This window comes from Emys orbicularis, chromosome 20 (genome assembly GCF_028017835.1).
Source record: "Emys orbicularis isolate rEmyOrb1 chromosome 20, rEmyOrb1.hap1, whole genome shotgun sequence".
Classification (NCBI taxonomy): Eukaryota; Metazoa; Chordata; order Testudines; family Emydidae; genus Emys; species Emys orbicularis.
Genome location: NC_088702.1, coordinates 2555517 through 2627605, shown reverse-complemented (window position 1 = coordinate 2627605; position 72089 = coordinate 2555517). Strand labels below are relative to the sequence as shown.

The 72089-nt window shown below is 43.2% G+C and overlaps 5 protein-coding genes across 5 annotated transcripts; all 5 read left to right on the top strand.

The window, feature by feature from the left end:
• The first annotated feature begins 29129 nt into the window (after nt 1-29129).
• On the top strand, nt 29130-29660 carry LOC135892696 (scale keratin-like). Its single transcript, XM_065420486.1, has one exon. It carries the CDS (start codon nt 29130-29132, stop codon nt 29658-29660), a length of 531 nt encoding a protein of 176 aa, XP_065276558.1.
• Nucleotides 29661-40567: 10907 nt separating this feature from the next.
• On the top strand, nt 40568-41110 carry LOC135892650 (scale keratin-like). The gene has a single exon (XM_065420444.1). It carries the CDS (start codon nt 40568-40570, stop codon nt 41108-41110), a length of 543 nt encoding a protein of 180 aa, XP_065276516.1.
• A 9485-nt stretch (nt 41111-50595) lies between these two features.
• Nucleotides 50596-51114, top strand: LOC135892655 (scale keratin-like). The gene has a single exon (XM_065420450.1). It carries the CDS (start codon nt 50596-50598, stop codon nt 51112-51114), a length of 519 nt encoding a protein of 172 aa, XP_065276522.1.
• Nucleotides 51115-58969: 7855 nt separating this feature from the next.
• LOC135892693 (scale keratin-like) lies at nt 58970-59473 on the top strand. Its single transcript, XM_065420484.1, has one exon. It carries the CDS (start codon nt 58970-58972, stop codon nt 59471-59473), a length of 504 nt encoding a protein of 167 aa, XP_065276556.1.
• Nucleotides 59474-65783: 6310 nt separating this feature from the next.
• LOC135892695 (scale keratin-like) lies at nt 65784-66287 on the top strand. Its single transcript, XM_065420485.1, has one exon. The coding sequence runs from the start codon at nt 65784-65786 to the stop codon at nt 66285-66287; it is 504 nt and encodes a 167-aa protein (XP_065276557.1).
• The last annotated feature ends 5802 nt before the right edge of the window (nt 66288-72089 follow it).

Here is a 72089-nt window from a genome sequence, read left to right as displayed (position 1 = left end):
CTACAGTGTCCAATGCCAGGTGCCCCAGAGGGAATGAACAGAACAGGTAATCATCAAGTGATCCATCCCCTGTCGCTCATTCCCAGCTTCTGGCAAACAGAGGCTAGGGACACCATCCCTGCCCATCCTGGCTAATAGCTATTGATGGACCTATCCTCCACAGACTTATCTAGTTCTTTTCTGAACACATAGGCACAATGGCTTGGAAAAAGGATGAAAGGACAATCAGTTGGGAGTTTGAATCCCTGCTCCACCTGTTCACTGTGCAATCTGGAGCAAGTCTCCTCCCTTTCTCGTATCTCCATTTCTTCATCTATGAAATGGGGATAATAAACTTACTTGAGTCACAGGAGAGGTTTGCGGAATAAATTACTCTTTACACTGCAGTCTGAACATCTAAAATGCTGTACAAATAAAGTGGTGCGGGAACTGGAATTTCCATTATGCAGGAAATGCCATGATTTCAACATTTGTTTTCATTCTGAACCAGAACACTTCCCAAGCAGTCATGAAACTTTTATTCATGCAGAGTTTCATTATAATATTAATAGACGCCCAAGTACTGAGTAATAGCATCACTTCAAAATATGCATATTAAGGCCCTTTATGTTGTTCCCCTAAACATGACATGATTTACAGCCTCAGAATTCAGGGTTATTGATTTTCCTTAAACAGCACATCAAATTTATATTGGTTTTCATACCCAATCATTTTCAAGACTGGAATGTTCAGAGCGGCAGAGTTAAGAACTCAGCTTCCACTGAAATTCAATGTGACTTCAGCCCCTGACTGTCTTAGGTCCCTTTGAAAATTCTAGCTGGATCACTGATGGGCCAGATTCTTAGATGGTGCAAATCAGCAAGGCTCCATCAACTTCAATGATGGTATGCCGATTTTCACCAACAGAAGATTTGGCCCAATATTTCAAATAATAGTCCTTAGGACCATCCAGGTCTCTCAGTGGCGTGTTTTTCCCACCGTGTTGTAAAAGAATGGCAGATTTCTTCAGACACTTGTACAAATGTGTTTAGCCTCCAGCTTGAGGATCTCTTAATTTTCCATTATCTGTTGTTTCTCTATGGATCTAGACATGTCTGCATATATGTCTAGCCTCCATCTCTTCCTCCATCTTGAGGTTCTCTTGATTTTCCTTTATCTCCAATTTCCCCTAAGGATTTTGCTTTGATATATAAAGGGAAGGTGAGGAAGGATGGTCTGTTCAATAATACATGAAGTTTGAACATCTGAAGACCAAGATTTTCATAAGTGACAAGCAATTTTCAAACTTCACATTTAAGAAACACTTTCAAGGGGGCTGGTTTCCAAAGGGCCGGGGGTCAGAACTTTCATGAAAATCAGACTCCCTTAAGGTGTCTGAAGTTGGTATCACCAAATGCTCTAGTGATGCTTGGAAATTTTGGCTTTGGGTTTCGGTATAGATGTCCTGCGTGATCTTAGGCAGATCAATAACTTTCTCTCCCCATATGTTCAATAGGAGATGATGATACATTGCTAATTCTCAGAGGGCATCAATCTATTTATCTATCTTAGGGTTTTCTGTAGCCTTCATTTTCACAATATCTAAGCATTTCCAGGTAAATTTCTATGAAGCTGCTGGTGCTGGCCAATATTGGAACTGGATGTTGTACTAGAGGGACCACTGGTTTAATCCAATTTGGCAATTCCTAGGTTCCTATATCTGCATAGCAAGGTTACTAGTAAACTTCATAGAGTCTTTTGTTCTCCCTATTTCCCTGGTTATAGGAAGCTCCTCTTGGAATATATATAACCATTTAAAAAGCATTCCAGAGAGCTGGGATGGCTTTCTTAAAGAGGAGGATCTTGCATCCTGTTATAAAATTGGTCAGACTTTGGATTAGTCAAATTTCATCTGGGAACTCATTCCACAGTCCTTGACCAAGGTTTTATCTCCACCTCTCATGGATTTTGTCAGATGAATTGTGCTAGAGACACAGTCGGTCAGATGAATTGTGCTAGAGACACAGTCGTCTTGTTGGATCATAGATGGAGATGGAGGTTCAAGACTTTAATTCAAAACCTTTACACAGCACTGCACTGTTTCCTTTAACCAACTGCTACTTGAAACCTCAACCTGTCTACAATCGGAAGTCTTGTGATGTCCTATTATGATGACCACTGACCCCTGGCCCCAAAGCCTTGGTTTCAGGATTATTAGTCAACTCCATTCCCGCATAGTATGACATGCAATTACACCCTGGAAGTTGCTTAAATCTTAAGTCTTTATGGGCCAAATTAATTTCTGGTATCAGTCTACTGGTTGCCTGAATTCAGAGCTGAATTTCTGACCACATTACAGTGAAATTCACCCCTGGGCACAGGGCGGGTGCAAGGGCTTATGCTCCACTTCAATCCGAATTATGATCTATCCGAAATATGATCTAATTTATGTGGGACGTAAGCAGAGCCGGAGACCAAGCCACTGAACCCACTGGAAAGATACTCATGGATTTGAATGGGCATTGGATCAGACCTATAGTCAATAATTTAGATGGGGCTGCTTAGCATGCAGAATAATGCCTCTCACCCCCCAAGTAGTTATAAGGGTAAATTCCTTAATGCTCCTATTCAGATACCAACTTGGACTGAAATGGATGGACTGACACAACTCTGAGTCACCTTCTTACCATCAAGTTGTTAAAAGAAGAACTAAACAAATGGAGCTAGATTAATTCCCATTCGAACACCAACAGCATCAGTAGACTGATACCAGGAATGAATTTGGCCCATTGAGATTTAAGATTTAAGCAACCTTGCAGGATGTCGTGTGCATGTCATTCTGTGCGGGAATGGAATTGACTAATAATCATGATCAGCCAGCAAAATAATGACTGCAATTAGAGGAGTTGCACATGCAGAAAAATTAGTTTGGTAATTTATAAGGAATTTATGAACAAAGGGTGTCTCACAGCCTCCCGGTGGTCTAAGAAAGTGTATAAAACTGCTCATAACGCAGGGCTCTTCTAACCACTCCTCTAGCCTTCTCCTCAGAGAACTAGGTAAGTTCAATTGAGCTCAATCTAATTATAACTAACAGTGGGATGCTATAGTTTAAATTTAAGACTGAATCCAGCACAAACAGTCCGTGAGTCTCAGCGATGTTAGGGGGTTCATTTGCATAAAAGAGTCTTTTTGTGGTTATTTGCAGTATTGTTGTAGCCGGGTGGGTCTCAGGATATGAGACAGACAAGATAGCTGAGGCAATATTTTTATTGGACCAACTTCCGTTGGTGGAAGGTAAGCAATCAAGCTACACAGAGCTCTTCTTCAGGTGTGGAGGAGGACGCCAGACAATCAATACACTCTCGAATGAACTCACATAGAAAAATGATAAAAGACAAAACCACCCTATCACTCGTGGGCGAACACTTTTCACAAAGCGACCCCTCCGTGCCTGATCTTTCAATCCTCGTCCTCAACGGAAACCAGCACAGCACCTTCAAAAGGTGAGCCTGGCAGCTTAAATTCACAACTGGGCTAGATACCAACAATCACAGACTGGTTTTGTGGCTCATTTACAACAATTTCTAACACACCACACTGCCTGCTACCCTTAACTGCCCACTTCAAACCCCTTTTGCGTAACAATAGAACCATCAGTCACCCACTTCAAGTGACTGCCTACAACATGCTTTACCTCTGATGTTTAACAATCTCTGCCAACAAGGACACTCTGGTTTCCTTCCCCAGACATGAAGAAGAGCTCTGTGTAGCCCGAAAGCTTGTACCTTCCACCAACAGATGGTGGCCCAATCAACGATATTGCCTCACTCACCTTGTGTCTTTTTAAAAGTTAGCCAGCTTCAGGCATTGGCTTATTCAGGCTTTACCAATGGGGTGGAATTTTTAAAGTTTACATAGAGCACAAGGACACCTTGTTCCCATTAATTTTAATTGTGGGGTTGAGCACCCAGAGCCTTTCATAAAATCTCACCCTCAAACCACTTTGAGACAAGCCAGGATTGCTTCGGTGCTTTTGTAATGGCCAGATCCTCAGCCGACTTACTTAGAGTCACAGCAGTTTACACCAGCTGATGATCTGACCATTTTTAGCTTTAGAGATCACCTTTCGTGTATAACCTCTGGAGTGTAACTTCTTTCCCATTTGCAGTTTGTTTCTATGGGGACAGACGCAGTCCAGAGTTTGGAGGGGTGGTATACACAGCCTCCTCCTTTTTCAGGCTACAGCCAATATCTAACAAAGTGGTGTCAGGACAGAACTGCCACTATGGTCAGTTTATTCCATAACGGGCCACTTTAGGGTTATTATACTTTCCTCTGAAGTGTCTGGTGCTGGACACTCTCAGAGACAGGATGCTGGATTAGATGGACAGGTGGTCGGATCAAGAGTGGGAATTCCTAAATTATTATACGTGCTAAGGCGACCAACTCAATTTTGTCTTTTTCGTAGCACTAGCAATTTTAGATCCAGATGCTCTGTGGGTGTAAGTCCACATAGCTCCTTTGAAGTAAGGTAATGGTGGTGGTTTACACCAGCTGATCCAGCCCTTAGCTGAAGGGGGTTCACAAGGAAATTCCCATTGTTAATGCTGCTATAATTTTCTAAAGTGGTTTGCACAGTCCAAACGTCCACAGTTGTACATGGTGTGCGTATTGATTGCACTAGGGGTTTTTAATTTGGGTTGGGGGGAAAAGATTAGAGTGGACAGGAACTTTTTGATTAATGTTTGTTGTTTTTGTTGTTGGGAAAGGTCAATTTGTCAAAACCAAGCCTGTGTGTGTGAAAGGGTTGGCACTGACAAATTTCACATTTAGAAAAAAAATTGAAGCAAAGTTTCAAAATGATCAAAATGTCCTGTTCTGACATTTCCTAAACAAAAATGTTCCATTTTTCAGTTAGAAATGACTTTTCATTTAGAAAATTAAGTTACTTGAGAGTAAAAACATGTGCAATTATTTAAAAAAAACCAAAATTGAAATGAAACGTTTCGATTGAGTCAATCTGATTTTGTTTTTCTTTTTTCTTTTCATTTTGCAATTTTTTTGTTGTTGTTGAAAATTTGAGTTTTCATCTCGATTTGGGAAGGGAAACGTTTTCAAAATCTTGAACATTCTCCTGAGCTGGGAAAACCAATTCCTGCCACGCTCGGCTTGGGATTAAAGCCCTGGATTGGGAGTAAGGATAGAAACCTGGACCTAAATGTTCTCGTGCGTCATCTCTCCATTTTAAAAATGGGGACAATAATCATTCCTTCCAGCCTTTGTCTGTGTTGTCTGTTTAGTTTGTAAACTCGCGACAGAGACTGTCACTTACTCTTTATTTGTTTGCTATTTCAGGGCAACTGCACCTTTGTTTCCCTTTAGTGGTCCAGCAAGAGCACCTACTCTCAGGCTTCCAGCCGTCTATCCATTTCCTTTCTTTGGTGGAGACCCACATCCCCCTTCCTCCTTAGCTCAGAACTAGCACACTCATGAAAAGTTCAGTTCCTCCTTTGTACACTTTGGAGGCCTCTGAACTGGAGTTTTCAGGGCAGGTAATCAGGAAAAAAATTGATTTCCCTCCCCAGGGCATAACTTCAAATGATGGATTCAAAGTGGGTCATTTGCATCCCCGAGGATTTCCTAGGAAATTGACTTCACATGTATTGTCCCCAAAAGTCCTTTGAAGTTCCTAATATTGCAGAATTGCATTGATCCTGTCTTCCTGCTAAAGAAATTCCATATGATCCCCCATAGTGCATATTTAATACAATGAACTTCAAAGATATTAAACTTAATTCAATACAGTTTAGCTTAATGCAGTAAGGTTTGTCCAGGCTGGATACTGTAATATCTGTCACAGTGACCCAGCACAATGGGGCCCAAATCTGAGTTGCAGCGTCTAAGAGGTACTGGAATTCAAATGATAAATAATAACACTAGCAACAATTAGGAGTGCCCAGATTCTACTCCCAATTTGCCCACTGATTCACCAAGTGAAACTGGGCAGGTCACTGAGCCTCTGGTCTTCAATTATCCATTACGCAAAACAGGGATCGTAACTTCCTAATTTGAATGTGTGTTGTGCATGAAGCAACACAGAGAGAAGATGTTCTGTATGAGATAGGCATCATTACGATCAGTATTCTGCAATGGAAAAAAGAGATATTGGTAGTTCCCAGAGCTCAGAGTCACGACGCAGCGGGTGGGAGGAGATCGGCGAAGGGATGGAGATGGTGCAAGCTCAAAGCAGTAGGGGTGACTAGGAAGGCACGGCAGTGAAGGCTTTACAGATGAAGTGCGTTTTATGGATATGGCTCAAAGACAAAATAGATGTTGGTTGCTGTCTGAGGGAGAACAGAGTGAGACAGGTTCAAATGGGTTGGTTCAGATGGAGACCCCATGCTAGTGGAGCAAAATGACTAGAAGGAGAAAACAGGAGCAGAGAATTAGCCAGAAACTAAGGGACCAAGTCATTATTGTGCTTTTCTCTCTCTCTAGACTCCTATATGTCCACATTGCCCTACTACAGGGATCAGTAACCTTTCAGAAGTGGTGTGCCGAGTCTTCATTTATTCACTCTAATTTAAGGTTTCGTGTGCCAGTAATACATTTAAATGTTTTTAGAAGGTCTCTTTCTACAAGTCTATAATATATAATTAAACTATTGTTGTATGTAAAGTAAATAAGGTTTTTAAAAAGTTTAAGAAGCTTCATTTAAAATTAAATTATAATGCAGAGCCCCCCAGGACCCAGGCAGTGTGAGTGTCACTGAAAATCAGCTCCCGTGCCGCCTTTGGCACATGTGCCAGAGGTTGCCTACCCCTGCCCTCATATATGAGTTTTGCACTTATCATTCCATTAGCACTTGTGCTGTATGTTTACTCCATTCCATACTCTCTATTTCAGGTTTGCCTCTATCTCTGAAAGATGTCTTTCAATGGAGTGCCATGCAATGACCGGTGCCACAACCCATGTGAAGTCACATGCCCCCAACCCATTGTGAACAGCAGCAACCAGCCCTGTGTTGTATCATGTGGCGATTCAAGAGTGGTGATCTACCCTCCACCGGTGGTCGTGACCTTCCCGGGACCAATTCTCAGCACTTGTCCCCAAGACAGCATCGTGGGATCCTCAGCACCATCTGGCTCCAGGATATCTGGGTCAGCTTCTGTGATTTCTTCGACACCGGGAGTCACTGGGTGCTCAAAGCCGTATGCTGAAAGTGTCTTTGTGAGGAGTGAGCCCCAGTACACTCCGAAATATTCATACACTTATTCTTCCCCTTGGATACATCCAGGCAATAAGTCTGGCTCTGGACACTATCGGTCATCTTACGTCCAGAAGGAATGTCCGCGAAATGAGGAACAACAACAAAATGAAAAGCAAGATGCAGAGCAGTGCTCATGAACATAGTTTTCACAGGTGCCAAACACCCACAGTGCCGATTAAAGTCAATGGCAGCTGTGGATGCTCAAGCCCTCTGTAAGACAGACATATAGGTCTCTCTTTTATTAGGCTTTTATCTTAGATTTATAACTAAATCCTCCAATGTCTTCCCAGTAATGTGACTATGCTACCATTAGCACAGTAAGGCTGATTCCAGTACATATTCACAGAAAGTCAAGAACAGTTGAGGCTTGATTTTCATTGATACTGAAGTCCTTTTGCAGGCACACTAAGGCAGCCATAAATTAGATTTACACACGCTTTATGGCCCTTTTCCATGGCTAGAGTCATATAAAGGGTCTTAGTAGCCATGAGAATTACACCCTGTCAGTTTTAGCCTTTCCATACAGATGTGCCATTCATTTTTGGCTTTTAATGTGGTTACAGAAAGTGCATCGTGAGGAAACTGCTTAGTCTTCTGCTCGTATTGTGCTTTGTCCTATTCGACCAAAGGAAAAATGTCTTGTGTGAAATATTTCACCTTGGAGCAGGTGAATAGTTTGAGCCCTGATTGAAACCCTGGAAATATGTCCTTACTAATCTGTATTATCTCTTTTTGCAACTTTATAACTCTGCTTCTCATTCCTATTAAAAGTTATCCTGCATCATTATATCAGTAGCCTGGTTTTCTTTTCTCCTCCTCGCAAACCACTCTGACTGAAAGTCACAGGGCCATGGGCAGGCTTAAGTCCCACTTATTTCGGAAGTGAAAGGAGAATCAAGTCCTTTATGTGGTTAATAGCATTGTCCAGGCCCTCTGTATTGGGGTGGAGGTGACTTTCACTCTTGTTAAACACGTTTCAGTTCTGATGGTTTTGTGGAGCGATTTTCCTTCTCAGAGAGGTCTGGTGACAACATCGTCTAGCTACAAAGCAACAAAAGAACAGACATAATATTAATAAACCAATGACTTTCAACCTGAAAATATTCCCCTGCTCTAAACAATATTTATTTGGGGCTTAGCCAAAATGACCCTCCACTGATCGTTGACTATGGTGTTCATCTTTGTTTATCCACTGCCGCACTCCACTGAAATGCTATAATTACATGCTTGATTTCATACACAAGGAATTGTACAGCCCTGTTTTTGCAAAGACTTATGAACACGCTGTGCTTTCGGCATGTGGGGTTTCTGGTTGAACTCACTATGAGTACTCCTGTGGTTAACATTAAGCTCCCGTGTAAGTCTTTGAAAGCAGAGACCCAAGTTTGCACTAGGGATAGCTCAGAGGTTTGAGCATTGGCCTGCTAAGCCCAGGGTTGTGAGTTCAATCCTTGAGGGGGCCACTTAGGGATCTGGGGCAAAATCAGTACTTGGTCCTGCTAGTGAAGGCAGGGGGCTGGACTCAATGACCTTTTAAGGTCCCTTCCAGTTCTAGGAGATGGGATATCTCCATTTATTTATTTATTAATTTAAAGGCAAATTCAGGGCCAAAGACTTAACATAGATTTAAGGTTGCCCAGCCCTGCTTCATAGCCTTCCAAATGTGGTGTTTGGCTGAACTTAAAACTTCTAATAACCAGGAAATAAAGAGTTCGGGTAATAACTGCCACAGCACATTCCCACCCAACCTTATCGCGGCCCCCGTGGAGACGGCAATAGGGTGTACAGATAACGAAGAAGTCTCTTTGCTTTCCATAACTCCATGGCATCTATCTGATCATGCAATTGCACTATTCCTCAAGACGTGGTGTTATGGATCTGAGGAGAACTTGCAGGTGGGCGGGATGGCTCTCACAGTCACTACCAGAAGCTGAGGTTAAACTGGGAATGTCAAGAAGAAAACGAAATATAAGAGATCTGAGCCTCATTCTAACAACTCCTTCCACTTTCCCAGCAGGCAAGAGAACTCCACATCTGCACCCTGTCCTAGGTTCTCTGTTATTGCTCCAATGAGGGGTTAGCAAGCATTACTGCACTCCATCCAGCTCTGTCAGAGGAACGTGAAGGTGTGTCCCAGAAGAATTGCTTACGTCAAGGATGAAAGTGTGAAAACTTCAAGGGGGGTTTCTCTTCATTGGGAAAAGTGGGTGAATTTAACGCAAGCTTAACAAGTGTCTTCCTCATCAAAGGAAGACCGAAGAGTTTGCTCACACTCCTCTTCCTCCCTCTCGCCCAGGAAGGATACGGCCTATGATCTCTCTCATTGGGGTGTTGCTCAAAGAGATAAGGTTGAACGGGAGCGTGTGAATTTTAAAGCACTATAAATGCTGCCTTTGCATGGAAATATTACCACACAGCATATCCCAGGGAGCACCAGCATGTTAGTTTTTCTTGCTTCGCTTAGCATGTTCCCTACTTTATAGATCCAGAATAAAGGTTTAATTAATAGCTTTGTTATTATGAAATTATTGAAGGTGGATCTTGGTGGCACACCTGAGATAAGCTAAAAACTAAACGAGAAGGTGATATTGATCTGTCCGATAAATCTTTGAATAGGTGTGGTGAACAGCTGTTGTAAGAACCAGGAAATTGTAAACTACGGTCACACGGTAGGAGATTCTTAGGAATCACTAGACCAAATGAACCCAAACTTGATTCTTTAACTCCATCCCATCCCCTTAACTGGTATGGCACTTTTTAAGACAACCTGAGTATGAAGGTGGTATTTGGAGCAAATTTACACCAGCTAAGGATTCGTCCCATAAACTTTAAAATAAATAAATACATAAATATTATTAATTATTATTATTATAGCAACAGTGTTTTAGTTTAATAACCACTGTCCGATTTCCCCCCCCCTCTGGAGCTCCTTGTTGGAAGGCTTTAAGGAAGAGGCATTTGACACACAACCCAAGAACTCTGAGCTTGAATTCCGTTTGGGAAATGTGCAGTCTCTGCCCATTCCATACATCTTTGCTCTCTCCGCCTGCCTTCTGCTTGGTTTATGGGGGTGGAATTGGATTCTTCTCAAAATATGAGGAGCGTATAGAATTTTGAGGAAGGCCAGGATTCCCTAAGGATTCCCCAATATTATGTACCCGCCTGCCTGAGTCCTGCTCCGCATCATTTTGGTGGGCAGGAGAAGGGAAAGAAAACACCTGCTGAAATGCGCGTGGCAGTCTACGCTTCTCAGAGATTTAGGCTATGTCGACACTACATAGCTTTTAGCGACACGGCAAAACTTCCACCCCCAACGAGTGGCATTTGCGTTGTTGGTAGGAGAGTGTTCCTGACGACAACAAGTTGTTCACACTGGCGCTTGTTGCGGCAAAACTTTTGTCTTTCGGGGTGGAGGTTAACATCTCTGAAAGACAAAAGTTTTGTCATTCAATTGCCAGTGTAAACATAATCTTAGTTTCAGGCAGTATTTGTCTGAATGGGGTGTTCTCATTCAGCTAAGTACATCCCATTGAGATGAATGGGCCATTTTGCACCTCTGAGAGCCTCCTGGTTGCCGTAGGAGCCTCTTCTCCCTATACTAGGCCCTGACATAGAGTAGGGACTTTGGGAGACTTTTCCCCACCACTCACTTCCCCCTTGCTGCTTCCACCTGGCATATGAACTCCTCAAAGCCCCATAGACATGAAGGCATCAAAAGCAGAGCAGAATTTTCTTTTACTTGTGCAGCCTTGGGTTGTGATCCTGCAGACACTTACACGAGTGCTTATCTTTCACCATGTGGTTAGCCCCCCCGAGTTCCAACCTTTTAGCTTTTACGCCGAAGAGCAGCAGTCACACATCATTCCAGGGTATTTTAAAAAGGTGAACAATTAGTGCCACTTCCTTTGACTGCGATTGTGGGTGCTCACTGTTCTGTACCTCCAAAAGTCATGCCCATAAACTCAGATGTGACTCTTTATCTTGCTTTTCATTTCCTGGTTGCTCCTTGTTCTGTGGCTATTCCTGCTTGGCTTAACATGTTCCACAGTTTCCATAGCTGCACCTATTGCAGATTTTTATTTTCCATCAAAATTTGAGATTTTTTTTTAAAAATGTAAATTTTTTTCAGGGATTTCCAATTTTCAGCCAAATTTACACTGCTCCCATTTTCTCCTCATGGTCTTCTTGCTCTTTCCCCCTTAGCTTCCCTCTGAACCAACACCTATAAACCTCTCTCACTTTCATTGTCTCCCTTTCGGAGACACTAAGCAACCTCCCTCTTTCTTTCAGACCTGCTACTGAAACGCACTTCTTCTGTAAAGCCTGAATTGATGAACTTTTGTAGAGGTCCCATTGCTTTGAGCTTGCACCATCCCCATCCCTCCTCCTGCCCTGTTGCTTGAGCCTTTCCCCCTGCAGAGTCTAATCCTTCTTTTCATAGCTTTAGACATTAACAAGAAGGCTGCCTATCATTTTCATAGCGAGTTATGATTTCACAGTTTCATGCAACTATGAATTCTCTCAACACCCATATCAAGCAGGTAATTATTTTCTTATTATCTAATAAAGGGATAATTGATGCCCTGAGTCTACCTGAGTTGCCCAAGGAAACTTCATGAGCTAGTGGAAAGACTAGAACTAGTACTCACACACACCTAATTATTATGATTATTACTTATAATTTGAATTTCAGTATCTCCTGGTTGCCACATTGGTGCTGAGTAATGTGCAAACACAAGTGAGAGATGGCCCCTGTCACGAAGAGCTGACCAGCTAACTAGACAAGACAGAGACACAGTGAACAGACGGATCATTACGCCCATTTGACAGATGGGAACTGATGCACAGAGTAATTAAGGGATATGTTTTCAATGTTGCTAAGCATACTGAGTGCTGAGCTCTTGCGAATATGTGTCCCCAACTGATCTGCCAAAAGTCACACAGGAAATCTGTGGGAGAATTCAGATTTCCTGTAAGAACATAAGAATGGCCATGATGGGTCAGACCGTCCATCTAGCCCAGTGTCCTGTCTTGTGACAGTGGCCAGTGCCAGATTCTTCAGAGGAAATGAACAGAACAGGGCAATTATTGAGTGATCCATCCCATGATGTCCAGTCCCAGGTTTTGGCAGTCAGAGATTTAGGGACACCCAGAGCATGGGGTTGCATTCACAGAATCATAGAATCATAGAACTGGAAGGGACCTCGAGAGGTCATCTAGTCCAGTCCCCTGCACTCATGGCAGGACTAATTATCTAGGCCATTCCTGACAGGTGTTTGTCTAACCTGCTCTTAAAAATCTCCAATGAGGGAGATTCCACAACCTCCCTAGGCAACTTATTCCAGTGCTTAGCCACCCTGACAGTTAGGAAGTTTTTCCTAATGTCCAACCTAAACCGCCCTTGCTGCAATTTTAGCCCATTGCTTCCTGACATATCCTCAGAATTTAAGAAAAACAATTTTTCTTACTCCTCCTTGTAGCAACCTTTTATGTATTTGAAAACGTATTATCATGCCCCACTCTTATCTTTTCCAGACTAAACAAACACAATTTTTTCAATCTTCCCTCAGAGGTCATGTTTTCTAGACCTTTAATCATTTTTGTTGCTCTTCTCTGGACTCTCTTTAATTTGTCCACATCTTTCCTGCAATGTGGCGTCCAGAACTGGACACAATACTCCAATCGAGGCCTAATCAGCGCGGAGTAGAGGGGAAGAATTACTTCTTGTGTCTTGCTTACCACACTCCTGCTAATACAGCCCAGAATGATGTTCGCTTTTTTTGCAACAGCATTACACTGTTGACTCATATTTAGCTTGTGGTCCACTATGACCCCCAGATCCCTTTCCGCAGTACTCCTTTCTAAGCAGTCATTTCCCATTTTGTATGTGTGCAACTGACTGTTTCTTCCTATATGGAGTACTTTGCATTTGTCCTTATTGAATTTTATCCTATTTACTTCAGACCATTTCTCCAGTTTCTCCAGATCATTTTGAATTTTAATCCTATCCTCCAAAGCACTTGCAACTCCTCCCAGCTGGGTATCATCCGCAAACTTTGTAAGTGTACTCTCTATGCCATTATCTAAATCACTGATGAAGATATTGAACAGAACCGGACCCAGAACTGATCCCTGCGGGACCCCACTTGTTATGCCCTTCCAGCATGACTGTGAACCACTGATAACTACTCTCTGGGAATGGTTTTCCAACTGGTTTTGCGCCCACCTTATAGTAGCTCCATCTAGGTTGCATTTCCCTAGTTTATTTATGAGACCTGACCATCTTGATGATGGACCTATCCTCCATGAACTTATCTACTTCTTTTTTGAACCCAGTTATACTTTTGGCCTTCACAACATCCCCTGGCAAAGAGTTCCCCAGGTTGACTGTGTGTTGTGTGAAGTACTTCCTTACATTTGTTTCAAATATGCTGCCTAATAATTTCATTGGGTGACCCCTAGGTCTTGTGTAATGTGAAGGAGTAAATAACCCTTCCCTATTCACTTTCTCCACACCATTCATGATTTCCTGTGTTCCAATACAATGCCTCAACCACGAGACCATTCATTCGCTCCCATGTCCCTGTCCTTGTGACACTTTGTATTGTTTGTTATTCCCTTTTGAACCCCATTTCTTGCAGTGCCCTAGAATTGTTCTGACAAAACCCACAGAATAAGGAAGGCTAAGGATGATGGTTTGGTTAAACTCTCTGATTGTAATAAGTAAGCACATTATATACAAACATTCTATCATTGACAAAGAAGAGGCACAAGAAGGATGAGATGATTAGAAAACAAACCTTCAAAGAGTTCAGTCTATTCTGCTTAACAAAGACAAGGTTAAGGGTGACTTGATCCCAGTTTATAATTACTTAGATGGGGAACAAATATTTGATAATGGGCTCGTCAGTCTAGCAGACAAAATTATAACAAAATCCAATGGCTGGAAGTTGAAGCTAGACAAATACAGACTGGAAATAAGGTGTAAAATTTTAAGAGTGAGGATAATTAACCCTTGGAAGAATTTACCAAGGGTCATAGTGAATTCTCCATCACTGGCAGCTTTTAAGTCAAGGTTGGGTTTTATTTAAATGATATGCTTTAGCTCAGAAGGAATTGTTTTGGGGAATTTCTATGGCCTGTGTTATATAGAAGGTCAGACTAGATGATCACAATCGTCCCTTCTGGCCTTGGAATCTGAGAGTCTATGTTATTTTCAAACCAGTTTAGAAAATTATAGGGCAGAGCAGGGTGGAGATAATGCTAATAATTCCACCTCCTTTTTTAAGATTTAATCTCAGTGTGCAAACCTGTTCTGTGCAGTAACAGGTTTCTGAAGCTTGTGAGTCAGCAATACATGCAAATGAAAAAGCAGAAAATATTCTTTTGTGAAAAGAAAACCCACAGATTATATAAATGGTCACAATTCACTTTCTTTCAGTGGACCTACGCTAACTTATACCTGCCGAGGAGCTGGATCTAAAAATGTTAGTTGTACACGTAAGAACTCAGGAATTTCTAGACCAAATCAGCCCACTTTTCCAGCTTGTCCATTATTCTGTCCTTCATAGTGTTAAGCACCAGATACTGCAGAAAAAATTATAAGAACCCTGGAATGGTCCATTATAGAATAATCGTCCCATAGGGAGAGTTTGTCCCTTATACAAGTAAGATACAGGTGAGCTTTTCCCTGAAAAAGGAGGATATGCAAACTTTGGAGTCTAGCCAGCTAGCTAGTTCCACTTCAAAATATCTATGAAAGCTGATCACCACAGCCCGATGGAATTAGTAGGGCCAGATCCTCTCCAGGTGTATTTTGTCCTGACTCTAGTAAAACAAGGTGGTCAAGAAAATATTTTGAGAGAGACAAGTTTTAGAGCTACACAGAGCTCTTTGGGGCCTGAAAAAGAGCTTGGTGTAGCTTGAAAGCTTGTCTCTCTCATCAGCAGGAGTTAGTCCAGTAAAAGGTATTACCTCACTCACCTTGTCTCTCTAATATCCTGGGACCGACACGGCTACAGAAACACTGTCTCTAGTAAGTCAGACGAGGATTTGGCCATTTATGTATATATTTAAAACATGCCAAAATAATACTCTCTAGTAGCCAAGTACCTTTTAGGCTGAGATTTTTTGAAAGCTGTCTAAGGCTTATGAATATCCAATTTAAATTTAACCAGAATTCGGAGTCCCAAATTACCCACCTTATATTTTCCACCTGAATCTGGACTCCACCACTGCCTGCAAGTGACTGGGCAACATTTTTTGGATGAATTGTTTGTTCATTGAATTTGGAGTTAACTGAAACCGTTTGTGAATTTGGGGTGCATTTCACAAATAGTTTCAGCTGAAAAAAAATGGAAAAATATTTTGAAAAAGGCATTATTACTTGTCATTTAAAAAAAATCTTTTGTTTCAAGCTTTAGCAAGATTTAATTTTTTAAAAGGGTAAAAAGCACTCAAAAACAAACCAATAATTGATTTATTCACTCAGCTGTACAACAAACTAAAAAACCCCACCTCTTTAATGGAAGGAAACTCGCTAACATTGCTTAGAATTCCAGAATGTTTGTGCAGGTTTCAATTCTATGTTAAAACTAACACTAAAGCAACATTTTAATACTAATAAGGAGTTTTGAGTCAAATCACTTTTACCAAGTTCGCCGAGGAAAATAAGTCAAGAGCAGTGGTTAGAAGAGCTCTGAGTTGTGAACACTTTATTGTGGTTTTGTTAAACCATCAAGAGAAGCCCTTTGTGAAGGAAGTCCTTGTCACTTACCAAATTAAATTTTCACACGGGTAACACCTCTAATTTTGGTAATTGTTTTAATAATTGTTTATGGTTATGAGGCATTCCCAGATTGTAGGCTACGCACATTACACCCTGCAAATTGCTTTCATCATAAATCGTTACGTACCATATTCTTTCCTTTTTTCATTCCGCTGACTTCATTGGTGTCAAAATGAGAATTTAATAACCTGATAATATGCGCTGGCTCAGATATGTATCAGTAGCACAATCTGCTGTTGTGCACAGGAGTCTAGGTTAGTTTTTTCTTTTTTTAAATCCAGACGAGTATCTACTTGGGGGTATGGTGGAATTTACCCTTGTAACTCCTAGGAGGATGGGAGATTTGATTCTGTATGTTTCGGATTCCTACCCCTAACTATTCTCGATGGGCCCTTTGAAATGGATTAATAGAGTTTAAGGTATTTCACAGGCCACCAAAACTACCCGGCGCCCACACAATCACTCTCACCAACCTAAATGAAATAAAATATTACAGGCCACAGGAGTCTAAACTATTGTCTGCCACAGGCAGAGAATGGAAGGGACCAAGTTCTACCAGTGCTTGAGGCTCCTGCAATGGCTGGTAACTGGAAGGAAATCAATAGACATCTTTTCAATGAGTTAAATGGCCTTCAAATATGGCTCTGTGGGTTGAAGTTATCTCCTGGACACAGTCCTGGCAGAAGGCATATGCACCATTTAAATCCCTATTAAACTTTCAAACTAGGGTTTAAGTGGGACGGAAGTGGAGCATAGAACTTTGGGCTGGCCCTCTGCCCTGGGGCCAATTTCATTGTAAAAGGATTAGAAATTCAGCTCTGAAGGACCTCCAGTCATGTGACTCATTGACAGTCACTACTGCAGCAAGAGAAATAACTGATTTTTCAGTTTAGTGGCAGTTCCAAATATAAATAAATCAATAAATCCATAAATACATAAATAATAATAATTAATAAAAGAAAAAAATAAAAGAAAAAAAAGACAAGGTGGGTGAGGTAATATTTTTCTCTTGGACCAACTGTTGGTGAAAGAGACAAGCTTTCAAGCCACACTGAGCTCTTCTGCAGGTCTGGGAAAGGGACTCGGAGCATCACAGCTAAATACAAGGTGGAACAGATTGTTTAGCATAAGTAGCTAACCCATATTCAAAGAGACCATTCAAGGTGAAGTGACCCAACACCTTCAAATCACAACGCTGGGTGCTTAAATTTATAACTTTGCTAGACACTAAAAATCATGGACTGAACAGAGACACTGTATTTATGGCTTATTATAACCCACTAATCCCCCTTTTTTGTTCTGTGACTGCACAACTCAATGGGCCACTTTACCTTGAATGGTCTCTTAGAATATGTGTTAACTACTTATGCGAAACAATCTGTTCCACCTTGTATTTAGTTGTGACACCCTGAGTACCTTTCCCAGCATGGAAGAACAGCTCAGCATAACTCGAAAGTTTGTCTCTCTCCTCGACAGAACTTGGTCCAATAAAAGATATGAACTCACCCACCTTGTCTCTCTAATATCTTGACACCAACACGCTACTACAACACTGCAAACAAAAAGAAAAAAAATCAATTTGGGTCAAACTGAATCTTAAATTCTCTGGAATTTTTGGTTAATTGAAAAAGTCTGTCTTGAGATGTTCTGTGCTCTGACCAATCTGTTTCACCTTGAGATGTTCCAGAGCAAGGGCTTGAACCTGTGTCTAAGGTGAATGCTCTATCTGCCAGGCTAAAGGTTATAACGGGGTCAGGTGGCATCCCACTATTACCACTTCTTTATTGACAGCCTTCCTCCTCCTCCAGCCATCTTGTGAATGGCTGAAACCATTTGTGTCAAATTTGCAAACAGTTTTGGGGTGACTGAAACCGCATTTTTCGTCAAATAAACCATTAGTCTGAAAATTTTTATTCAGCTGTGTGCTGAGACACCAGCAGAGGCGCTAGTGCTGTATTTTACCGCAGGACACTCCAGCTCTCTCAGTGACATGTACACACTTCTTCTTTGTGGTAAAACAACCTTCACTATCTTTAGGCATGTCGGTAAATTTGTTTAGCAGGCTTTCTTAGCCTTCAGTAGGAAGCCTGAAGAAATGAAAGCCAAGATTGCTAGTTTTTCTTGCTGGAATTAGTATACACCCTGCTTTAATGCTCCAGAATGAAGATTTAATTAACACCTTTGGAATTATTTAGTTCTGAAGCTGGATATTGGTACCACACCCTAGATGAGCTAATAGGTGGTGCAGATATATAAGATTACATTGATGCTATCCATAGATTTTTGCATGGCTCTGATCGAAAGATGTCATAAGAATCAGGCCATCTTGAAAAGGGCTTACTTGGTGGGGTGGAGCTCTTGGGAACCTCCAGCCTGAATAACACCAAACATGATTCACTACCTCCACCCCAGCCCCGTACCTGGTACAGCCCGTCTAGGGCAATCTGAATATGCCAATGGAATCTGAAGCTGGTTTACACCAGCTGTGAATCTAGCCAGTCAATTCTAACAAGTAATTTTTTTAATGAAAATACTAGTAAAATTCTAAAGAAAATCAAATAGCCACTGGGGGATATTGTCTCTTCAGGAGATCATTGGTGAGCTCGTTATGGTCACTGGGTTAACTACACCCCTGACCCCCCATGATCTCCTCAAGTCCATTCCCTCAGGTGACAGGTCTTGTTACCTCCACCTCTCTACCCCACTCTCTGACCAGGACTTTGGCTGCAGTCCTTTATGTCCCATCTCTGATTCCTTAGCTGCATTTTGGCCCTTCCTGTCAACTTCCATTTGGGAGCTATGACTAGGGATTATTACAGTGATGGTTTACACAGTGTTTTACCAAAGCTGCTGCTGCCAGATTATGGTAGACCCCCCCCTACTCTTTTTAAGTGCTGTTAGAAACCAGGTCTTTCAGAGAAACATACCTTACCATATTAGACAGTCTACACGCTTTTATACAAAGGTAAACAAGAATCGACAGTCGCAACTTGGAGCTAGACAAATTCAGACTGGAAATCAGATGTAAAATATTGACAGTGAAGGTAATGAACCATTGGAACAATTTACCAAGGCCGTCACTGGTAATTGGATGTTTTGTTTAAAAGATATGCTCTACTTCATAAGGAATTATTTTGGAGGAAGTTCTATGGCCTGTGATATCCAGGAGGTCAGATTAGATGATTAAAAGAGTTCCTTCTAGCCTTGGAGTCTATGAGCCTATGTCTTACCTGTATCTTACATGGCCCTAGCTTATCCCAGGCTCTCCTCCCTCCCTGCACACTTCTGGAGTCCAAAGAGCAGAATGCCTTGTGCAGATCCTCCATCTCCATCTCATCAGAGCCTGTGCTTTAAAGAGTTTCAAAGCTCTTTGTTAGGTTCTCTGTCTGGATCACGTCTCCCTTGGAATCACTCGCATGGCAGTGCCTTAAGCAAAGGAGAGGTAAAACTTCAAAGGATTTGAAAGCTCTGTAGGCTTTTGTGTACTAGCTTTAGGGGTTATCTGGAGCCACTGTCTGCTTGTCAGCCAATTGTAGCTAGCTCTCGCAGAATTAACTCTTTGGTAGTCACCTAGCAAGCAATTTAATAGCTACTAAACAAATGGATGGATATATAATACTCATAAACATATTACAGGCAGCTCTCCTGTTCTCCACAAGTGGCGTTAGTGAAGGGACATATAGCCTTTCAACCCAAGGACTCTGAATCTGAACCCTCTTTGGCAGATGTATGTAACAATAATGAAACTGACCCATGTCCAAAGGCTGTGCACAGTGCTAATGATCACTTAACAGGCCAGATTCTCATCTTACCTGAGTGAGGCTTAAATAGTACATAGGCCTAATGCAGGTCCCTTGCACAGGCATGAATTTTACCAAGCGGTCTGTAAATAAAGAATGCAGGAGGAAGGAAAACCAGAAGGCCGATATTACAATGCAACAGAATTTTAAAGCAAATGAGAAGTCAAGTCTATACTTTCAGAACAAAGTGATGCAGATTAGAGCGAATATAATTCCAGGGTTTCACGGCAGGCTATAATCATTCACCTACTCCAGCCAGCTGCATTTAACATAGGATGTGCTTCGTTCTTGGTTGCATCTGTAGAGTTTGACAGTCAAGTCCTAATTTCAACATTTTAGATTACTTATTTTACCTCACTTGATGTCAAAAAAGGACCAAATATAATATAAGCAGGGGCTTAAACTGAGACATTATCAAACAAAATAGCTATTAATATAAGGAAAAGCATAACAAGGGAAAAACATATGTAGATTTGATTTAAAGAGGTGCTGAGCTTTCCTGGTTCCCTTTGACTTCCCTCGGAGTTAAGGATAGTCAGCACTTCTGAAAGCCATGCCCATAAGCTTAGTTGTGAAACTGTACCTTGCTTTTCATTTCCTGGTGTTTCCTTGTTCTGTGCATATTTCTTCTGGATTAAACTCGGCCCACAACTTCCACAGCCATATCTACAGCCTTATAGGGAACCCCAGAACTCTATGATCCCCTGGAACCGTCGGAGGTACCAAAACCTTTGGAGCCCCCACATTCATAGGAGCCCCCAGAACCATACACATTCCTTATTCAGTGGGCACTGCAGTTCCCACTAAGCTTCCCTGAGAGCAAGTGCTGAGAATTGGTCCCAGAATGTGACTACAACTGGTAGTACATAGACCACCGCTCTTGTGTCGCCACATGATGTGCCACAAGGGCTCATTGCAGAGGTTAACATATCGTTGGGGAAATATCACATCACAAGGTGGCGTAGCTCTGTGTGGCTCACAAGCTCGTCGCTTTCCTCAACAGCAGTTGGTCCAATAAAAGGTATGACCTCACCCACGTTGTCTCTAATATCCCAGGACCAACCTGGCTACAAAAACAGTGCAAACAAGCTGTCAATAGGAAGACATGTCTCTGTGATGGAGGTAAACCCAAAACACACTGTGGAGAGTAGAGTAAGAATAGAAGTTCCAATGATCCACTAATATTATAATAGCCCAGGGGTGGCCAACCTGTGGCTCCGGAGCCGCAGGCGGCTCTTCAGAAGTTAATATGCGGCTCTTTGCATAGGTGCTGGCTCTGGGGCTGGAGCGACAGGTGCCAACTTTCCACTGCTCAACCCCAGGCCCTGCCCCCACTCCACCCCTTGCCCCAAGGCCCCTGCCCCTTCCCGCCCCCTCCCCTGAGCCTGCTGCACCCTGACTCCTCCCTGCTCCATCCCAGAGCCTCCTGTACACTGCAAAACAGCTGATCATGGCGGGAAGGAGGGAGGGGGAAGTGCTGATTGGCAGGGCTGCCGGCGGGCAGGAGGTGGGGGGGGGCTGATGGGGTCTGCTGATGTATTACTGTGGCTCTTTGGCAATGTACATTGGTAAATTCTGGCTCCTTCTCAGGTTGGCCAACTCTGTAATAGGGGCTATGTAGGAACTTGCATATATAGCTAATTAAAGAGAGGGTGTTGATGACTCTGTCCTTTAGTTCTTGGCCATATCTCTGGCCCATTTTCTCCTTTTGGTCCTCATACTCTTTTCCCCATAGACTACCTTTTAACCAATCTTTTTGAACCCTTCTCATACTCTTTATCTTCTCACTCTCACACATCCCCCCACCTCCCGCCACCTCAGTTTCTTTGGGACCTGCCACTGAAATGCTCTTGTTTTGTAAAGCCTTTACTGGGGACCATTTGTAGCAATCCCACAACTCTGACCGTCTACCATCCTCTTCCTTCCACTTCTCTTGGCCTCCTGCCCTCCGTTTCCTGACCGTTCCACCCTGCAGCTGCTAATCCTTCCTTTTACAGCTTCAAACCATAAAAATAAGTCTGACTATAACTTTTATAGCAGCTTACATTTTCACCCTTCATGGCACCGCACTCATATGAAGTAGGTAATTATTATTTTATTACCTAATGAAGAGACCGTTGAGGCACAAATCCTAACTGAGTTGCCCAAGGCCACTTCAGTGGAAAGACTAGAACTAGAATACCGCCCCATCTAATTACTATTAATGTTATCATTTATAATTTGAACTCCAGGATCTCCTGTATGCCACTGCTGAGATCAGGGCCCCAGTGTGCTGCTCACATTACAGGCCCAGAGTCTGAGACAGTCCCCATCTTGAAGAGTTGACAAGACATGGCTGAGAAAGGGTGGGAGGAAGGACAATCATGACCATTTTGCAGATGGGGAGGCAATGAACTGACTTGCCCAAGGTCTCGCAGAATGTTTTTCTAAAAGACATACTCTAGGATTTTTTTCAGGGACATTCAGTGGCCTGCATTATACAAGTGATCAACATGAATGATCACAATGGTCCCTTTTATGGCCTTGGAATCTATAAACCCATGAATCATTATCCCCATATGAATGATAGGGAGGTCATGAATAGAGAGATTAAGGGCAAGGTTTTTAATACAGTCTGGGGCTGATACAATGCCCATTGAAATCCAATAACTTGAGTTCCCTTCTAATATGCCCCTGTGGGTTGCATTTTCCTCCTCAGCAAACTGGCAAGGTGGTAGTACTGCTGAAAAGGATCTGGGGGCTATAGTGGATCACAAACTGAATGCAAGTCAACAGTGTGATGCAGTTGTGAAAAAGGATGATATCATTCTAGGCTGTATTAACAGGAGTGTTGTATGTAAGACAGAGGAGGTAACTGTCCCGCTCCATTTGACTCAGGTGAGGCCTCAGCTGAAACACCATGTCCAGTTCTGGGCACCATACTCTAAAAGTTGTGGACACATGGGAGAGATGCCAGAGTAGAGAAACCAAAATGACAAAAGGTTTAGAAAACCTGACCTATAAGAAAACGTTAAAAAAAAACTTGGGCATGTTTAGTCTTGAGAAATGAAGATTGAGAGGTGACCCGATAAATGTCTTCAAATATGTTCAGGGTAGTTATGATCAATTGTTCTCTATGTCCACTGAAGATAGGACAAGAAGTAATGGGCTTAAAATGCAGCAAGGGAGATTTAGATTAGCTATTAGGAAATCTTTCTAGCGCTAAGGGTAGTTTAGCTGTGGAATAGGCTTCTAAGGGTGGCTGTGGAATCCCCATCACTGGAGGTTTTTAAGGACAGGTTGGATAAACACCTATCGGGGATGGTCTAGGTTTACTTGGTCCTGCCTCAGTTCAGGGGAATGGGCTTGATGACTTCTCAAGGTCCCTTCCAGCCCCACATTTTTATGATTCTATTATTATAAATTCAGCTCTGAAGGGACTTCCAGTCATGTGAGTCTTGAGTCAACACCAATGATATTGTTCCAGTTTACACCAGCTGAGGATTTGGCCCTATATTTCAAGTAATATTTTCCTAGGACACTCCAGCTCCGCTAGTGATGTGTATTCTTCTTTGTAGGAAAAGCATGATCTGTCTCTTTAAGCATGTCTATACATTTCTTTTCCAGGCTGTTCTGAGCCTAGTTGAAGGCTCCCATGTGCTTTAGTATAAAGTATGAAGGACATTTATCTATCGGACATTGTCCTATAATCCCCACTAGCACAATAGATTAAACCTTTCCTAGATGAACTTCTTTGAAAGAGGTGCCACTGGGTATTATTGACCAAAGGATCTAGGACCAGAGGAACGACTGACCAATTCCTCTCTTCCTAAATATCCAGAGAGTCCCCCAGTAAGCTTCATAGAGTCTTTTGTTCTTCCTACTTCACTCGTGATAGGAAGCTATGCTTGGACTGTATATTAGCGAGACATGGAGGGTCAGGGAATATCTTTTATTGGATCCGCTTCTGTTGTGGAGAGACAAGCTTTTGAGCTACAATGAGCACTTCTTCAGGTCATGGCATATGCGCCAACTTTCTCCGGCACCGGTGGGTGCCCGCGCCCCCCTCCCCTGGCCCCGCCCCCATCCCCAAAGTCTCCGCCCTAACTCCACCCCCTCCCTGCCCCTATTGGATCCCTTCCCCAAATCCCCGCCCCGGCCCCGCCCCTTCCCCCAGCATGCCACGTTCCCCCTCCTCGCCCCGCGAATCAGCTGTTTCGCGGCGCAAGCGCTGGGAGGGAGGGGGGAGAAGCAGGACACGGCAGCGCGCTCGTGGAGGAGGCGGAGGCGAGCTGGAGCAGCGGGGCAGGGCCACGGGGAGCTGCCGGTGGGTGCTGAGCACCCACCAATTTTTTTCCATCGGTGCCTATGGTCATGGGCTGTATATAGCAATTTAAAAATCATTCCAGCAGTGGTAGGGTACTTCTTTGAAAAAGGAAGATCTTGCATCCTGTGCTGAAGCTGGTCATACACTGGATTAGTCTACTTTGCTCTAGAATGTTATTCCTCAACCATTCTGCCCCTGAGTAAGTAGGCTTTACTTCCATCGCTCATGTGGTTCTTCCTGTCCTTTGTCAGTTACATTGTCCCATTGTAACAAGTGTCTTGTTACAGGTTCCAGAGTTCATACAAGCCTTTATACATCTGCATTCTTTCCTTTCTCCTACTGCCACTTTTCTCTGAAACCCAGGAGCAAGCCGGCTGTAGGTAGCCCTTGGGTGTCCTGTTATGATCGTCACCTGTATTCCTGTCCCTAAACTAATGATCACTTAACTGGACATCTCTTCAGACTGGAAAGTCCAATTGCATTAGGCTGAAAGTCACTACTGAGCAGAGCGAGAGCACAAAACATTATTGCAACACTTCAATCCTGCTTCAGCTCTACTTTGAAGGCTATGGAGGGATTTAAGTTGTGGATAAGTCATGAACATCAGAATGGCCTGTAGGGTTAGAACAATGGTCCATCTAGCCCAGTATCCTATCTTCCAACAGGTTTCAGAGTAGCAGCCGTGTTAGTCTGTATCCGCAAAAAGAACAGGAGTACTTGTGGCACCTTAGAGACTAACACATTTATTTGAGCATAAGCTTTCGTGGGCTACAGCCCACTTCATCGGATGCATAGAATGGAACACACACAGAAAGAAGGTATTTATACATACAGATATTTATACACACAGTTGGTATGGCATCTTTTTTCTGTGTGTTCCATTCTATGCATCCGATGAAGTGGGCTGTAGGCCACGAAAGCTTATGCTCATATCTTCCAACTGGATCTGGTGCCAGATGCTTCAGCAAGAGTGAACAGAAATGGGCAATTTGTCATCCAGGCCCAGCTTCTAGCAGTCACAGGTTTAGGGACACCCAGAACATGGGGTTGCCTTCCTGACCAGCTGGGCTACTAGGCATAGATGGACCTACCTTCTGTGAACTTACCGAATTCTTTTTTGAATTCAGATATAATTTGGACCTTGTCCCCTGGGAACAAGTTGCAGAGATTGACTATGTGTTGCATGAAGAGGTACTTCCTCATGTTTGTTTTAAACCTGCTGCCTATTAATTTCTTTGGATGATCCCTGGTTCATGTGTTATGTGAAAGGGTAAATAGCATTACATGGTTCATGATTTTATAGACCTCTATCACGTCCCCCCTCAATCCTCTCTTTTCCAAGCTGAACACTTCCAGTCATTTTAATCTCGCTTCATATGGAAGCTGTTCTATACCCTTAATCATTTGTGTTGCCCTTCTCTGGGCTTTCTCTAGATCTTTTCTGAGATGGAGTGACCAGAACTGCACGCAGTATTCCAGGGGTGGCATACCATGGATTTATATAGTGGCATTACAATGTTTTTCTGTTTTAGGAGCCTATCCGTTTCATAATGGTTCCTAACATTCTCTTAGCTTTTGTGATTGCTGCTGGACATTGAGCAGATATTTTCAGAGAACTACCTGCAGTGAGTTTAAAATCTCTTTCCTGACGGGTAACAGCTAATTTAAATCCCATCATTGTGTATGTATAGCTGGGATTATGTTTTCCAATGTGCATTACTTTGCATGTACCAACATGAAATTTAATCTGCCATTTTCTTGCCAGTCACCCAGTTTTGTAAGATGCCTTTGTAACTCTTTGCAGAATGATTTCAACTTAACTATCTTGAGTAATTTTGTGTGCTCTGCAAACTTTGCCAACTCACAGTATGCCCCACTTTTCCATATCATTTCTCAGTACGTTGAACAGCACTGGTCCCAGTAAAGCTCCTTGAAGGAGCCAGCTATTTACCACTTTCCACTTTGAAAACTGAACATTTTCTTCCTACCCCTTTCCTCCCTATGTTTTAACCAGTTACTGATTCATGAGTGGACCTTCCCTCTTATCCCATAACTGCTTAGTTTACGTAAGAGCTTTTAGTGCAGGAGCTTATCAAAGACTCTGTAAATCCAAATACACATTCTCCACTGGAACACCTTTCTCCACATATTTGTTGACCAACACAAAGAATTCTAATGATTAGTAAGCCATGACTTCCCTTCACAAAAGCCATATTAACTCTTCCCCAGTGTATCACGGTCCTCTATATGGCTGATAATTCTTTCAACCAATTTACCTTGTACTGAATTTAGGAGACTTGTCTCAAAATTGGCACCATATTAGTTATCTGCCAGTAATCTCATAGAGAGGCTGATTTAAGCGACAGGCTAGTTATCACAGTTAGCAGTTCTGCAAATTTACATTTGGGTTCCTTCTGAACTTTTGGGAGAACACCATCTGGTCCTGGTGACTTATTACCATTTAATGTATCAGTTTGTGCCATTGTCCTGGTCATGTATCCAGCACAGTATTGTAACCCAGCAGGCCTGGTTCCAAGGCCATTGAACTGATTGGAGAGACATTCGTGTCTCACAAGAATTCAGAAGGGTGAATTTCAGCTTGCCGCTAATTAGATACTAGTCGGGATTTAAAGAACGACACGGAATCCTGCACATCCCAGCAGATTGTAATATTCATACACCTCTGAGTCACCTTCATATTTTGAAGTTCTTCAATGAAGAAGTAATACAATGGAACTGAATTTATACCACTGTCAACACCAAGGAGATTAGTGAGATGATACCAGGAAGGTATGTTGGCCAAAAAGCTTTCAGATTAAAGGAATTAAGGGTGTAATATGAATGCCATCCATATGTGGGATTGGAAATTGAGTAATTGATCAACCATGGCAAAGCCATTACAATAATTAAAGGATAATAATAATTATCATACAAAGCAAGAAAACATTTTTTTTGTTATTGAAAGGGTGTCTCCTATCCTTCCCATTGACTAAGAAAGCATATAAAAGTGCTTGCAACTCTGGGTTGTTCTATTCATTTCTCTTGACTTCATCCCCTTGGTGAACTGGGTAAGTCTATTGAATTCAAATTACTCTACTTTTTGCTTTAGTGAGAGTTTTAACTATGGATTGAACCTTCACCAATAATGTGTGATTTTACCATTAATGAGGGTAGTTTTTCTTTCCAAAAGAGACTCTCTGTAACTAGTCAGTTGCAGGCCTTGGTGGTGGCAGACTTTAAAAATATCATGCTGGGATTTTCAAATCCATTTATGGGATTGGGACACGCATTTGCAATAAATATAATGAGGGTAGTGCATGTAAATCCATGAGACAATTATGAAAAATCTCAGCTTTAAGCTACTTTAGGAATGGACAGCTTTAGTCTGACTCTTTATAGACAAATACAATTGCCAGCCCATCAGCTGACTTCACTGGGCTCACAGCTATTTGTCCAAGACGATCATCTGACTCTGCTGTTTCCATAAAATGCTGGAGATCAGTTTTGAAATATAACAATTGAACAGCAACTTGATTGTTCTTTTTAGTTTAGTGGATGATCAAGATCTAGATAAGTTTGAGAAGCTGGAAGTGCTTTATGTGAATTTCCCTTCAGGGCAAATCTAGCCCCTAGGTTAGTGATGGTAAGAAGAAATTCTCCTTATGAGCAGTTTCCTCCATAATGGGCCATGTCAGGGCTCCTATCATTTTCTCTGAAGAGTGTCGTGCTGCACAGCATTAGAGACAGGTCACTGGATGAGTTGGATCACTGAGCTGACCCACTATGGCAAAACTTAAAGTCTTATGGGTAGAACTTGTAATCTTCAATCCAGATCTTCAGCTGGTACAAGCTGGAATAGCGGCTCTGAATTAAAAGTAGCTCTCACTGACTTCACAGGGTGTTGTGCAGCTTCATGGTTGCATAAAGCAGTGAAAAGGTAACGTTTTGAAATTGCTGTGTTTAAAGCCTAAGGGGAATGGGTGTGTCAAGGCTGCTTCCCCACTCTGAACTTTAGGGTACAGATGTGGGGGCCTGCATGAAAACTTCTAAGCTTAACTACCAGCTTAGATCTGGTCCGCTGCCACCACTCCCAAAGTGCTAATTCCCTTCCCTGGGTAGCCTTGAGAGACCCTTCACCAATTCCCTGGTGAATACAGATCCAAACCCCTTGGATCTTAAAACAAGGAGAAATTAACCATCCCCCCTCCTTTCTCCCACCAACTCCTGGTGGATCAAGATCCAACCCCCTTGGATCTAAAAACAAGGAAAATCAATCAGGTTCTTAAAAAGAAGGCTTTTAATTAAAGAAAAAGGTAAAAATCATCTCTGTAAAATCAGGATGGAAAATAACCTTACAGGGTAATCAAACTTAAAGAGCCCAAAGGACCCCTCTCTAGCCTTAGGTTCAAAGTTACAGCAAACAGAGGTAAACACCCTAGCAAAAGGTACATTTACAAGTTGAGAAAACAAAGATAAAAACTAACACGCCTTGCCTGGCTGTTTACTTACAAGTTTGAAATATGAGAGACTTGTTCAGAAAGATTTGGAGAGCCTGGATTGATGTCTGGTCCCTCTTAGTCCCAAGAGCAAACAACCACCAAAACAAAGAGCACAAACAAAAGCCTTCCCCCCCCGCCAAGATTTGAAAGTATCATGTCCCCTTATTGGTCCTTTGGGTCAGGTGTCCGCCAGGTTACCTGAGCTTCTTAACCCTTTTCAGGTAAAAGGATTTTGGAGTCTTTGGCCAGGAGGGATTTTATAGTATTTTACACAGGAGGGCTGTTACCCTTCCCTTTATAGTTATGACAGGGTGCGACTGAATAGAAGGGAAAAAACGGGAGCAGATATGTGGCCTTCATCAACCTTCATCTCGCTCCTCTTACTCTAAAACTCAAACCGTGAATCTCTTATTCCAATCTCAACTGTGTCTCATGGTTTCTTTACGCCCTCCTGTGTTTTTCAGGATTCCCTCCATCACAGAAGATGTCTTACTGCCCACCCCAGGACTGTAGTCCCGATATATGCCCACGTCCATGTATTGATGTCCGCAACGAGCCGTGTATCTCATCATGTGGAGATTCGACTGCAGTGGTCTATGCGCCACCAGTTGTTGTGAGATTCCCGGGACCAACTATGGCTACATGTCCTCAAGACAGCTTCGTAGGAACCTCCTTACCAAATTTGCCAATTAGACCTGTGGGCTCATATGGTGGCTCAATTAGTTATGGGGGAGGTTATGGTGGTGGTTACGGGGGAGGTAACAGTGTTGTTGGTTATGGTGGAGGATTCGGAGGCTCAACTGGTTATGGGGGAGTTTATGGAGGTGGAGCCGGGGGTGGTTATGGGGGTGGAGCCGGGGGTGTTTATGGGGTTGGAGCTGGGGGTGGTTATGGGGGTTGTTATGGAGGCTCATATGGTTCTGGAGGTTCACGTGGTTATAGCAAGAAGTCATATCGTAGCATTTCTGGAGGAGGATATTCTGGAGTCAACAGTGGAAACTGTGGGCCATGCTAAACCCAGAAGAATGATCCAAGGAATGAGAAAAAATCAGGAAATGACAAGATAGAGATTCACCACTGATCTAATGGACAATGATGCCTACAACTCTACTTGCAGACTGTGGGTGTTCATCACCTCTATAAATCAGGCCTATCTGTGTCTTCCACTTGTTACATATTATTGTAGCTTTATGATCTACAGGTTTTGCCGCTTAGTCTTATGCTTTGTGCTATTTGACGTTGAACTGGCTAAAACAAGTCACTTGGTTGAAAAAGGGACATGATTTTCAAACTCAACAGCTTCAAGGCAGAAAGCAGATGATCTTGTGCGAAAAGCCTCACTTTGGAGCGGGTTCTTGCTCGTATTGTAACCCTGAAAATACATTCTTTGTACTCTGCATTAATTCATTCTGCAAGTGTGTACTCCACTGCTCATTCCCATTAAAAATTATTATGCATCATAGCATTGGCCTTCTGGTTTTCCTTTCTCCTCCATTCTTTCTATCCCAACCAATTTGGGTGAAATTCACCACGGTGAAGATGCTCTGTACATGCTCCCTGTACTACATCCCTCCAACTCAAGAGAATACCTAAGCAGCAAAGTACATTAACTGGTCAATACCATGGTGCTGGCCATCTGCCCAGGGGAGATAAGTACTAACTGTGGTAAGAAGATATTCCCCCTTGTTCCAAAAGTCTCAGAAGGGAATTAGAATATATTTCCCTGTTCTAAATATTACATAAAATTGTAGAATCCTTGAACTATAGGGCTGGAAGGAACCTTGGGATGTCACCAAGTTCAGCCCCCTGTGCGGCGGCAGGACCTGACCTGACTGGTCTTTGTCTAACCTCTCCTTATAAACCTTCAATGATGGAGATTCCACAACTTCCTGTGAAAGCCTGAAATCAACACTTTACAATCATTAGAGTTAAAAAGTCATTGCTAATATCTAACCTGTATCTCCCATCATGCAGATTAAGCCAATTACATCTCATCTTATCTTCAGTGGACACAGAACAATTGATTACCGTGTTCTTTAAAACGGCCCTACACATAGTTGAAAACTGTTATCCAGTCCCCCGTCAGTCTGCTTTTCTTAACACTAAACATGCCCAGTGTTTTCAATTTGTCCTCAGAGGTCAGGGTTCTGAAACGTTTGTCATTTTAGTAACTCTCCTCTGGAATCTCTCCAGTTTGTCCACATCTTCCCCATTGAAGTGTGCTGGGCAAAATTGGGGACAAAACTCCAGCTGAGGCCTTAACTGAATTTCAGTGTTGATTTCAGATGAAGTCTCCAATTAGTGAAGCTCATTTTGAATTCTCATCCTGTCTTCCAAAGTGCTTGCAACCCCTCTCAGCTTGGTGTCCTCTGCAAATATTATCAGTGAACTGTCCACTCCATTATTCAAGTTATTAGAGAAAATACTGACGAGTAAAAGACCAAGGATAATCTCCTCTGGCTACCACCCCCCTAGGTATAACATCCTAGATTGACAGCAAACCATTGATAACCAATCTTTGAGTCTAGTCTTTTAACCAGTTATATAGCCACCTGATAATAATTTTGTCTCAACCATGTGGTTGAGGGAAATGTTTCCCAAGTTTGCTTATAAGAATGTCTGGTGTGACTGTGTCAAAAACTTTCCAAACATCAAGATATAGGTAGGACTTTAAAATAATTTCCCTCCAGTTAATTTATGATAACCTTTAAGTGAATATGACGGAAAGGATTTTTAGTTGAATAATGAATTTTCTTCAGCTGACCCTGTGTCATTGCACTCCATATGTTTTATGGAAATGTGCTTATGAGTGTGAATATGATGTAACTGGAACATGCTTTGTGCAAAAGGTCTCTTGTAAGGTATCATATCAAACGTTATAACCTATAGGAATATATTTCTCCTATTTGGATGCAGGTATCATTCTTGTATCAGAAGCCAGAAATATGAAGTATAACTCTGAGGTCCTATTGTAATTATGCAAAGTGTGGGCATTAATGGTGGTTTAGAATCTTGATGGCTCCCATTGACTAGGACAATTGGTTGTAAATGGTTTATTTACCTGCACACCTTCCTGTGTAGGTGTGGGCCAACCCAGGAAGAATGGAGACTAGGGGTCTTACTGTGACATGTGACCATGTCACATGATACTGGAATCCATTTAATCCTTGTACTTTTCCATTGATGAGACAGAGATGGGGACAAGCACAGACAAAAGATTCCCGCCTTGTGCCAAAGCTATAAAACGGGGTGGAGCAGGACAAAGGGGGCTACCAGTCATGAGAAAACCCCTGCTTGCCACCTGAGATGTCTGCTGGAACTAACAAGGACTGTACGAGGGGAAAGGATAGGGCCCAGATTAGGAAGGAGTCTAGTCTGTGAAAGGAGTTTATTGGAACATCTCTGAGGGTGAGATATTATCTGCAATCAGTTTCTTAATGAATTAGGTTTAGACTAGCATGTTTTTACTTTATTTTGCTTGGTGACTTACTTTGGTCTGTCTGTTATTACTTGAAACCACTTAACTCCTACTTTTTATACTTAATAAAATCACTTTTGTTTATTAATAAACCCAGAGTAAGTGATTAATACCTGGGGGAGCAAACAGCTGTGCATATCGCTCTATCAGTGATATAGAGGGCGAACAATTCATGAGTTTACCCTGTATAAGCTTTATACAGAGTAAAACAGATTTACTTGGGGTTTGGATCCCACTGGGAGCTGGGTGACTGGGTGCTGGAGACAGGTAACTTGCTGAGCTGTTTTCAGTTATGTCTGCAGCTCTGGGGGCATGGACCAGACCCTGGGTCTGTGTTGCAGCAGGCTCAACAAGACAGGGTTCTGGAGTCCCAAGCTGGCAGGGAAAACTGGCTCAGAGGTCATTTCAGCACATCAGGTGACAGTCCCAAGGGGATCTCTGTGACTGAACCCGTCATAGCACCTACTTACTATATTAGAAGCACTTGGCCTGTTTCATGCTGAAAATTTCTAAGTCTCTGTTCCTGCAAAATGTATTCACAGAGGAACTGAAAATTAAGAATTTCAAAAGTGCGTGGTCCTAGATTGGGCTTGGACATATTCATGGGAACAGTGGTCCAGAGAATAGACAGTGAGTACTTTTAAAAGCCAGGATTTTTCAAGATGTCTGAAGTTTGGCACCAAAATCACCAGTTGCTTTTGAAAATCTTGGCCTTGTGGTTAGCCACAGACGTCTTGACTGATCTTTGGTAAATCAATATCCTCTCTCCTCTCTCATCTCCCCATATGTAAAAAAGGTGGTCGGGCTAAATCATTTACTCTGGGAGGATTACAATCTACTTATCTAGTTGAAAATGTTGCATAGTCCCCAGTATCACAGCATCAAGAGCTTTCCAAGTTGAACTTGTCTAAGAGGTGATCCTGGGTATTATTGTACAATGGATATAGGATTCGAGGAATCACAGAGCAATTCCTTTGTTCCGGAATTCCCATGAAATGTTCTCTAGTAAATTTCATATATCCTTTTGTTCTTCCTATTCCCCTCATTATAGGAAGTGTAGGTCTCTATAGCAAATTAAAATCCATCCTGGTAATGGTGAGGTATTTTGTTGAAAGCGAAGGGCCTTCTGTACTGTGGTAAAGTTTGTCGGACTCTGAATTACACTGATTTCTTCAAGGAACTCATTCCTGAACCATCCTCGACTCCCAGGACTAAGTCCTGGTCTACACTACGAGTTTAGGTCGAATTTTGTAGCGTTAGATCGATTTAACTCTGCACCCATCCACACGACAAAGCGATTTTTGTCGTTTTAAGGGGGTCTTAAAATGAATTTCTGTACTTCTCCCCAATGAAGGGATTAGCACTGAAATCGACATCACTAGGTTGAATTTGGGGTATTGTGGACACAATTTGACAGTATTGGGCTCCAGGAGCTATCCCAGAGTGCTCCATTGTGACCACTCTGGACAGCACTCTCAACTCAGCTGCATTGGCTAGGTAGACCGGAAAAGCCCCGCGAACTTTTGAATTTTATTTCCTGTTTGGCCAGCGTGGCAAGCTGATCAGCACAGGTGACAATGCAGAGCTCATCAGCAGAGGTGACCATGGAGTCCCTGAATCGCAAAGGAGCTCCAGCATGGACCGAACGGGAGGTACTGGATCTGATCGGTGTATGGGGAGATGAATCCGTGCTATCAGAACTCCGTTCCAAAAGACGAAATGCCAAAATATTTGGCAATTTTAGGGGGTGCCCCTACAACTACCCCACCCCGTACGTGGACTCCTGCAAGGGAGTCTCACGCAACAGGGATGAGGATTTTGGGGACAAGGAAGATGAGGAGGAGGAGGATAGCGCACAGCAGGCAAGCGGAGAAACCGTTCTCCCCGACAGCCAGGAACTGTTTATCACCCTGGAGACACTACCCTCCCAACCTGGGCTCTCAGACATGGAAGGCAGAGAAGGCCCCTCTGGTGAGTGAACCTTTGTAAATATAATACATGGTTTAAAAGCAACCGTGTTTAATGATTATTTGCCCTGAAGACTTGGGATGTATTTGTGGCCAGTAAAGATACTGGAATGCAGTCAAGCAACATCCGTTCTTTATCTCTCTGTGTTAGCCTCAGGAGGGTGGTATCATTCATGGTCACCTGATTGAACTAGAGGAATTTTATTAAGGGGACATTCAGAGGTGGCCGTTCCTGCTGGGCTGTGTACCTGTGGCTGAAAGGAAATCATCCTCGCTGTTAGCCACGCAGTGCGGGGAGGGATGAAGCGATCATCCCAGAGAATTGGGTGTGAGAGGCGGTTTAGTTGGGTTTGTGCTGCACGTTAACCCAAAAACGGCAGCACCTCCTTTTAAATGGCCAACCCATTTTAAATGGTTAACCCAACTCTCCCTTTTTTCCTCCTGCAGCTGCAAATGTTTCAATGCTACCACTATCATCGCCGTCCCAGAGGCTAGCGGTGGTAAGAAGGCGAAAAAAAACGCACTCGCGATGAAATGTTCTCTGAACTCATGCAGTCCTCCCGCACTGAAAGAGCTCAGCAAAATGCGTGGAGGCAGACAATGTCAGAGTGCAGGAAAGCACAAAATGAACGTGAGGACAGGTGGCAGGAGCAAGAGGAGAGGTGGCGGGAGGTGGATGATAGGTTGCATAGGTGTGATGAGAGGAGGCAGGAAGCAATGCTGAGGGTACTGGAGGATCAAACTGATATGCTCCGGCGTATGGTTGAGGTGCAGGAAAGGCAGCAGGAGCACAGACCGCCGCTGCAGCACCTGTGTAACCAACCGCCCTCCTCCCCAAGTTCCATAGCCTCCTCACCAGACACCCAGGAACGCGGCGGGGGAGGGCGTGGTTGGGGCGCTCCGGGCACCCAACCACTCCAACCCAGAGGACTGCCCAAGCAACAGAAAGCTGGCATTCAATAAGTTTTGAAGTGCAGTGTGGCCTTGTCCTTCCCTCCTCCCATCCTCCACCGCCCCACCCGGTGCTTCCCTCCTCCACCACCCCTCCCAGGCTACCTTGGCAGTTATCCCCCCCATTTCTGTGACTAATTAATAAAGAATGCATGACTTTGAAACAACAATGACTTTATTGCCTCTGCAAGTGGTGATCCAAGGGGGGAGGGGAGGGCGGTTGGCTTACAGGGAAGTAGAGTGAACCAAGGGGGCGGGTTTTCATCAAGGAGAAACAAACAGAACTTTCATACCGTAGCCTGGCCAATCATGAACCTGGTTTTCAAAGCTTCTCTGATGTGCAGCACGCCCTGCTGTGCTCTTCTAACCGCCCTGGTGTCGGGCTGCACGTAATCAGCGGCCAGGCGATTTGCCTCAACCTCTCACCCCGCCATAAACGTCTCCCCCGTGCTCTCACAGATATTGTGGAGCACACAGCAAGCAGTAATATGTATTGGTTGGCAAGGTGGTCCGGTGCCAAGATAGGGATATGAGTTCCGTCTATCGCCCCACCACAGTTAGGGAATCCCATTGCAGGAAAGCCATCCACTATGACCTGCATGTTTCCCAGAGTCACTACTCTTGATAGCAGAATGTCAGTGATTGCATTGCCTACTTGAATCACAGCAGTCCCCACAGTAGATTTGCCCACTCCAAATTGGTTCCCGACTGACCGGTAGCAGTCTGGCGTTGCAAGCTTCCACATGGATATGGCCACTCACTTCTCAACAGTCAGGGCAGCTCTCATCTTGCTATTCCTGCACTTCAGGGTGGGGGAAAGCAACTCATAGAGTTCCAGGAAAGTGGCCTTACGCATGCAAAAGTTTCGCAGCCACTGGGAATCATCCCATACCTGCAACACTATGCGGTCCCACCAGTCTGTGCTTGTTTGCCAGGCCCGGAATCGGCGTTCCACTGTATCAACCAGCCCCACTGCCGCCATGATGTCCCAATTGCCACAACCCGTGCTTTCAGGAATGTCTGTGTCCATGTCCTCATCACAATCGTCCTCGTGCTGCCGTCTCTTAGCCAGGTTCTGCACATACTGCAGGATAATGCGTGAGGTGTTTACAATGCTTGCAAGAGCAGCAGTGAGTTGGGCGGGCTCCATGCTTGCTGTGCTATGGCATCTGCGCCAGGCAAAAAGGTACGAAATGATTGTCTGGAGTTGCTTTCACAGAGGGTGGGGAGAGTGACAACATGAACCCAAAACTACCCGCAACAATGTTTTTGCACCATCAGGTATTGGAAGCTTAACCCATAATTCCAATGGGCAGCAGAGACAGCGGGAACTCTGGGATAGCTACCCACAGTGCACCGCTCCGTGAATCGATGCTAGCCACGGTAGTGAGGATGCACTCCAGTGACTTAATGCGCTTAGTGGAGACATACACAATCAACTGTATAAAATCGATTTATAAAAATCGACTTCTATAAAATCGACCTAACTTCTTAGTGTAGACATACCCTTAGACATGTCAGATGTCTTCAAGTTACCAGGGCCTGATGAAATACGTCCTAGAATACTCAAGGAGCTGACTGAGTTGGTATCTGAGCCATTTGTGGTCATGTTCGACAAATTACGGAAGATGGGAGAGATTCCAGAGGACTAGGAAAGGCCAAATATAGTACCCAGGTATACAAAGGGAAATAAGGACCACCCAGTGAATTACAGACCAATCTGCTTAACTTCAGTACTTAGAAAAATAATGGAGCAAATAAGTAAGGAATCTATTTGCAAACACCTAGACGATAACAAGGTGATAAGTAGAAGTCAGCATGGAGTTGTCCGGAACAAATCATGTCAACTCAAACTAACATCTTTCTTTGGGGGAACGCAGTAGACGTAGTAGATCTTGATTTAGTAAGTCTTTTGATACTGTCTTGCATAACCTTTTCATAAACAAACTAGGGAAATACAACTAGATGGAGCTACTAATAAGGTGGGTGCATAATTGGGAGGGCTTGCAAGTGCTTTGGAGGATAGGATTAAAATTCAAAATGATCTGGACAAACTGAAGAAATGGTCTGAAGTAAATAACATGAAATTTAATAAGGACAAATGCAAAGTATTCCATATAGGAAGGAGCAATCAGTTGCACACATACAAAATGGGAAATGACTGCCTCAGACTGTCTGACTGCCTACTGAAGAAAGGAATCTGGGGATCATAGTGGATCACAAGCTAAATATGAGTCAACAGTGTAACACTGTTGCCAAAAACCGAACCAAACCAAAAACCAATCATCTTTCTGGAATGTAGTATCAGGAGTGTTGTAAGCAAGAAATGCTGATTAGGCCTCAACTAGAGTATTGTGTCCAGTTCTGGGCGCCGCATTTCAGGAACGATATGGGCAAGTTGGAGAAAGTCCGGAGAAGAGCAACAAAAATGATTAAAAGACTAGAAAACATGACCTATAAGGGAACATTGCAGAAATTGGGTTTGTATACTCTGGAGACGAGAAGACAGAGAGGGGGCATGATAACAGTTTTCAAGCACATAAAAGATTGTTAGAAGGAGGAGGGAGAAAACTTGTTCTCCTTAACCTCTGAGGATAGGACAAGAAGCAATGGGCTTAGATTGCAGATTGGGCGGTTTAGTCTGGACATTAGGAAAAGCTTCCTAACTGCCAGGGTGGTTAAGCACTGGAATAAATTGCCCACGGAGCTTGTGGAATCTCCATCAATAGAGATCTTTAAGAGCAGGTTAGACAAACACCTGTCAGGGATGGTCTAGATAAAACTTAGTCCTGCCATGAGTGCAGGGGACTGGACTAGATGACCTCCTAAGCTCCCTTCCAGTCCTACATTTCTGTGATTCTATGACTGAGCGGACGTTTTCAGAAAACTCCCCACAATAACTCCAAGATCTTTCTTGAGTGGCAACAACTAAATTAGACCCCATCCTTGTTAGTGTATAATTGAGATTATATTTTCCAATCTCTATTACTTTGCATTTGTCAACTTGAAATTCTACTACCATTTTCTTGCCCAGTCACCCAGTTTTGTAAGATCTCTTTGTAACTCTTTGCAGTACGCTTTGCGCTTAACTATCATAAGTATTTTGTGTGGTCTGCAAACTTTGCCAATTCAAAGTTTACCTCTTTTTCCAGATCATTTATGAATACATTGAAGAGCACTGGTCCCAGTACAACTCCTTGAGGGAACCCACTGTTTACCTCTTTCCACTTTGAAAACTAAACATTTCTTTTCTACCCCTTTCTCATTATATATTAACTGGTTACTGATCCATGAGAGAACCTTCCCTCTTACCCCATAACTGCTTAGTTTGTTTAAGAGCCTTTGGTGCAGGAGCTTATCAAAGTCTTTCTGAAAGTCCAACTACACATTCTCCACTGGATCACCCTTGTCCATATATTTGTTGACTGATTCAAAGAATTCTAATGATTAGTAAGCCATGACTTCCCTTCACAAAAGCCATATTGACTCTTCCCCAGCGTATCACGGTCCTCTATATGGCTGATAATTCTGATCTTTACTATAGTTTCAACCAATTTACCTTGTACTGAACTTGAGATATTTAAAAAAATTGGTGTCACATTAGTTATCCGCTAATCATCGGATAGAGAGGCTGCTTCTTACCACAGTTTCTCAATTTCATATTTGAGTTCTTTCTGAACTCTTGGGTGAATACCATCTGGTCCTGGTGACTTATTACCATTTAATATATGAGTTTGTGCTATTGTCCTGGTCATATGTCCAGCACAGTATTGTAACCCAGAAGGTCTGTTTCCAAGGCCATTGAACTGATTGGAGAGACATTCATGCAGTTCCAAAGGGTGTTGGCTCAAACACAAAGTGTACAGCTAAGGGTGAGATTGTACACCTGCAGAATAATGTCTCCCACCCCACAAGAATTCCACCTTGCCGCTAATTAGATACTAGTCAGGATTTAAAGAACAAAACGGAATCCTGCAGATCCCAGCAGATTGTAATATTGATACACCTTTGAGTCACCTTCATATTTTGAAGTTATTCAATGAAGAAGTAATGCAATGGAACTGGATTTATACCTCTGTCAACACCAAGGAGATTAGTGAGATGATACCAGGAAGGTATGTTGCCCATAATACTTTCAGATTTAAGGAACTTCAGGGTGTAATATGCATGTCATCTATAAGTGGAATTGAAAATTGAGTAATTGATCAACCATAGCAAAGCCATTAAAATAATTAGAGGATAATAATAATTATCATATTAAGCAAGAAAACATTTTGTTCTGTCACTGGTAATGCATGCAAGAAAACACTTTGTTTGGTTATTGAATGGGTGTCTCCTATCCTTCCCATTGGCTAAGAAAGCATATAAAAGTGCTTGCAACTTTGGGTTGTTGTATCCACTTCTCTTGACTTCATCCCCTTGGTGAACTGGGTAAGTCTATTGAATTCAAATTACTCTAGTGGTCGCTTTAGTGATAGTTTTAACTATGGATTGAACCTTCACCAATACTGTGTGATTTTAGCAATAATAATGAGGGTAGGTTTTATACAACTAGTCAGTTGCAGGCCTTGGTGGTGGCAGACTTTAAAAATATCATGCTGGGATTTTCAAATCCACTTATGGGATTGGGACACGCATTTGCAATAAATATAATGGGGGTAGTGCATGTAAATCCATGAGACAATTATGAAAAATCTCAGCTTTAGGCTGCTTTAGGAATGGACAGTTTTATTCTGACTCTTTATAGATAAATACAATTGCCAGCCCGTCAGCTGACCTCACCGGGCTCACAGCTATTTGTCCAAGATGATCATCTGACCCTGCTGTTTCCATAAAATGCTGGAGATCAGTTTTGAAATATAACAATTGAACAGGAACTTGATTGTTCTTTTCAGTTTAGTGGATGATCAAGATCTAGATAAGTTTGAGAATTTAGAAGTGGTTTATGTGAATTTCCCTTCAGGGCAAATCCAGCCCCTAGGTTAGTGATGGTAAGAAGAAATTCTCCTTATGAGCAGTTTCCTCCATAATGGGCCATGTCAGGGCTCCCATCATTTTCTCTGAAGAGTGTCGTGCTGCACAGCATTAGAGACAGGTCACTGGATGAGTTGGATCACTGAGCTGACCCACTATGGCAAAACTTAAAGTCTTATGGGTAGAAGTTGTAATCTCCGAACCAGACCTTTAGCTGGTACAAGCTGGAATAGCAGTTTTGAATTAAAAGTAGCTCTCACTGACTTCACAGGGTGTTGTGCATCTTAATGATTGCATGAAGCAGTGAAGAGGTAACTTGTTTTGAAACTGCTGGGACTTTTTTTTTATTGTGTTTGAAGCCTAAGGGGAATGGGTGCGAATGAATAGAAGGAAGAAACGGGAGCAGATATGTGGCCTTCAAAAAACCTACCTACCTATCTCACCCCCCTTACTCTAAAACTCAAACCGTGAATCTCTTATTCCAATTTCAACTGTGTCTCATGGTTTCTTTACTCCCTCCTGTGTTTTTCAGGATTCCCTCCATCACAGAAGATGACTTACTGCCCACCCCAGGATTGTTATCCCGATATATGCCCACGTCCATGTATTGACGTCCGCAACGAGCCGTGTATCTCATCATGCGGAGATTCGACTGCAGTGGTCTATGCGCCACCAGTTGTTGTGAGATTCCCGGGACCAACTATGGCTACATGTCCTCAAGACAGCTTCGTAGGAACCTCCTTACCAAATTTGCCAATTAGACCTGTGGGCTCATATGGTGGCTCACATACTTATGGGGGAGGTTATGGTGGTGGTTATGGGGGAGGTAACAGTGTTGTTGGTTATGGTGGAGGATTCGGAGGCTCAACTGGTTATGGGGGAGTTTATGGAGGTGGAGTCGGGGGTGGTTATGGGGGTGGTTATGGGGGTGGAGCCGGGGGTGTTTATGGGGGTGGAGCCGGGGGTGGTTATGGGGGTTGTTATGGAGGCTCATATGGTTCTGGAGGTTCACGTGGTTATAGCAAGAAGTCATATCGTAGCATTTCTGGAGGAGGATATTCTGGATTCAACCGTGGAAACTGTGGGCCATGCTAAACGCAGAAGAACGATCCAAGGAATGAGAAACAATCAGGAAATGACAAGATAGAGATTCACCACGGATCTAATGGACAATGGTGCCTACAACTCTACTTGCAGTCTGTGGGTGTTCATCACCTCTATAAATCAGGCCTATCTGTGTCTTCCACTTGTTACATATTATTGTAGCTTTATCATCTACAGGTTTTGCCGCTTAGTTTTATGCTCCTATTGTGCTTTGTGCTATTTGACGTTGAACTGGCTAAAACAAGTCACTTGGTTGAAAAAGGGACATGATTTTCAAACTCAACAGCTTCAAGGCAGAAAGCAGATGATCTTGTGGGAAAAGCCTCACTTTGGAGCGGGTGATTGGTTCTTGCTCGTATTGTAACCCTGAAAATACATTCTTTGTACTCTGCATTAATTCACTCTGCAAGTGTGCACTCCACTGCTCATTCCCATTAAAAATTATTCTGCATCATAGCATTGGCCTTCTGGTTTTCCTTTCTCCTCCCTTCTTTCTATCCCAACCAGTTTGGGTGAAATTCACCACGGTGATGGTGCTCTGTACATGCTCCCTGTACTACATCCCTCCAACTCAAGAGAATACCTAAGCAGCAAAGTACATTAACTGGTCAATACCATGGTGCTGTCCGTCTGCCCAGGGGAGATAAGTACTAACTGTGGTAAGAAGATATTCCCCCTTGTTCCAAAAGTCTCAGAAGGGAATTAGAATATATTTCCCTGCTCTAAATATTACATAAAGTTGTAGAATCCTTGAACTATAGGGCTGAAAGGAACCTTGTGATGTCACCAAGTTCAGCCCCCTGTGCGGCGGCAGGACGTGACCTGACTGGTCTTTGTCTAACCTCTCCTTATAAACCTACAATGATGGAGATTCCACAACTTCCCGTGAAAGCCTGAAATCAACACTTTACAATCATTAGAGTTAAAAAGTCATTGCTAATATCTAACCTGTATCTCCCATCATGCAGATTAAGCCAATTACATCTCATCTTATCTTCAGTGGACGCAGAACAATTGATCACCGTGTTCTTTAAAACGGCCCTACACATAGTTGAAAACTGTTATCCAGTCCCCCGTCAGTCTGCTTTTCTTAACACTAAACATGCCCAGTGTTTTCAATTTGTCCTCAGATGTCAGGGTTCTGAAACATTTGTCATTTTAGTAGCTCTCCTCTGGAATCTCTCCAGTTTGTCCACATCTTCCCCATTGAAGTGTGCTGGGCAAAATTGGGGACAAAACTCCAGCTGAGGCCTTAACTGAATTTCAGTGTTGATTTCAGATGAAGTCTCCAATTAGTGAAGCTCATTTTGAATTCTCATCCTGTCTTCCAAAGTGCTTGCAACCCCTCTCAGCTTGGTGTCCTCTGCAAATATTATCAGTGAACTGTCCACTCCATTATTCAAGTTATTAGAGAAAATACTGACGAGTAAAAGACCAAGGATAATCTCCTCTGGCTACCGCCCCCCTAGGTATAGCATCCTAGATTGACAGCAAACCATTGATAACCAATCTTTGAGTCTAGTCTTTCAACCAGTTATATAGCCACCTGATAATAATTTTGTCTCAACCATGTGGTTGAGGGAAATGTTTCCCAAGTTTGCTTATAAGAATGTCTGGTGTCACTGTGTCAAAAACTTTCCTAACATCAAGATATAGGTAGGACTTTAAAATAATTTCCCTCCAGTTAATTTATGATAACCTTTAAGTGAATATGACGGAAAGGATTTTCAGTTGAATAATGAATTTTCTTCAGCTGACCCTGTGTCATTGCACTCCATATGTTTTATGGAAATGTGCTTATGAGTGTGAATATGATGTAACTGGAATATGCTTTGTGCAAAAGATCTCTTGTAAGGTATCATATCAAACATTATAACCTACTGAATATATTTCTCTTATTTGGATGCATGTATCATTCTTGTATCTGAAGCTAGAAATATGAAGTATAACTCTGAGGTCCTATTGTAATTATGCAAAGTGTGGGCCATTAATGGTGGTTTAGAATCTTGATGGCTCCCATTGACTAGGACAATTGGTTGTAAATGGTTTATTTACCTGCACACCTTCCTGTGTAGGTGTGGGCCAACCCAGGAAGAATGGAGACTAGGGGTCTTACTGTGACATGTGACCATGTCACACGATACTGGAATCCATTTAATCCTTGTACTTTTCCATTGATGAGGTGGGGTGGGGACAAGCACAGACAAAAGATTCCCGCCTTGTGCCAAAGCTATAAAACGGGGTGGAGCAGGACAAAGGGGGCTGCCAGTCATGAGAAAACCCCTGCTTACCACCTGAGATGTCTGCTGGAACTAACAAGGACTGTATGAGGGGAAAGGATTCGGACCAGATTAGGAAGGAGTCTAGTCTGTGAAAGAAGCTTATTGGAACATCTCTCGGGGTGAGATATTACCTGCAATCGGATTCTTAATGTATTAGGGTAGACTTGCGTGTTTTTACTTTATTTTGCTTGGTGACTTACTCTGGTCTGCCTGTTATTACTTGAAACCACTTAACTCCTACTTTTTATACTTAATAAAATCACTTTTGTTTATTAATAAACCCAGAGTAAGTGATTAATACCTGGGGGAGCAAACAGCTGTGCATATCTCTCTATCAGTGTTATAGAGGGTGAACAATTCATGAGTTTACCCTGTATAAGCTTTATACAGAGTAAAACGGATTTATTTGGGGTTTGGATCCCATTGGGAGCTGGGTGTCTGGGTGCTGGAGACAGGTAACTTGCTGAGCTGTTTTCAGTTAAGTCTGTAGCTTTGGGGGCATGGACCAGACCCTGGGTCTGTGTTGCAGCAGGCTAGCGTGTCTGGCTCAACAAGACAGGGTTCTGGAGTCCCAAGCTGGCAGGGAAAACTGGCTCAGAGGTCATTTCAGCACATCAGGTGACAGTCCCAAGGGGATCTCTGTGACTGAACCCGTCATAGCACCTACTTACTATATTAGAAGCACTTGGCCTGTTTCATGCTGAAAATTTCTAAGTCTCTGTTCCTGCAAAATGTATTCACAGAGGAACTGAAAATTAAGAATTTCAAAAGTGCGTGGTCCTAGATTGGGCTTGGACATATTCATGGGAACAGTGGTCCAGAGAATAGACAGTGAGTACTTTTAAAAGCCAGGATTTTTCAAGATGTCTGAAGTTTGGCACCAAAATCACCAGTTGCTTTTGAAAATCTTGGCCTTGTGGTTAGCCACAGATGTCTTGACTGATCTTTGGTAAATCAATATCCTCTCTCCTCTCTCATCTCCCATATGTAAAAAAGGTGGTGGGGTTAAATCATTTACTCTGGGAGGATTACTATCTACTTATCTAGTTGAGAATGTTGCATAGTCCCCAGTATCACAGCATCAAGAGCATTCCAAGTTGAACTTGCCTGAAAGAGGTGATCCTGGGTATTATTGTACAATGGATATAGGATTCGAGGAATCCCAGAGCAATTCCTGTGTTCCGAAATTCCCATGAAATGTTCTCTAGTAAATTTCATATATACTTTTGTTCTTCCTGTTCCCCTCATTATAGGAAGTGTAGGTCTCTATAGCAACTTAAAATCCATCCTGGTAATGGTGAGGTATTTTGTTGAAAGCGAAGGGCCTTCTGTACTGTGGTAAAGTTTGTCGGACTCTGAATTACTCTGATTTCTTCAAGGAACTCATTCCTGAACCATCCTCGACTCCCAGGACTAAGTCCTCATCTACACTACGAGTTTAGGTCGAATTTTGCAGCGTTAGATCGATTTAACTCTGCACCCGTTCACACGAGGAAGCCATTTTTGTCGACTTAAAGGGGTCTTAAAATGAATTTCTGTACTCCTCCCCGATGAAGGGATTAGCACTGAAATCGACATCACTGGGTTGAATTTGGGTTATTGTGGACATAATTTGACGGTATTGGCCTCCGGGAGCTATCCCAGAGTACTCCATTGTGACCGCTCTGGACAGCGCTCTCAACTCAGCTGCATTGGCCAGGTAGACAGGAAAAGCCCCGCGAACTTTTGAATTTTATTTCCTGTTTAGCCAGCGTGGCAAGCTGATCAGCACAGGTGACCATGCAGAGTTCATCAGCAGAGGTGACCATGGAGTCCCTGAATCGCAAAGGAGCTCCAGCATGGACCGACCGGAGGTACTGGATCTGATCGCTGTATGGGGAGATGAATCCGTTCTATCAGAACTCCGTTCCAAAAGACGAAATGCCCAAATATTTGAAAAAATCTCCAAGGGCATGAAGGACAGAGGCTATAACAGGGACCCACAGCAGTGCCGCGTATAACGTAAGGAGCTCAGGCAAGCCTACCAAAAAACCAAAAACGCAAACAGCCGCTCCAGGTCAGACCCCCAGACATGCCGCTTCTATCATGAGCTGCATGCAATTCTAGGGGGTGCCCCTACAACTACCCCACCCCTGTACGTGGACTCCTGCAAGGGAGTCTCACGCAACAGGGATGAGGATTTTGGGGACAAGGAAGATGAGGAGGAGAAGCACAGCAGGCAAGCAGAGAAACCGTTCTTCCTGACAGCCAGGAACTGTTTATCACCCTGGAGACATTACCCTCCCAACCTGGGCTCTCAGACATGGAAGGTGGAGAAGGCCCCTCTGGTGAGTGTACCTTTGTAAATATAATACATGGTTTAAAAGCAAGCGTGCTTAATGATTATTTGCCCTGAAGACTTGGGATGTATTCGCGGCCAGTAAAGCTAGTGGAATGCAGTCAAGCAACATCCGTCCTTTATCTCTTTGTGTTAGCCTCAGGGGAGTGGTATCATTCATGGTCACCTGGTTGAAATAGAGGAATTTTATTAAGGGGGCATTCAGAGGTGGCCGTTCCTGCTGGGCTGTGTGCCTGTGGCTGAAAAGAAATCATCCCCGCTGTTAGCCACTCAGTGCGGGGAGGGGTGAAGCGATCATCGCAGAGAATTGGCTGTGAGAGGGGGTTAATTTGGGTTTGTGCTGCACGTTAACCCCAAAACAGCAGCCCCTCCTTTTAAATGGCCAACCCATTTTAAATGGTCAACCCAACTCTCCTTTTTTTCCTCCTGCAGCTGCAAATGTTTCAATGCTACCACTATCATCTCCGTCCCAGAGGCTAGCGCTGATAAGAAGGCAAAAAAAAACCCGCACTCACGATGAAATGTTCTCTGAGCTCATGCAGTCCTTCCGCACTGAAAGAGCTCAGCAAAATGTGTGGAGGCAGACAATGTAAGAGTGCAGGAAAGCACAAAATGAACGCGAGGACAGGAGGGACGCACGCGAGGACAGGTGGCGGGAGCAAGAGGAGAGGTGGCGGGATCAAGATGATAGGCTGCATCAGTGTGATGAGAGGAGGCAGGAAGTAATGCTGAGGTTACTGGAGGATCAAACTGATATGCTCCGGCGTATGGTTGAGGTGCAGGAAAGGCAGCAGGAGCACAGACCGCCGCTGCAGCACCTGTGTAACCAACCGCCCTCCTCCCCAAGTTCCATAGCCTCCTCACCAGACACCCAAGAACGCGGGGTGGGGGGGGGGTCTCCGGACTCCCATCCACTCCATGATGATCGAAGGGGGGAGGTGAGGGTGGTTGGCTTACAGGGAAGTAGATTGAGGGGGTGGGTTTTCATCAAGGAGAAACAAACAGAACTTTCACACCGTAGCCTGGCCAGTCATGAACCTGGTTTTCAAAGCTTCTCTGATGCGCAGCACGCCCTGCTGTGCTCTTCTAACCGCCCTGGTGTCGGGCTGCACGTAATCAGCGGCCAGGCGATTTGCCTCAACCTCCCACCCCACCATAAACGTCTCCCCCTTGCTCTCACAGATATTGTGGAGCACACAGCAAGCAGTAATATGTACTGGTTGGCAAGATGGTCCGGTGCCAAGATAGGGATATGTGTTCCGTCTAGCGCCCCACCACAGTTAGGGAATCCCATTGCAGCAAAGCCATCCACTATGACCTGCACATTTCCCAGAGTCACTACCCTTGATAGCAGAACGTCAGTGATTGGATTGACTACTTGAAACACAGATACTTGAATCACAGCCCCAAGGTAGATTTGCCCACTCCAAATTGGTTCCCGACTGACCGGTAGCAGTCTGGCGTTGCGAGCTTCCACAGGGCTATCGCCACTTGCTACTCAACAGTCAGGGCAGCTCTCATCTTGGTATTGCTGCACTTTAGGGTGGGGAAAGCAACTCACAGAGTTCCAGGAAAGTGGCCTTACGCATGCGAAAGTTTCGCAGCCGCTGGGAATCATCCCATACCTGCAACACTATGCGGCCCACCAGTCTGTGCTTGTTTGCCGGGCCCAGGATCGGCGTTCCACTGTATCAACCAGCCCCACTGCCGCCATGATGTCCAAATTGCCACAGCCCGTGCTTTCAGGAACGTCTGTGTCCATATCCTCATCACAATCGTCCTCGTGCTGCCGTCTCTTAGCCAGGTTCTGCACATACTGCAGTCAGGGCCGGTGCTACCATTAAGATGAACTAGGCAGTTGCCTAGGACACCAAGATTTGGGGGCGCCAAAAAGCGGTGCCCCCAATTTCCCCCCTGCAGCAGCTCCCCACCCCCCCGGCCCGGGGAGCCGTGTGGCAGCTCCCCACCCCAGGTCACCTCTGCTCCGCCTCCTCCCCGAGCACGCTGCCCCCGCTCTAACTCTCCTCCCCTCCCAGCCTTGCGGCACCAATCAGAGGAGAATTAGAGTGGGGGCGGCGTGCTCGGGGAGGAGGCGGAGCAGAGGTTAGCTGGGGTGGGGAGCTGCCACACGTGACATTGCACTCTGTATGTTTTATGGAAATGTGCTTATGAGTGTGAATATGATGTAACTGGAATATGCTTTGTGCAACAGGTCTCTTGTAAGGTATCAGGTCAAACGTTATAACCTACTGAATATATTTCTCCTATTTGGATGCATGTATCATTCTTGTATCTGAAGCTAGAAATATGAAGTATAACTCTGAGGTCCTATTGTAATTATGCAAAGTGTAGGCCATTAATGGTGGTTTAGAATCTTGATGGCTCCCATTGACTAGGACAATTAGTTGTAAATGGTTTATTTACCTGCACACCTTCCTGTGTACCACAGCCCGTGATTTCAGGAACGTCTGTGTCCATGTCCTCATCACAATCGTCCTCGTGCTGCCATCTCTTAGCCAGGTTCTGCACATACTGCAGGATAATGCGTGAGGTGTTTACAATGCTTGCAACAGCAGCGGTGAGCTGGGCTGGCTCCATACTGGCCGTGCTATGGCATCTGCACAGGTAACCCAGGCAAAAAGGCGCGAAATGATTGTCTGGAGTTGCTTTCACGGAGAGAGGGAGGGAGGGGAGAGTGACGACATGTACCCAAAACCACCCGCAACAATGTTTTTGCCCCATCAGGCATTGAAAGCTAAACCCATAATTCCAATGGGCAGCAGAGACAGCGGGAACTATGGGATAGCTTCCCACAGTGCACCACTCCGTGAGTCGATGCTAGCCACAGTAGTGAGGACGCACTCCGCTGACTTAATACCCTTAGACAATTTTACCTTGTAAAAAATTGGTGTCACATTAGTTATTCGCCAATCATCGGATAGAGAGGCTGCTGTAAGCGATAGACTTCTTACCACAGTTAGTAGTTAGGCAATTTCATCTTTGAGTTCTTTCTGAACTCTTGGGTGAATACTGTCTGGTCCTGGTGACTTATTACCATTTAATGTATCAGTTTGTGCCATTGTCCTGGTCCTGTGTCCAGCACAGTATTGTAACCCAGAAGGTCTGTTTCCAAGGCCATTGAACTGATTGGAGAGACATTCATGCAGTTCCAAAGACTGTTGGCTCAAACACAAAGTGTACAGCTAAGGGTGAGAATGTACACCTGCAGAATAATGTCTCCCACCCCACAAGAAATTCACCTTGCCGCTAATTAGATACTAGTTGGGATTTAAAGAATGACACGGAATCCTGCAGATCCCAGCAGATTGTAATATTGATACACCTTTGAGTCACCTTCATATTTTGAAGTTATTCAATGAAGAAGTAATGCAATGGAACTGGATTTATACCTCTGTCAACACCAAGGAGATCAGTAAGATGATACCAAGAAGGTACGGTGCCCATAATACTTTCAGATTAAAGGAACTTCAGGGTGTAATATGCATGTCATCCATATGTGGGATTGAAAATTGAGTAATTGATCAACCATAGCAAAGCCATTAAAATAATTAGAGGATAATAATAATTATCATACAAAGCAAGAAAACATTTTGTTCGGTCACTGGTAATGCATGCAAGAAAACACTTTGTTTGCTTATTGAAAGGGTGTCTCCTATCCTTCCCATTGGCTAAGAAAGCATATAAAAGGGCTTGCAACTTTGGGTTGTTGTATCCACTTCTCTTGACTTCATTCCCTTGGTGAACTGGGTAAGTTTACTGAATTCAAATTACTCTAGTTGTTGCTTTAGTGATAGTTTTAACTATGGATTGAACCTTCACCAATACTGTGTGATTTTAGCAATAATAATGAGGGTAGGTTTTATACAACTAGTCAGTTCCGGCCTTGGTGGTGGCAGATTTTAAAAATATCATGCTGGGATTTTCAAATCCACATATGGGATTGGGACACCCATTTGCAATAAATATAATGGGGGTAGTGCATGTAAATCCATGAGACAATTATGAAAAATCTCAGCTTTAGGCTACTTTAGGAATGGACAGTTTTATTCTGACTCTTTATAGACAAATACAATTGCCAGACCGTCAGCTCACCTCACCGGACTCACAGCTATTTGTCCAAGACGATCATCTGACCCTGCTGTTTCCATAAAATGCTGGAGATCAGTTTTTAAATATAACAATTGAACAGCAACTGGATTGTTCTTTTTAGTTTAGTGGATGATCAAGATCTAGATAAGTTTGAGAATTTAGAAGTGCTTTATATGAATTTCCCATCAGGGCAAATCCAGCCCCTAGTTTAGTGATGGTAAGAAGAAATTCTCCTTATGAGCATTTTCCTCCATAATGGGCCATGTCAGGGCTTCTATCATTTTCTCTGAAGAGTGTCGTGCTGCACAGCATTAGAGACAGGACACTGGATGAGTTGGATCACTGAGCTCACCCACTATGGCAAAACTTAAAGTCTTATGGGTAGAAGTTGTAATCTCCGAACCAGACCTTTAGCTAGTACAAGCTGTAATAGCAGCTTTGAATTAAAAGTAGCTCTCACTGACTTCACAGGGTGTAGCTTAATGATTGCATGAAGCAGTGAAAAGGTAACTTGTTTTGAAATTGCTGGGACTTTTTTTTATTGTGTTTGAAGCCTAAGGGGAATGGGTGCGAATGAATAGAAGGAAGAAACGGGAGCAGATATGTGGCCTTCAAAAAACCTACCTACCTATCTCACCCCCCTTACTCTAAAACTCAAACCGTGAATCTCTTATTCCAATTTCAACTGTGTCTCATGGTTTCTTTACTCCCTCCTGTGTTTTTCAGGATTCCCTCCATCACAGAAGATGACTTACTGCCCACCCCAGGATTGTTATCCCGATATATGCCCACGTCCATGTATTGACATCCGCAACGAGCCGTGTATCTCATCATGCGGAGATTCGACTGCAGTGGTCTTTGCGCCACCAGTTGTTGTGAGATTCCCGGGACCAACTATGGCTACATGTCCTCAAGACAGCTTCGTAGGAAGCTCCTTACCAAATTTGCCAATTAGACCTCGTGGCTCATCTGGTGGCTCAATTAGTTATGGGGGAGGTTATGGTGGTGGTTACAGGGGAGGTAACAGTGTTGTTGGTTATGGTGGAGGATTCGGAGGCTCAACTGGTTATGGGGGAGTTTATGGAGGTGGAGTCGGGGGTGGTTATGGGGGTGGTTATGGGGGTGGAGCCGGGAGTGGTTATGGGGGATGCTATGGAGGCTCATATGGTTCTGGAGGTTCACGTGGTTATAGCAAGAAGTCATATCGTAGCATTTCTGGGGGAGGATATTCTGGATTCAACCGTGGAAACTGTGGGCCATGCTAAACCCAGAAGAACGATCCAAGGAATGAGAAACAATGAGGAAATGACAAGATAGAGATTCACCACGGATCTAATGGACAATGATGCCTACAACTCTACTTGCAGACTGTGGATGTTCATCACCTCTATAAATCAGGCCTATCTGTGTCTTCCACTTGTTACATATTATTGTAGCTTTATCATCTACAGGTTTTGCCGCTTAGTTTTATGCTCCTATTGTGCTTTGTGCTATTTGACGTTGAACTGGCTAAAACAAGTCACTTGGTTGAAAAAGGGACATGATTTTCAAACTCAACAGCTTCAAGGCAGAAAGCAGATGATCTTGTGGGAAAAGCCTCACTTTGGAGCGGGTGATTGGTTCTTGCTCGTATTGTAACCCTGAAAATACATTCTTTGTACTCTGCATTAATTCACTCTGCAAGTGTGCACTCCACTGCTCATTCCCATTAAAAAATATTCTGCATCATAGCATTGGCCTTCTGGTTTTCCTTTCTCCTCCCTTCTTTCTATCCCAACCAGTTTGGGTGAAATTCACCACGGTGATGGTGCTCTGTACATGCTCCCTGTACTACATCCCTCCAACTCAAGAGAATCCCTAAGCAGCAAAGTACATTCACTGGTCAATACCATGGTGCTGGCCATCTGCCCAGGGGAGATATTCCCCCTTGTTCCAAAAGTCTCAGAAGGGAATTAGAATATATTTCCCTGCTCTAAATATTACATAAAATTGTAGAATCCTTGACCTATAGGGCTGGAAGGAACCTTGGGATGTCACCAAGTTCAGCCCCTGTGCGGCGGCAGGACCTGACCTGACTGGTCTTTGTCTAACCTCTCCTTATAAAGCTTCGATGATGGAGATTCCACAACTTCCTGTGAAAGCCTGAAATCAACACTTTACAATCATTAGAGTTAGAAAATCATTGCTAATATCTAACCTGTATCTCCCATCATGCAGATTAGTCCAATTACATCTCATCTTATCTTCAGGGGACGCAGAACAATTGATCACCGTGTTCTTTAAAACGGCCCTACACATACTTGAAAACTGTTATCCGGTCCCCCGTCAGTCTGCTTTTCTTAACACTAAGTATGCCCAGTGTTTTCAATTTGTCCTCAGAGGTCAGGGTTCTGAAACGTTTGTCATTTTAGTAGCTCTCCTCTGGACTCTCTCCAGTGTGTTCACATCCTCTCTATTGAGGTGTGCTGGGCAAAACTGGGGACAAAACTCCAGCTGAGGCCTCACCAGTGCCTTTCCTTCCCAAACTTCATACTTTGCAGTTGCTTTTATTGATTTCATTTTGTTTTAAAAGCAAGAGAGTTTAATGATTATTTGCCCTGAAGACTTGGGATGTATTTGCGGCCAGTAAAGATACTGGAATGCAGTCAAGCAACATCCGTTCTTTATCTCTCTGTGTTAGCCTCAGGAGAGTGATATCATTCATGGTCACCAGACATTCAGGGGTGGCCATTCCTGCTGGGCTCTGTGCCTGTGGCTGAAAAGAAATCATCCCCGCTGTTAGCCACATGGTGCGGGGAGTTGTGAAGCAATCATCCCAGAGAATTGGGTGTGAGGGGGGGTTTAGTTGGGTTTGTGGCGCACGTTAACCCAAAAACCGCAGCCCCTCCTTTTAAATGGCCAACCCATTTTAAATGGTCAACCCAACTCTCCCTTTTTTCCTCCTGCGGCTGCAAATGTTTCAACGCTACCACTATCATCTCCGTCCCAGAGGCTAGCGCTGATAAGAAGGCGAAAAAAAATGCACTCGCGATGAAATGTTCTCTGAACTCATGCAGTCCTCCCGCACTGAAAGAGCTCAGCAAAATGCGTGGAGGCAGACAATGGCAGACAATGTCAGAGTGCAGGAAAGCACAAAATGAACGCGAGGACAGGTGGCGGGAGCAAAAGGAGAGGTGGCGGGAGCAAGAGGAGAGGGTGCATCAGTGTGATGAGAGGAGGCAGGAAGCAATGCTGAGGGTACTGGAGGATCAAACTGATATGCTCCGGCGTATGGTTGAGGTGCAGGAAAGGCAGCAGGAGCACAGACCGCCGCTGCAGCACCTGTGTAACCAACCGCCCTCCTCCCCAAGTTCCATAGCCTCCTCACCAGACACCCAAGAACGCGGAGTGGGGGGGGTCTCCGGACTCCCAACCACTCCACGGTGATCAAAGGGGGTAGGGGAAGGCGGTTGGCTTACAGGGAAGTAGATTGAACCAAGGGGGCGGGTTTTCAACAAGGAGAAACAAACAGAACTTTCACACCATAGCCTGGCCAGTCATGAAACTGGTTTTCAAAGCTTCTCTAATGTGCAGCACGCCCTGCTCTGCTCTTCTAACCGCCCTGATGTCGGGCTGCGCGTAATCAGTGGCCAAGCAATTTGTCTCAACCTCCCACCCCGCCATAAACGGGGGGGAGGGATAGCTCAGTGGTTTGAGCATTGGCCTGCTAAACCCAGGGTTGTGAGTTCAATCCTTGAGGGGGCCACTTAGGGATCTGGGGCAAAATTAGTACTTGGTCCTGCTAGTGAAGGCAGGGGGCTGGACTCGATGACCTTTCAAGGTCCCTTCCAGTTCTAGGAGATAGGATATCTCCATTAATTATTAATTAATTAAAACGTCTCCCCCTTACTCTCACAGATATTGTGGAGCACACAGCAAGCCATAATATGTACTGGTTGGCAAGGTGGTCCGGTGCCAAGATAGGGATATGCGTTCCGTCTATCGCCCCACCACAGTTAGGGAAACCCACTGTAGCAAAGCCATCCACTATGACCTGCACATTTCCCAGAGTCACTACCCTTGATAGCAGAACGTCAGTGATTGCATTGGCTACTTGAATCACAGCAGTCCCCACAGTAGATTTGCCCACTCCAAATTGGTCCCCGACTGACCGGTAGCAGTCTGGCGTTGCGAGCTTCCACAGGGCTATCACCACTTGCTTCTCAACAGTCAGGGCAGCTCTCATCTTGGTATTCCTGCACTTCAGGGTGGGGGAAAGCAACTCACAGAGTTCCAGGAAAGTGGCCTTATGCATGCGAAAGTTTTGCAGCCACTGGGAATCATCCCATACCTTCAACACTATGCGGTCCCACCAGTCTGTGCTTGTTTGCCAGGCCCAGGATCGGCGTTCCACTGTATCAACCAGCCCCACTGCCGCCATGATGTCCCAATTGCCACAGCCCGTGCTTTCAGGAATGTCTGTGTCCAGGTCCTCATCACAATCGTCCTCGTGCTGCCGTCTCTTGGCCAGGTTCTGCACATACTGCAGGATAATGCGCGAGGTGTTTACAATGCTTGCAACAGCAGCGGTGAGCTGGGCGGGCTCCATACTTGCCATGCTATGGCATCTGCACCGGTAACCCAGGCAAAAAAGCGAGAAATGATTGTCTGGAGTTGCTTTCATGAAGAGAGGGAGGGAGGGGAGAGTGACAACATGTACCCAAAACCACCCGCAACAATGTTTTTGCCCCATCAGGCATTGAAAGCTTAACCCGTAATTCCAATGGGCAGCAGAGACAGCGGGAACTGTGGGATAGCTTCCCACAGTACACCGCTCCGCGAGTCGATGCTAGCCACGGTAGTGAGGACGCACTCCGCTGACTTAATGCGCTTATTGAGGACATACACAATTGACTGTATTAAATCGATTTCTAAAAAGCAACTTCTATGAAATCGACCTAATTTTGTAGTGTAGACATACCCTTAGACAATTCAGATGTCTTCAAGTTACCAGGGCCTGATTAAATATATTCTAGAATACTCAAGGAGCTGACTGAGTTGGAATCTGAGCCATTTGTGATCATCTTCAACAAATTACGGAAGATGGGAGAGATTCCAGAGGACTAGGAAAGGCCAAATATAGTACCCAGGTATACAAAGGGAAATAAAGACAACCCGGAGAATTACAAACCAGTCTGCTTAACTTCAGTACTCAGAAAAATAATGGAGCAAATAAGTAAGGAATCTATTTGCAAACACCTAGACGATAACAAGGTGATAAGTAGAAGTCAGCATGGAGTTGTCCAGAACAAATCATGTCAAATCAAACTAACATCTTTCTTTGACAGGGTAGGGGGAAGCAGTAGACGTAGTATATCTTGATTTAGTAAGTCTTTTGATACTGTCTTGCATGACCTTTTCATAAACAAATTAGGGAAATACAACCTAGATGGAGCTACTATAAGATGGGTGCATTACTGGTTGCAAAACCATTCCCAGAGAGAAGCTATCAGTGGTTCACAGTCATGCTGGAAGGGCATAATGAGTGGGGTCCTACAGGGATCAGTTCTTGGTCCAGTTCTGTTCAATATCTTCATCAATGATTTAGACAATGGTATAGAGAGTAAACATATAAAATTTGCGGATGATACCCAGCTGGGAGGGCTTGGAAGTGCTTTGGAGGATAGGTTTAAAATTCAAAATGATCTGGACAAACTGAAGAAATGGTCTGTAGTAAATAACATGAAATTTAATAAGGACAAATGCAAAGTATTCCATATAGGAAGGAACAATCTGTTGCACACATACAAAATGGGAAATGACTGCCTCAGACTGTCTGACTGCCTACTGAAGAAAGGAATCTGGGGATCATAGTGGATCACAAGCTAGACAAAAAAAAAACCAATCATCATTCTGGAATGTAATATCAGGAGTGTTGTAAGCAAGAAATTCTGATTAGGCCTCAACTAGAGTATTGTGTCCAGTTCTGGGCGCCGCATTTCAGGAACGATATGGGCAAGTTGGAGAAAGTCCGGAGAAGAGCAACACAAATGATTAAAGGTCTAGAAAACATGACCTATAAGGGAACATTGCAGAAATTGGGCTTGTATACTCTGGAGAAGAGAAGACTGAGAGGAGACATGATAATAGTTTTCAAGCACATAAAAGGTTGTTAGAAGGAGGAGGGAGAAAACTTGTTCTCCTTAACCTCTGAGGATAGGACGAGAATCTTAGATTGTAGATTGGGCGGTTTAGTTTGGACATTAGGAAAAACTCCCTAACTGCCAGGGTGGTTAAGCACTGGAATAAATTGCCCAGGAAGGCTGCGGAATCTCCGTCAATAGAGATCTTTAAGAGCAGGTTAGACAAACAGCTGTCAGGGATGGTCTAGATAATACTTAGTCCTGTCATGAGTGCAGGGGACTGGACTAGATGACCTCCTAAGCTCCCTTCCAGTCCTACATTTCTGTGATTCTATGACTGAGCGGACGTTTTCAGAAAACTCCCCACAATAACTCCAAGATCTTTCTTGAGTGGCAACAACTAAATTAGACCCCATCCTTGTTAGTGTATAATTGAGATTATATTTTCCAATCTGTATTACTTTGCATTTGTCAACTTGAAATTCTACTACCATTTTCTTGCCCAGTCACCCAGTTTTGTAAGATCTCTTTGTAACTCTTTGCAGTACGCTTTGCGCTTAACTATCATAAGTATTTTGTGTGGTCTGCAAACTTTGCCAATTCAAAGTTTACCTCTTTTTCCAGATCATTTATGAATACATTGAAGAGCACTGGTCCCAGTACAACTCCTTGAGGGAACCCACTGTTTACCTCTTTCCACTTTGAAAACTAAACATTTCTTTTCTACCCCTTTCCCATTATATATTAACCGGTTACTGATCCATGAGAGAACCTTCCCTCTTACCCCGTAACTGCTTAGTTTATTTAAGAGCCTTTGGTGTGGGAGCTTGTTAAACTCTTTCTGAAAGTCCAACTACACATTCTCCACTGGATCACCCTTGTCCATACATTTGTGGACTGATTCAAAGAATTCTAATGATTAGTAAGCCATGACTTCCCTTCACAAAAGCTATATTGACTCTTCCCCAGAGTATCACGGTCCTCTCTATGGCTGATAATTCTGATCTTTACTATTGTTTCAACCAATTTACCTTGTACTGAACTTGAGATATTTAAAAAAATTGGTGTCACATTAGTTATCCGCTAATCATTGGATAGAGGGGCTGCTTCCTACCACAGTTAGTACTTAGGCAATTTCTTATTTGAGTTCTTTCTGAACTCTTAGGTGAATACCATCTGGTCCTGGCAACTTATTACCATTTAATATATGAGTTTGTGCTATTGTCCTGGTCATGTGTCCAGCACAGTATTGTAACCCAGAAGGTCTGTTTCCAAGGCCATTGAACTGATTGGAGAGACATTCATGCAGTTCCAAAGGGTGTTGGCTCAAACACAAAGTGTACAGCTAAGGGTGAGAATGTACACCTGCAGAATAATGTCTCCCACCCCACAAGAATTCCACCTTGCTGCTAATTAGATACTAGTCGGGATTTAAAGAACAACACGGAATCCTGCACCTCCCAGCAGATTGTAATATTGATACACCTCTGAGTCATCTTCATATTTTGAAGTTATTCAATGAAGAAGTAATGCAATGGAACTGGATTCATACCTCTGTCAACACCAAGGAGATTAGTGAGATGATACCAGGAAGATATGTTGCCCATAAAACTTTCAGATTAAAGGAACTTCATGGTGTAATATGCATGTCATCCATATGTGGGATTGAAAATTGAGTAACTGATCAACCATAGCAAAGCCATTAAAATAATTAGAAGATAATAATAATTATCATACAAAGCAAGAAAACACTTTGTTTGGTTTTTGAAAGGGTGTCTCCTATCCTTCCCATTGGCTAAGAAAGCATATAAAAGTGCTTGCAACTCTGGGTTGTTGTATCCACTTCTCTTGACTTCATCCCCTTGGTGAACTGGGTAAGTCTATTGAATTCAAATTACTCTAGTTGTTGCTTTAGAGATAGTTTAACGATGGACTGAACCTTCACCAATAATGTGTGGTTTTACCATTAATGAGGGTAGTTTTTCTTTCCAAAAGAGACTCTCTGTAACTAGTCATTTGCAGGCCTTGGTGGTGGCAGACTTTAAAAATATCATGCTGGGATTTTCAAATCTGCTTATGGGATTGGGACACCCATTTGCAATAAATATAATAGGGGGTAGTGCATGTAAATCCATTAGACAATAATGAAAAATCTCAGCTTTAGGCTACTTTAGGAATGGACAGTTTTATTCTGACTCTTTATCGACAAATACAATTGCCAGATCATCAGCTGACTTCACTGGGCTCACAGCTATTTGTCCAACATGATCATCTGACCCTGCTGTTTCCATAAAATGCTGGAGATCAGTTTTGAAATATAACAATTGAATAGCAGCTTGATTGTTCTTTTCAGTTTAGTGGACGATCAAGATCTAGAAAAGTTTGAGAAGCTGGAAGTGCTTTATATGAATTTCCCTTCAGGGCAAATCCAGCCCCTAGTTTAGTGATGGTAAGAAGAAATTCTCCTTATGAGCAGTTTCCTCCATAATGGGCCACATCAGGGCTCCTATCATTTTCTCTGAAGAGTGTCGTGCTGCACAGCATTAGAGACAGGACACTGGATGAGTTGGATCACTGAGCTGACCCACTATGGCAAAACTTAAAGTCTTATGGGTAGAACTTGTAATCTTCAATCCAGATCTTCAGCTGGTACAAGCTGAAATAGCAGCTCTGAATTAAAAGTCGCTCTCACTGACTTCACAGGGTGTTGTACAGCTTAATGTTGCATGAAGCAGTGAAAAGTTAATGTTTTGAAATTGCTGGGATTTGTGTGTGTGTGTGTGTGTGTGTGTGTGTGTTTGAAGCCTAAGGGGAATGGGTGCAAAGCAATAGAAGGAAGAAACGGGAGCAGATATGTGGCCCTCAACAAAGCCCTCTTACCGATCTCGCTTCCCCTTACTCTAAAACTCAAACCGTGAATCTCTTATTCCAATCTCAACTGTGTCTCATGGTTTCTTTACTCCCGCCTGTTTTTTCAGGATTCCCTCCATCGCAGAAGATGTCTTACTGCCCACCACAGGACTGTATTCCCGATATATGCCCACGTCCATATATCGACGTCTGCAACGAGCCGTGTATCTCATCATGCGGAGATTCGACTGCAGTGGTCTTTGCGCCACCAGTTGTTGTGAGATTCCCGGGACCAACTATGGCTACATGTCCTCAAGACAGCTTCGTAGGAAGCTCCTTACCAAATATGCCAATTAGAGCTGGGGGCTCATATGGTTCTGGTGGAGGTTTCGGAGGCTCAACCAGTTCTAGCGGTAGTTACGGTGGTAGTTTTGGAGGAGGTTACAGTGGTGGTTATGGGGGTGGAGCCGGGGGTGGTTATGGGGGTGGAGCCGGGGGTGGTTATGGCGGAGGAGCTGGGGGTGGTTATGGGGCTGGTTATGGAGGCTCATACGGTTGTGGGGGCTCTCGTGGTTATATCAGGAAGTCATATCGTAGCATTTCTGGGGGAGGATATTCTGGAGTCAACAGTGGAAACTGTCGGCCATGCTAAACCCAGAAGAACCATCCATGGAATGAGAAACAATGAGGAAATGACAAGATAGAGATTCACCACTGATCTAATGGACAATGATGCCTACAACTCTACTTGCAGACTGTGGGTGTTCATCGCCTCTATAAATCAGGCCTATCTGTGTTTTCCACTTGTTACATATTATTACAGGTTTATGATCTAGTAGTTTTGCAGCTTACTCTTATGCTCCTATTGTGCTTTGTGCTATTTGACGTTGAACTGGCTAAAACAAGTCACTTGGTTGAAAAAGGGACATGATTTTCAAACTCAACAGCTTCAAGGCAGAAAGCAGATGATCTTGTGGGAAAAGCCTCACTTTGGAGCGGGTGATTGGTTCTTGCTTGTATTGTAACCCTGAAAATACATTCTCTGTACTCTGCATTAATTCATTCTGCAAGTGTGCACTCCACTGCTCATTCCCATTAAAAATTATTTTGCATCATAGCATTGGCCTTCTGGTTTTCCTTTCTCCTCCATTATTTCTATCCAAATCAGTTTGGGTGAAATTCACCCCAGTGAAGATGCTCAGTACATGCCCCCTGCACTACATCCTTCCAACTCAAGAGAATCCCTAAGCAGCAAAATACATTAACTGGTCAATAGCATGGTGTTGGCCATCTGCCCAGGGGAGATATTCCCCCTTGTTCCAAGAGTCTCAGAAGGGAATTAGAATATATTTCCCTGTTCTAAATATTACATAAAATTGTAGAATCCTTGAAATATAGGGCTGGAAGGAACCTTGAAAGGTCACCTAGTCCAGTCCCCTGTGCGGAGGCAGGACCTGACCTGACTGGTCTCTGATCATGGGTGCCTGGTTTGTATAATTTTTGGTGGTGCCCAGATCGGGTCCAAGCAGAGCCGTCCCGGCCGTAGGATGGACTGGGACAACTGGCCCGGGCCCGTACTTTGAGGGGTCTGGTCTAAAATAGGGGAAGAACAAGTTAAAAATACTTAGACGAGTCAGATGTCTTCAAGTCACCAGGGCCTGATGAAATACATGCTAGAATACTCAAGGAGCTGACTGAGGAAGTATCTGAGCCATTAGTGATCATCTTCAACAAGTTACGGAAGACGGGAGAGACTCCAGAGGACTAGGAAAGGCCAAATATAGTGCCCATGTATACAAAGGGAAATAAGGACAACTTGGAGAATTACAGACCAGTCTGCTTAACTTCAGTACCCAGAAAGATAATGGAGCAAATAATTAAGGAATCAATATGCAATCACCTAGAAGATAAGTAGCAGTCAGCATGGAGTTGTCAAGAACAAATCGTGTCAAACCAACCTAATATCTTTCTTTGATAGGTTAGGGGGAAGCAAAGGATGAGGTATATCTTGATTTAGTAAGTCTTTTGATACTGTCTCGCATGACTTTCTCACAAATAAACTAGGGAAATTCAACCAAGATGGAGCTACTATAAGGTGGGAGCATAACTGGTTGGAAAACCATTCCCAGAGAGTAGTTATCAGTGGTTCACAGTCTGGCTGAAAGGGCATAATGAGTGGGGTCCTACAGGGATCAGTTCTTGGTCCAGTTCTGTTCAATATATTCATCAATGATTTTAGAGAATGGTATAGAGAGTACATGTATAAAGTTTGCAGATGATACCCACCTGGGAGGGGCTGCAAATGCTTTGGAGGATAGGATTAAAATTCAAAATGATCTGGACAATCTGGAGAAATAGTCTGAAGTAAATAGCATGAAATTCAATAAGGACAAATGCAAAGTACTCCATATAGGAAGGAACAATCAGTTGCACACATACAAAATGGGAAACGTCTGCCTAGGAAGGAGTACTGCAGAAAGGGATATGGGGGTCATAGTGGATCACAAGCTAAATATGAGTCAACAGTGTAACACTGTTGCAAAAAAAGTAAATATCATTCTGGAATGTATTATCAGAAGTGTTGTAAGCAAGCCATGAGGAGTAATTCTTCCGTTCTACTCCATGCTGATTAGGCCTCAATTAGAGTATTGTGTCCAGTTCTGGGTGCCGCATTTCAGGAAAGATATGGGCAAGTTGGAGAAAGTCCAGAGAAGAGCAACACAAATGATTAAAGGTCTAGAAAACATGACCTATAAGGGAACATTGCAGAAATTGGGTTTGTATACTCTGGAGAAGAGAAGACAGAGAGGGGGGCATGATAATAGTTTTCAAGCACATAAAAGGTTGTTAGAAGGAGGAGGGAGAAAACTTATTCTCTTTAACTTCTGAGGATAGGACAAGAAGCAATGGTCTTAGATTGCAGATTGGGCGGTTTAAATTGGACATTAGGAAAAACTTCCTAACTGCCAAGGTGGTTAAGCACTGGAATAAATTGCCCAGGGAGGTTGTGGAATCTCCGTCAATAGAGATCTTTAAGAGCAGGTTAGACAAACACCTGTCAGGGATGGTCTAGATAAAACTTAGTCCTGCCATGAGTGCAGGGGACTGGACTAGATGACCTCCTAAGCTCCCTTCCAGTCCTACATTTCTGTGATTCTATGACTGAGCGGACGTTTTCAGAAAACTCCCCACAATAACTCCAAGATCTTTCTTGAGTGGCAACAACTAAATTAGACCCCATCCTTGTTAGTGTATAATTGAGATTATATTTTCCAATCTGTATTACTTTGCATTTGTCAACTTGAAATTCTACTACCATTTTCTTGCCCAGTCACCCAGTTTTGTAAGATCTCTTTGTAACTCTTTGCAGTACGCTTTGCACTTAACTATCATAAGTATTTTGTGTGGTCTGCAAACTTTGCCAATTCAAAGTTTACCTCTTTTTCCAGATCATTTATGAATACATTGAGGAGCACTGGTCCCAGTACAGCTCCTTGAGGGAGCCCACTGTTTACCTTTTTCCACTTTGAAAACTAAACATTTCCTTTCTTCCCCTTTCCCATTATATATTAACTGGTTACTGATCCATGAGAGAACCTTCCCTCTTACCCCGTAACTGCTTAGTTTATTTAAGAGCGTTTGGTGTGGGAGCTTGTTAAACTTTTTCTGAAAGTCCAACTACACATTCTCCACTGGATCACCCTTGTCCATATATTTGTTGACTGATTCAAAGAATTCTAATGATTAGTAAGCCATGACTTCCCTTCACAAAAGCCATATTGACTCTTGCCCAGCGTATCACATTCCTCTATATGGCTGATAATTCTGATCTTTACTACAGTTTCAACCAATTTACCTTGTACTGAACTTGAGACATTTTTAAAAATTGGCGTCATATTAGTTATCCGCCCATCATCGGATAGAGAGGCTGCTGTAAGCGATAGACTTCTTACCACAGTTAGTAGTTAGGCAATTTCATATTTGAGTTCCTTATGCACTCTTGGGTAAATACTATCTGGTCCTGGTGACTTATTATTATTTAATGTATCAGTTTGTGCCATTGTCCTGGTCATGTGTCCAGCACAGTATTGTAACCCAGAAGGTCTGTTTCCAAGGCCATTGGACTGATTGGAGAGACATTCATGCAGTTCCAAAGGGTGTTGGCTCAAACAAACAGTATACAGCTAGGGCGGGGATACTAAACATGCAGAATAATGTCTCCCACCCTACAAGGATTTGGAAGGGTGAACTCCACCTTGCCGCTAATTAGATACTAGGAATTTAAAGAACTAACATGGAATCCTGTACGTCACAGCAGATTGTAATATTGATACACCTCTGAGTCACCCTCCCATTTCGAAGTTTTTCAGTGGAGTACTAATGAAATGGAACTGGATTTATACCTGTGTCAACACCAAAGAGATCAGAGGGATAATACCAGGGAGGTATCTTGCCAATAAAGATTTAAGATGAAATGTTCATGTCATCTATGTGGAATTGAGTAATTGATTAATCATGATCAAGACTATTACAATAATTAGAGGTGTTACCCATCGAAGAAAACATGATAAGGTCTTAATACAGAATGGGTGTCTCCAATCCTTCTCATTCGCTAAGAAGGCATATAAAAGTGCTTGCAACGCCAGGTTGTTCTATCCACTTCTCTTGACTTCATCCCCTTGGTGAACTGGGTAAGTCTATTGAATTGAAATTACTCGAGTTGTTGCTTTAGAGATAGTTTAACTATGGACTGATCCTGCACCAACAGTCTGTGATTTTAGCAATATTAAGGAGGTTAGGTCTTTCTTTCCACAAATTTGTCTTTCTTTATAAATCCACAAATGGGATTGAGACACCCTTTCCCAATAATTATACTAGGGTAGACTATGTAAATTCATTACACAATTATGAAACATTGGAGCCTTAAACTACTTTAGGAATAGATAGCTTTATTCTGACCCTTTATAGATAACTATGATTGCCAGACCTTGAGCTGACTCCACTGGACTCACTGGTATTTGCAAGAGGGGATGATCCGATCCTGCTGTTTCCTAAAATGCTGGAGATCAATTTTGAAATATAACAATTGAAAAGCAAGTTGATTGTTCTTTTTAGTTTAGTAGACAATCTAGATCAAGATAAGTTTGAGAAGTTGGAAGTGCTTTAGATGAATTCTCCTTCACGGCAATTCTAGCATCTTTGTTAGTGATGTTAGGAAGAGATTCTCCTTATGAGCAGTTTCCTCCATAAGGGCCATGTCAGGGCTTCTATAATTTCCTCTGAAGAGTGTGGTGCTGCAAAGAATTAGAGACAAGACACTGGATGAGTTCGACCACTGAGCTTACCAGTATTGCAAAACGTAAAGAGTGTAACTTGTAATCTTTGATCCAGATCTATAGCTAGTGTAAGTTGAAATAGCACCTTTGAACTAAAGATAGCTATGATTACTTAGATCAGATGAGAGTTCTAGCCCCAGTTTTGAACTCATTTAAAAAGGACACTCGCATTATTAACAGTGTCTCTGCACTTCTTTCTGGCAAAAGTTTCCAAAATGATTTGAAAATTTCCAGGCATCCGTAATGGAAATATTTTCTACTGTGGGTTTAGTAATTAGACTGTGTGTTTTTGAACTCATCCCTCCTGGGCTGGTGAGAACAGAAGGTCCTGTGATCATGGCAGAGGAAAAGGACTCAGGAAATCTGCATTAGGTTTCTGCATTTGATTTCCTGTGTGATCCTGGGTAAGTCCGATGGGACCAGCTTCTCAAACGGGTCAGCACTCAGACAGTGTAGCTGCATTGAAAGCCGAGCCTCTAATCTCCTGAAGCTACATCAACAAAGAGACTTAAGCATCTAAGGTCCCCTTTAGGCAATGAAGTTCAACAATAATGTGACACTGATGTCTTCCAAACTGCTAAGACTACAGGCACCGAAATTCTCTCAGGTTTCAGAGTAGCAGCCGTGTTAGTCTGTATCCGCAAAAATAACAGGAGTACTTGTGGCACCTTAGAGACTAACAAATTTATTAGAGCATAAGCTTTCGTGGGCTACAACCCACTTCTTCGGATGCATATAGAGTGAAACATATATTGAGGAGCCTAAGTTTCTATCTGTGCACATGCACAAAACCACCAATGTCCTGATTCTCCCAAGGTGCTCAGAGTCCTGGCCCCAGAGGGAATTTCCCCCCAATCTCACCTGTGGCTCATAGTGCATTAGGTTGTCTCAGGGCACACCTACCAGTTCAAGACACACCGCAGATACAATTGAGGGTGACCATAACAGGGCTTTAGTGGGCTGGTGGCATGCGGATCTTCCAGAATATCTGATAGCCCAGTAGTTAGAGCACTCTGCTAGGATATAGGAGACCTGTTTTCATAATCTCACTCTGTCAAAGTTGGAGCAGGAACTTGACCCCAGATCTCTCACCTCCCAGATGAGCTCCTTACTTGTGGTCTTACTCTTTGTTTGTTGTACAGTGCCTATCACAATGGACCCTATTCTCAGTTGCAGCAATTAGGAGCTACTGGAATTTTCTAATGATCAATTCTGTCACAAATAGCAATTAGGAAGGCCTAAATTCTGCTTCCAGCTCATCCAATGACTCACCAATGATGGTGGACAAGTCACTTCCACCTATCCTCTCTGCTGTTAATATTGTTTCCCACCGAAAATAACCACTCACTGCACCTGTGTGTTGTGCAGCTTTATGGTTGTATGAAGCAGTGAAAAGGTAACTTCTAATGAAACTGCTTGGAATTATTTTATTTCATTTTCGTTTCTGAAGCCTAAGGGGGAATGGGTGCAAAGGAATAGAAGGATATGTGGCCTTCAACAAAACTCATTTACCTACCTAGCCCCCATTACTCTAACACTCAAAGCCTGAATCTCTTTTTCCACTATTAGTTGTGTCTTACGTTTTCCTCCCTCCTGTGTTTTTCAGGATTCCCTCCATCACAGAAGATGTCTTGCTGCCCACCCCAGGACTGTATTCCCGATATATGCCCACGCCCATATATTGACGTCCGCAACGAGCCGTGTATCTCATCATGCGGAGATTCGACTGCAGTGGTCTTTGCGCCACCAGTTGTTGTGAGATTCCCGGGACCAACTATGGCTACTTGTCCTCAAGACAGCTTCGTAGGAAGCTCCTTACCAAATATGCCAATTAGAGCTGGGGGCTCATATGGTTCCGGTGGAGGTTTCAGTGGCTCAATCACTTCTGGGGGTAGTTACAGTGGTGGTTTTGGAGGAGGTTACAGTGGTGGCTATGGGGGAGGTAACAGTGTTGTTTATGGGGGTGGAGCCGGGGGTGGTTATGGCGGAGGAGCTGGGGGTGGTTATGGGGCTGGTTATGGAGGCTCATACGGTTGTGGGGGCTCACGTGGTTATATCAGGAAGTCATATCGTAGCATTTCTGGGGGAGGATATTCTGGATTCAACCGTGGAAACTGTGGGCCATGTTAAACCCAGAAAAATGATCCATGGAATGAGAAACAATCAGGAAACGATAAGATAGAGATTCACCACGGATCAAGTGGACAACGATGCCTACAACTCGACTTGCAGACTGTGGGTGTTTATCACCTCTGTAAATCAGGCCTATCTGTGTCTTCCACTTGTTACATATTATTGTAGCTTTATGATCTAATGGTTTTGCAGCTTAGTCTTATGCTCCTATTGTGCTTTGTGCTATTTGACGTTGAACTGGCTAAAACAAGTCACTTGGTTGAAAAAGGGACATGATTTTCAAACTCAACAGCTTCAAGGCAGAAAGCAGATGATCTTGTGTGAAAAGCCTCACTTTGGAGCGGGTGATTGGTTCTTGCTCGTACTGTAACCCTGAAAATACATTCTTTGTACTCTGCATTAATTCATTCTGCAAGTGTGTACTCCACTGCTCATTCCCATTAAAAATTATTCTGCATCATAGCATTGGCCTTCTGGTTTTCCTTTCTCCTCCATTCTTTCTATCCAAATCAGTTTGGGTGAAATTCACCCCAGTGAAGATGCTCTGTACATGCCCCCTGCACTACATCCCTCCAACTCAAGAGAATACCTAAGCAGCAAAGTACATTAACTGGTCAATAGCATGGTGCTGGCCATCTGCCCAGGGGAGATATTCCCCCTTGTTCCAAAAGTCTCAGAAGGGAATTATTTCCCTGCTCTAAATATTACATAAAATTGTCGACTCATTGAAATATAGTGCTGGAAGGAACCTTGAGAGGTTACCTAATCCAGACCCCTGTTCGGAGGCAGGACCTGACCTGACTGGTCTCTGATTACATGTCCTTAGAAACCTTCAATGATGGAGATTCCACAACTTCCTGCGGGAGTGTGACATCAATGCTTAACTATCTGTTCCCACGTCCGTCTGCTTTTCTCAACACTAAACATGTCCAGTGTTTGGAACAAGTCCTCAGAGGTCAGGTTTCTAAACCTTTTGTCATTTTTGTACCTCTCCTCTGGACTCTCTCTAGTTTTTCCACATCTTCCCTATTAAAGTGTGCTGGGGACAAAAGTCCAGCTTGGGCCTTACCAATGTCTATGAGAGTGGGACAGTTTCCTTCCTAAACCTCATGCTTTGCAATTGACTTTATTGAATTTCATTTTGTTTTTTTCAGATGAAGTCTTCTATTAGGGAAGCTCATTTTGAATTCTCATCCTGTCTTCTGAAGTGCTTGCAACCCCTCTCAGCTTGGTGTCCTCTGCAAATTATATCAGTGAACTGTCCCTGTTATTCAAGTAATTAGTGAAAATGTTGAAAAGTAAAAGACCCAGGATAACCTCTTGTGGGTCCCCGTTATATATAGCTCCCAGAATCATTAAAAAAGGGATAGAGAATAAGACGGAGAATATCTTATTGCCCTTATATAAATCCACGGTACGCCCACATCTTGAATACTGCGTACAGATGTGGTCTCCTCATCTCAAAAAAGATATACTGGCATTAGAAAAAGTTCAGAAAAGGGCAACTAAAATGATTAGGGGTTTGCAATGGGTCCCATATGAGGAGAGATTAAAGAGGCTAGGACTTTTCAGCTTGGAAAAGAGGAGACTAAGGGGGAATATGATAGAGGTATATAAAATCATGAGTGGTGTGAAGAAAGTAGATAAGGAAAAGTTATTTTACTTGTTCCCATAATATAAGAACTAGGGGCCACCAAATGAAATTAATGGGCAGCAGGTTTAAAACAAATAAAAGGAAGTTTTTTTAAACAACTAACAAAATCATCCAAAGCATAGGACTTGGTGGTGATGGGGGACTCTAACTAACCAGACATCTGTTGGGAAAATAAAATCAGGGCACTGATAATCCAACTAGTTCTTGGAATGTATTGGACAGAATTTTTTAGTTCAGAAGGCGGAGAAAGCTACTGGGGGGGAGGCTGTTCCAGGTATGATTTTGACAAAAAGGGAGAAACTGGTTGAGAAATTGAAAGTGGAAGGCAGCTTTAGTGAAAGTGAGCATGAAATGGTAGACTTCATGATTCCAAGGAATGGTAGGAGGGAAAACAGCACAGTCATGATAATGGATTTCAAGAAGGCAGACTTTAGCAAACTCAGGGAGTTGGTAGGTAAGATCCCATGGGAAGCAAGTCTAAGGGGAAAAACAGTTCAAGAGAGTTGGCAGTTTTTCAAAGAGACATTATTAAGGACACGAGAGCAAACTATCCCACTGCGTAGGAAAGAGAGGAAGTATGGTAAAGGAGCACCCTTGCTTAGCCAGGACATCTTCAGTGATCTGAAACTCAAAAATGAGTCCTACAAAAAGTGGAAACTAGGTCAAATTACAAAGGATGAGTATCAACAAATAACACAAGGATGTCAAGAACAGATTGTGTCAAACCAACCTAATAGCTTTCTTTGACAGGGTAACAAGCCTTTTGGATAGGGAGAAGTGGTAGATGTGGTGTGTCTTGATTTAGTAAGGCTTTTGGTACTGTCTGACATGAACTTCTCATAAACAAACTAGGGAAATACAAACTAGATGGAGCTACTATAAGGTGGGTGCATAACTGGCTGGAAAATTGTTCCCAGAGAGCAGTTATCAGTGGTTCATAGTCAAGCTGGAAGGGCATATCGACTGGGGTCCAGCAGGTATCAGTTCTTGGTCCAGTTCTGTTCAATATCTTCATCAATAATTTAGATAATGGCATAGAAAGTACACAAAGTTTACGGACTATACCAAGCTGGCAGGGGTTGCAAGTGCTTTGGAGGATAGGATTAAAATTCAAAATGATCTGGACAAACTGGAGAAATGGTCTGAAGTAAACAGCATGAAATTCGGTAAGGACAAATGCAAAGTACTCCACTTAGGAAGGAACAATCAGTTGCACACATACAAAATGGGGAAAGACTGCCTAAGAAGGAGTACAGTACTGCAGAAAGGGATCTGGGGGTCACAGTGGAGCACAAGCTAAATATGAGTCAACAGTGTAACACTGCTGTAAAAAAAAAAAGCAATCATCATTCTGGAATGTATTATCAGAAGTGTTGAAAGCAAGACATGAGAACTAATTCCTGTGCTCTACTCCACACTGTTTTGGCCTCAAGTGGAGTACTGTGTCCAGTTCTGGGCACCACATTTCAGGAAAGATGTGGTCAAATTGGAGAAAGTCTGGAGAAGAGCAACAAAAAAGATTAAAGGTGTAGAAAACATGACCTATGAGGGAACATTGCAGAAATTGGCTTTGTATACTCTGGAGAAAAGAAGACTGAGAGGGGACATGATAACAGTGTTCAAGTATATAAAAGGTTGGTAGAAAGAGGAGGGAGAAAAATTGTTCTCCTTGACCTCTTAGGATAGCATAAGAAACAATGGTCTTAAATTGCAGCTCGGGCAGTTTAGATTGGACATTAGGAAAAACTTCCTAACTGTCAGGGTGGTTAAGCACTGGAATAAATTGCCTAGGGAGGTTGTGGAATCTCCATCAATAGAGATCTTTAAGAGCAGGTTAGATAAACACCTGTCAGGGATGGTCTAGATAATACTTAGTCCTGCCATGAGTGAAGGGGTCTGGACAAGATGACTTCCTGAGGTGCCTTCCAATCCTACTTTTTTACAATTCTATGATTGAGCGGACATTTTCAGAGAACTCCAAACAATAACGTGGCATTTCATCTACCATTTCCTTGCCCAGTTACCCAGTTTTGTAAGATCTCTTTGTAGTATTTTACACTTAACTATCTTGAGTAATTTTGTGTGGTCAAAGTTTACCCCTTTTCCCCATTTTGAACAGCACTGATCCCATTACAGCTCCTAGAGGGGGCTGTTTACCTATTTTCACTTTGAAAACTGACAATATCCTTCCTACACATTTTCCCCTATATTTTAACTAGTTACTGATCCATGAGAGGACCACCTCTCTTATCCCATAATTTCTTAGTTTGCCTAAGAGCCTTTGGTGCGGGAGCTCGTAAGAGACTTTCTGAAAGTCCAAGTACACATTCTGCACTAGATCACCCTTGTCCCCATATTTGCCTACCAACACAAAAATTCTAATGATTAGTAAGCCATGACTTCCCATCACAAAAGCCATATTGATTTTGCCCCAGCATATAATGTTCATCTATATGGATGATAATTCTGATCTTTACCACAGTTTCAAACAATTTATCTTGCACTGAACTTAAGAGACATTTTTAAAAATCGGTGTCACATTAGTTATCCGCTAGTCATCTGATAGAGAGCCTGCTTTAAACGATAGGCTGCTTACCACAATTAGTACTTCTGCAATTTCATATCTGAGTTCCTTGATAACGGGACATGATTTTCAAACTCTGCATCTTCAAGAAAGAAAGCAGAACATCCTGTGTGAAATGCATCACTTTGGAGTGGGTGATGGGCTTTAGCTCCTATTGGAACCCTGAAAATACATTCTTTGTACTGTGCAATAATTCATTCTGCAAGTGTGTACTCCACTGTTCATTCCCATTAAAAATTATTCTGCATTATAGCGTTGGCCTTCTCATTTTCCTTTCTCCTCCATTCTTTCTTTCCAAAGCACGTTGGGTGAAATTCACCCTTTTGCACATGGTCAGTTCCAGCCCCACACATTCCATCAGTCCCACTGAAGCACACAGGTAAGATGTAAATCGGGTACATTAACTGGTCAATAGCATTGTGTGGGCCATTTGCACACAGGAGCATTTCCCCTGTCTTCCACATGTCTCAGAATGGAAGTACAATATATTTCCCTGCTCTAAATCTTATATAAAATTGTAAAATCCTTGAAATACAGGGCTCGAAGTAACCTTGAGATGTCATCTAATCCAGCCCCCTGTGATGAAGCAGGACCAGGTAGACCTATATCATTTCTGACAGGTCTTTGTCTATCATGTTTTTATAAATCTTCAGTGAGGGGGATTCCACAACTTCCCTTGGAAGCCGAAAGTCAATGCTTAACTATCATTATAGTTAGAAAGTTATTTGTAATATCTAACCTAAATCTCCCTTCCTGCAGATAGTGTAAGTATGTAAAGCGTAAGGCCTAAGGTCCTGCTGAGAGAAAGCAAAGTTAGCAAGAGTCAGGCAATGAGCAAAAAGTCCGGCCCTGTTAAAAAGCACATTCCTGCTTGCCGATTCACTACCCAGTACATGAATTTGGCTAGTGTTGCAAAAACACGAGCCCTCCTAGGGAGTAAGTATTCATGTATGCACATTCCTGAAGGGTAGTACCAGAACACCCCGGTACAACGTTATGGTGTAAACACACTCCCCAAAGATGATACACACTGACCCTTTGTAAAGGTCAGGATTTCAGGGTGATGGATAGAGATGTTTTGAGTGAACCAACATGTACAAGGTAAAGGGTGGTAACAAACCACTTCAGAGGGGCAATACATAACTTGTTTGTATCAGTGTATAAAAGAGGGGTCACACAAGGGGTGTCTTTGTCCGGCCAAAAAGGGAGCGGAAAGTCCTACCGCTTACTAAGCTGAGTTCATTGTCACGGGTAGACGTGCGTTGAGTGAACGTGTAGCACCTATAGGGCATTCATACCATGATTTGTTGGCAATAAACCAGGCCGAGCGCCTCAGCCACTGCACCGAGTCTGTGGTCTTCTTGAGTAGTTCGATCAAAGACTTCTGTACAGGCTATCTGGCCAGAGCCATTGCAGAGAGAATGCACAACTGACATATAATGGCTTTATTCCCATCTCTCATGTGATTTTTCTGGGCTTTCTCAGGTTCACTGTCCCAGAAGAATACCGCTGTCTTGTTAGGTCATAGAAGGAGATGCAGTTCCAAGATTTTAATCGCAAG

Coding starts and splice junctions, on each gene's coding strand:
- LOC135892696 (XM_065420486.1), top strand. CDS start 29,130: ATGTCTTACTGCCCACCCCAGGACTGTAGTCCCGATATATGCCCACGT.
- LOC135892650 (XM_065420444.1), top strand. CDS start 40,568: ATGACTTACTGCCCACCCCAGGATTGTTATCCCGATATATGCCCACGT.
- LOC135892655 (XM_065420450.1), top strand. CDS start 50,596: ATGACTTACTGCCCACCCCAGGATTGTTATCCCGATATATGCCCACGT.
- LOC135892693 (XM_065420484.1), top strand. CDS start 58,970: ATGTCTTACTGCCCACCACAGGACTGTATTCCCGATATATGCCCACGT.
- LOC135892695 (XM_065420485.1), top strand. CDS start 65,784: ATGTCTTGCTGCCCACCCCAGGACTGTATTCCCGATATATGCCCACGC.